Source organism: Myotis yumanensis, unplaced genomic scaffold, assembly GCF_028538775.1.
Source record: "Myotis yumanensis isolate MYYU_CA2020_CCGP unplaced genomic scaffold, mMyoYum1.0.hap1 SCAF_1, whole genome shotgun sequence".
NCBI lineage: Eukaryota > Metazoa > Chordata > Mammalia > Chiroptera > Vespertilionidae > Myotis > Myotis yumanensis.
Window position 1 is genome coordinate 103,067,075 of NW_027223752.1, and position 72,089 is coordinate 103,139,163.

General features: G+C 42.5%; 1 protein-coding gene across 5 annotated transcripts; it reads right to left on the minus strand.

Moving 5' to 3' along the window:
* Nucleotides 1–28,903: 28,903 nt before the first annotated feature.
* Nucleotides 28,904–55,082, minus strand: MAP3K8 (mitogen-activated protein kinase kinase kinase 8). 5 transcript variants are annotated; one of them, XM_070428630.1, is made up of 9 exons: nt 54,829–55,082; nt 52,219–52,455; nt 48,400–48,756; nt 42,149–42,316; nt 39,626–39,887; nt 37,706–37,812; nt 32,118–32,270; nt 30,948–31,194; nt 28,904–30,001 (listed from the first exon to the last, which is right to left on the minus strand). In XM_070428630.1, the coding sequence occupies exons 3-9, from the start codon at nt 48,733–48,735 to the stop codon at nt 29,871–29,873; spliced, it is 1,404 nt and encodes a 467-aa protein (XP_070284731.1). In that variant the 5' UTR covers nt 48,736–48,756; nt 52,219–52,455; nt 54,829–55,082; the 3' UTR covers nt 28,904–29,870. The 5 variants fall into 5 exon arrangements, with proteins under 5 accessions (XP_070284731.1, XP_070284721.1, XP_070284739.1 ...); XM_070428620.1 differs by lacking the exon at nt 54,829–55,082 and adding an exon at nt 54,453–54,530; XM_070428638.1 differs by lacking the exon at nt 52,219–52,455.
* Nucleotides 55,083–72,089: the final 17,007 nt, after the last annotated feature.

The following is a 72,089-nucleotide window of genomic DNA, read 5'->3' on the forward strand; positions in this document are numbered from 1 at the left end:
TTTTTCCATTTTCATGTATTTCTTTCTATGCATTTATATATTTTGATTACTTGAAAATTTAGACTGAGAGGATGAGTGAATCACATCCAAGTTCAACTCCCCATGAAAATTTGTTGTTGTTTTCAGAGTTTTCAGTGACAAACAAAAAATATTGATTCCAGCCAATTTATGCACATAAGCAATTTATTGAAGACATGTTGAATGGGTCACAACACCAGAAATCAGGTAGCACACAAAGTAGTCAGGCAGCTGAGCACATCACAGGTCATCACAGCCAAATACTGGTCACTTTCTACTTTTGGTCATCCTTCTGCCACTCACCCCATCCTGCCAGCAGGACTTATCTCTAGCTGCACTGATTTGCTGCTTCACTCCCTCAAGTTTCAGAGTTTTAGATGAGAACATCGCATTGGCCCAGCCTTGCTAATGAGCTCAGACTTCGGACTCCTGGGAGAGGAGAGACAGATGCTTTTCCCACTTTGGGTTCTGTAGGGGAAGACAGGACCCCACTTCTATCAAGATGCACACAATTTGGTGTTCCCCAATACCAGAAAGGGAGTTCCAATGTTGGGCAACCAAAAAATAACATATGACTACCATAACAGGTTCAAATTTCTTCAAATGTTACTCCTATAAGAAATACATTTTACAGCACACACCAACATGCAGCTACACTGATGCACATGCATCTGAAAGTTTCACATGATAATACTACTTATCATTACTAATCAGACCCACCGCCTACTGTCCTGTGGGTGGTGCATGAAAAGCACTAGGGTGCCATCCACATTTACCACAATGCAAATGACATTTCTTGAGTGTGCAGTGCACAACCAACCTGCACATACTTAGCAGCCTGTGTGCAGTGTACTTTGTTCTATTTTCTTCCATTTAATTTTTTGTAAATGTTCATTGCAAACCACTACATTGACTTCATGATCCATGCTATGGATTTTATTGTGCCACGCCCCCTCCAACCAAAATTCTGATGTTGTAGCCCTAACCCTCAATTAAGCTGTTTTTAGAGACAGGGTATTTAGAAGGTAGTTAAAGTTAAATGAGGTCACAATGATGGGGCTCTACTCCAATAGGATTGGTGGCCTTACAAAAATAGGAAGAAAGCACCTCCCCCAACCCCACCCTGCTCACCCTATGCACACATGCCTAAGAAAAGCCATGTCACCACACAGCTGGAAGGTGAGAAGACAGCCACCTGCAAGCCAGGAAGAAGCTCTCACCAGAACCCAATGGTGCTGGCCGTGATCTCAGACTCCCAGCCTCCCAAACTGTGAGAAAATAAAGTTCTGCTGTTTAAGCCACTCGTTCAATGTTACTTTGTTATGACTGCCCTGGCAGATTAAGACAACTCACTAATTGGTCTCAACTTCATAGTCCGAAAAACACTACATGATAATGTGTTGATCCCATTAGAAGTCCATTTCTAGCTTCAGAGGTTCCCTGGTGGCTCCATGCTGCAGCTGTTCCAGAGGAAAACCTACCTATTCAGAACTTCCACCTCCATTTCTCTCAGGGGCTTTGCCCCTATTTGTTTCCTATTTGACCATTTCCTTACCTATACAAGGTTGCCTTCCTTCCTTCTTTCCTTCCTTTCTTCCTTCTTTTTTTCCTTTGCTCCCTCTTCTTTCTTTACTTCTTTTAATAAGTGAATTATTTCAGATCTCAACACTTCCTTAAGCTACAATATCTGTTGACAGCATTTTCATTAACTCAAAATGAATTTCAAGTACATAATAATCAACATTGAATATTTGGCTTTGAAAGCTCTGTTAAGCCTTATTCTCTTATCATTAGAGCAAAATTATAGTTTTTACAAATGAACAAATAGAAAGGCTAATTTTATTAAGACAAGCCCCACCACTATATAAAATTTAGTCACTGCTGTGGATAAATTGGTCTGGTTTACGACATAGCCAAAACAGGTCTCCATCAAAGGGAATAATTTTTTAAATTGGCTTACAAATTGTATCTCCCCTGTACCCTATTCCTGCTTGTCTTATTTCATCTCCTCTTAGCACTTAGCATAGGCGTTCACTCCAAATAATAATATACTTTATTTGCCTCTTCTTTTTAGTCTCTCCTTTGCCTTCTTCTACACCTTAAAATGTTAAAAGGGTTGAGAATTATCATACATTGATTTTTACTGCATTCATTTATCTTGTATGTATTATCCCATCTCATTCTCATACCCAGGAGTAAATCTTCTTAACCCCACTTTACAGGTGATAACTTGGAGGTTCAGATCATTTAAGTTCACACTGCAGTAAGTTTTGTTCATTTTCAAAATTTGTGATTCTTTGTTCTCCACAACATTGCCTTCCAATTGCATCATTTTACTGAAGTCCAATCAGAGTATACTCTTTCAAAATTCTGTATCTAGACATCAGATGTCCTAGACAAGTATGTACTGTGACCTACTGCTCTTTAAGCACCTACAAGTCCAAGTTCCATTGTGGGCACCACCCACAAGTTCCCTGGATGGCAATATTTGCCCATAAGAATTTAGATTCTCTGTCCAAATGGAGCACACTCAAGGAAGTAAGCAGTGGTCAGTGCAGTTCCAGGGAAATTTCTCTCTGGCCCTGAAAACAGGACCATGTGCTAGAGTGATTCCCGGTATATCCCTTCTGAAAGTGCCCTGAGGTGGTTTCCACCCACCTTGTTGTGGGCCCTGACTGCCCAACTGGCTTGCAGAGGGTATCAGGGGAACTGTTCTCATTCTTTCTTGTCCTTTCTCCCTTTGAAATGGAATTCCAGTTTTTCAAGCAGTAAAACTTTGAACAAAATTTGGTACAAATGCCAAAGCTCATCTATATATATAAAAGCCTAAGTGATTGAACAACCAAACAACCGAACGACTGGTCGACAAGTTGCTATGATGAGCACTGACCACCAGGGGCCAGACACTCAATGCAGGAGCTGCCCCCTGGTGGCCAGTGTGCTCCCACAGCTAACCTCCCGCAGCCAGCCAGCCTCTCCAATCAGCCCCGGGGGGGGGCGGCCAGCCAACATTTCACGGTTCCTACCCCCAGCCAGCCCTCCCCGCATTGGCCCCAATTGCCGGCCAGGCTGAGGGACCCCACTTGTGCATGAATTCATGCACCAGGCCTCTAGTCTATCTATAAAAACTTTCAGCATTTTCTAAAAATGCAAACAAATCAGACTTCCAAAGCAATCGTGCATCGATGTGCTTGCATTTCTTGACACAGCAAGACTACTGGGAGACCAAGTGTTTGAGATCATGCACTTTGGCTGATCAAGCTAAACTATTCCCACAGTACACCCAAGTTCAATATTTTATACTTTGGAGACATTTGAGAATATAGACCATTGAAGAAAATGAAAAAAAAGGAAGTCCATGGAACTCGGCACAGTGAAACCTAGCCAGCTAAATACCAGATGCCAATGGGAACCTACTCTATTGTCCTATAGGCACCTGGAAGCTGCTTTTAACTGACATGTATTAGAGCTAGCAAAGGCCTGAGATGTAAAAAGACTAGAGCAACACCTCGTTCACCCTTATAGACAGGAGGGGATTCTGTGCCTGCACAGGGTACTTGAAGGATCTTGGGAAGGATAACTGTTCCTCCATTCTTCTGACAGAACAACCTTCCCTACCATGTGTGAAATTCACCATCCGTCACTTGCTCCTTTTAGTCAAACATTGCCCTCTCTCTAGTTTCCATTCAAATTATAAATACTCCTAGGAACTATATCACAACCCCTGACACTTTACTATGAATAAGACTACTAAGTGAACCAGCCGGTGGGGACAGAGAATAGCTAGAACAGGGAGATGTTGTCTCAGGGGAAAAGCTTTTCCTACATCACAAATCTGCCTGGGACACGCCCGCCCATCCCGTGGCACACGCTGTTCTCCCAGGGCAAGGGAAAATCTGAGATCACGGTATGTTTTCTTGAACCATTAAAACATCTTCCCAAGATGACCTAGATTTAAAAACACTATAGCAAAGGAAAGACACCAAATAAGAAAACAATGTAGAACATCCACAGGTCATCTATCCCTTCATAGGTATTCAGTACATAACGTTCCCTTTCCTAGTGCTGCAGTGTCTCTGCTGGATTAATTCTTCTGCACAGAGTTACAGTTCTAGACATGTAGTTTTCATGTTGGAAATGACTGGAAATTCCAAACAAAGTTCATCAGAAATTGATCTATGAGAAGGAACTGCTGCCGTTGATGTTAGCAGAGCTCATACCTGTTCAACACAGCCTTGGCTGATTCCAGCTGATGGTTTAATCAGAGGTGGAAGTTAAAGAAAGGTTAAAAGATATAGCTGATCATACAACAATGAGGCAGGAGTGGGGAGGGGGACACTGATCCCCTGCACAGTGAAAATATGCATAGTGCTTTGGAGTCCCCCCAAAACTTAACAACACCAGTTATCCCTCCATGTCCACAGGGGATTGGTGCCACCCTCTCATACCAAAATGTTCAAGTCTCCTATCTAAAAAAAATAAGTAGATCAATGCACACATTGGCCCTCTGAATATGCAGACCCTCAACCACAAGTAGAAAACAGTACAGGTATTTATTGAAGAAATGTGGCTTATAAGTGAGCCCGGGCAGTTTAAACCCATGTTGTTCAAGGGTCAACTGCACTTGCATTATAAAGAACCCACTAGAATAGGGCTCACTCCCCTATGTATTATTGACCACTGCAAAGATTTCTGGGCCATTTCATTTATTTATAAGTGCTCTAACTGCTTAAGGCTGATTACATAATACGAAGCAATATAATAATAGCTCCTTGACTTTATAAGTGAGTTTGTACTTTTAAGGCAGGGGTGGGGAACCTTTTTCTGCCACAGGCCATTTGGATATTTATAACATCATTCGGGGGCCATACAAAATTATCAACTTAAAAATTAGCTTGCTATATCTGGTCAAACATTTAATTAATTTATCCCTAATGCTTTGTCAGGGCCAGACCAAATGATTTCATGGGCCTTATACAGCCTGAGGACTGGACATTCCCCACCCCTATTTTAAAGGAAATAGACTTTTCCTGTTTCCTTTTTATACATGTAGAATGAGGATATTATGTTCAGTAATCCAACTACACAAAAAAGTCCTCAAGAACTGATTCATTCAAATTCCCACTATTCATTGAACTGCAACTTCTATTCTCTTTCTATACTCGTCTCTCAATTTCTCTATCCCTGCAGCCTGTGCCTCTAGCTTTCATATCCTGCTTTCAGTTTCCTTCTTCTTCTTTCACCACTTCTTTGGGGTTTCTTTTTTTCTTTTCCTTTTTGTTTTTTTGTTTTTAGGTTTTTTCTTGATTTTTCTGCTTCAGTGCTACTCCCCATATTTCTACTTCTCATCATTGCTTTTCTTCCTTTTTCTTCATCAATTCATTGAACACACCTAATGTACTTGACACAGAAATAAGTGCATGGGAGCCAGAAATGACAGGCACAACCTTTCCTTAAGGGATTCACAGCTGAGGGTGACCAATGAGTAAACCAATCTTTGTCACACAGCAAAATACATGCCACAGAGGAGAGCCTGAGGTCTCAAGGACACTTTCTAAAAAAGCTGAAACTTGAGCTGATTCCTAAAGTACCGAAATCCACGGTGGGTAAGCAGGCAGAAAATGGGGCTGGAAAGTGGGAAGAACATTTCAGGCAGAGAAAATAGTCTTTGTCAAGGTGGGAGGCAAGAGAAAGCACACACTAGACTAGATGCCTTAAGTACTGCTCAAATGAATAGGGTCCAAGGGGAGGCTGTTAGGAAATGGGCCTAGAGAAGTCCAAGGCAAGGCCCCTATGCACTCACTGTGCAAAGGGGTAAGAAATTGGAATTTCATGTTTGAAAGAATGTAGCGCCAGCATGCTTAAGTAGTGGAGTGACACGCTGAGAAAGCCCAGGCTGGCAAAGCATGCCGGGAACCCCCAGGTGGGGTTAGGGAGGCAGGAGAGCAGGGGGACAGTGGCTCTTGCAGGTTATAAAGGCTGCACCATGGGAGAGGGGTGACGTGTATCAGACAGAATAGACAGGATTTGGTGAGTGAGAAGAAATGCAGAAGGGATAGTTGAAAATGGCTCACAGAATATCAGCAGCAAGGTGCATAGTAATGAGGTTCCCTAAGATGTGGGAGGAGCAGCAGGCTTGAGAGAAAAGAAAAAGTTTCCTTTTGGCCCACTCATGACTCACACGGTGCATCCAGGTAAGGCGAATGGAACTCAGGAAGGACCAATTTAGGGGTCTCCGGGATGAGTAATGGCAGGTGGGTGCAGATGAGGGCTCTTCTCCTAGAGCCAGCAGCCCTGTGTGACCTTGCCCCTACCCACCCCGAGCTGCTCCCAACACAACCATAGTGGCTGCTGTCGTTTCTCACCAGCCAGGGCAGCCAGCAGCACTGGGCCCTGATGGTACCCAGGCTCACCCAGAAGATGTTCAATGACAAGAGCAGGATGGCCACTTGTAACTTCCACCATGGCCACTTCCTGACCATGGCCTCTATGTTCAGGGGCTGCATTTCCACGAAGGAGGTGGATGAACAGATGCTTAACATCCACAACAAGAACAGCAGCTATTTTGTTGCTGTCTGTGACATCTTGCCCCAGGAGCTAAAATTGCTTGCCTCCTTGATCAGCAACACCACTGGCACGAAGGGGCTGTTCCAGTGCACCTGGAGGTCTTCCTGCACTGGTGCCAGGCAAGGGCATGGGTGAGATAAAGTTCACCGAGTACCAGGACACCACAGCCAAGGGGGAGGCTGTGGCCTAGAGCTGTCTGGAACCAGGGAAAGGATGGCTGCATTTGGACCTTTTCCTCACTCACAACCTGCTCTCCGACAGCCACGTGTTGCTGTGTGTGCATTTGCACTTCTTCCTGTCTTGACACCACATGTTGTACAGACACCACCATGAAAGCATTTCCACAGTGAAAGAAAACAAGAAAGCAAAACAACATGCCAAACTCTATGCCACCCAATGACCCGGGGCTTGATATTTCCTCTGCCTGGGAAATTCTCCTTTGGTCTCCGACCTCCTCATTCTGTAGGGAGAGCCCTTCCCTAACCTCCCTTCCTAGAAAGGCACATCTGTCATTCTCAGTAATAGCATTGTACTTATTTTATTTCTAATACTTAGGACAATCTGTGGTTTAGCTGCTTACTTAGTTCTTCATTTTCTGTATCCCTCACTAAACCTCGTGGTGGCAGGGATCAGGTCTGTTCTGTTCACCATTGTATCACTGAGCCTAGTGCAATGCCTGGCACACATCGGGCTCTCAGTAAGAATTTGCCAAATACATAAATGGATCATGCATCCAAACCTCCACAAAAGAGGACCACATTGGCAAGGCCCCAGCAGGAAACCACAGCAAACTTCAATTGAGGAGATTTAATAAGAGTGCAGTTTATCAAGGTATTAAAGAATGTAGAGAACCCATAAGGGATAGTGCAATACCTCAGGCTGGGAGCTGTGGGCGCTCCATTACAACTCCAAGGTCCAAGGGACCTGGGGGGAGTGATTGCCAGAGTCTTCAGAGAGAGCAAACTAGGAGAAAAGGGCCAGGTGGCAGCACCTGGGATCTTGGCTTGAGGGAGGCAACCAAGGAATAAACACCTGACCTCATGCTTCACCCTCATCTCCTACTGGTCCCCTTTGCCCAAATACAGCTAGAAGCCAGGGGGGATGGTGACGAGGGAGCCAGAGCCTGTTCATTTGGTAGAGGGGAGGTAGAGTGGCAAATGGACAACACATATTACAGGGACCATAGGAACCAATAAAACCCACAACAACATGGAATTTTCCAGTTGAGACTTATCAACCAAAAGGGCATGGCTGTATGTTTGGACCACATTGCAAAGGTTCCTGGTAGACAAGGAAACACCCTCAACCCCAGAAAAGTCAGGTCTGATCTTAGCAGCCAAGGAGTGTGTGGACGCATTTCCAAAGTATGATCTTAGAAGTGTCTCTCAAAAAGATGTGTTTCAAAATGAGTACCAGCGTCAAATAAGTTTAAAAAATCCTGGGTTAAATTGATTTTTCACTTTAAGATTTCTCAAGCCCTCTGTTGTTCTAGTGTACATGGTTCGTTTCCAAAAGAAAGGGCGTCTGGGAGCATGTCAGGGTGTGCTTTAGCTTACCCTGAGAGCTCCCGGGGGTCAGGCTACTGCTGCCCCAGCTCGAGAATTCAGCTCTGCTGCTGCTTGGTCGTGTGCACAACTGCAAGTCACTTCACTCCATTGCAGCTCATGTCCTCCTTTGCCCAAGTTAAGGAGTTGGTTTTAGATATTTTTAGAATTTAATGTCTATCCCAGAGTCAGGATTGACCAGTAACCTTGAATTTCTCAGAGCAAAGAGCCTGAATTGTCAGAGAACCTGAGAGTGACAGCTTCCTCAGAGTGCCCAATGGTGTCCTCTTCCCCTCCTGACTCCAACCTTAGTCCTGGACTTGTTTGTCATCAGCTCTGCACAGCTCTGATCCCTGGCAGTAACACACTCTGACCCGACTGCCTGCAGCAAATTCTCAGCCCGGTTTCTGCCCAGTCTGGTTCTACTTCCGTGACTCAGTGGTTTCCCTCTGAGACACTTTAGTATTCTACAGGGTCATCCCACAGTGCCAGGTCACATGTCCTTGTGGTTCTGAGCTCACAGATCTCACAGCAGCTCCTCCCACCCTATTCTCAACAGTTTTTTCTGGCTGCTGAGTTTTTCATACCATTTTGTTTATTTCTTATATCTTCCACATTTTTTCCTACCAACACCAGACAGCAGCTTCATCTTTTCTCTTTCTCCCCAAAGCTGACACTTCCCTCCTTCCCCTCCTCTCACTGCTCCCTGTGGGTTCCCTGTATTCCTCTGGGCAGAAGCTACAATTCCCCTTCTGGGTTTGTGCCCTGAAAGCTAACCTTTCCTTCAATGGAGACATACTAGCAAGTTAGCTGTTCACTAGGGCCACCGTAGAGTTTATTCAAACTGGGATGCTTCTGAGTGTGAAAGAGGGCGCAATTAGCCATTCTGCCAAAACAACAGGTGTAAGTCAGGACTGTCTTCTCAGGGTTTTGTGGTCACTGCATTGTATGTAGACATACGACATATTATGCCACTAAAATTTCATATCATTTTCTTTTATGAGAGGCGTTTATGTCCTAATACTGCAGATTTAAAGCAATATTATTGCCTGTATGGTTTCTTGAGTCACATGTATTGCACGTCTCTGACTGTTCCCTAATTCGGCCAAATTCCTCCTCTGAGTGACAAGCTCCCTAAATGGGTGGTTAAACCTGCCACCATGTTCATAGTCTTGGTCACTGAAGTTGCAGTACAGGTAACAGCAGCAGCTGCGTCCTTGCCTTTTCTCCCTCCTCTCCCCAGATTTCTTTCCTGCCTCCCTTATCCACCTGGCCTCAACTTTCCAGCTTAATCTGTCTGTCTTTCAGTGTGCCCACCGGCACCCGAAACAACGTTCGTCAGGACTTTCCCAAAGTCAAAAGCAAGAAGTCTGGGTGGTAAATACCCAGATCTTTGCTAGCCTGCTTCTGCTGTGAGGTGTGCTCTTCCTCCTCAGCACCAGATCCCTTCTGGCAAGTGCCCACACTGGTTGCACAAGCTAGTTTAGCCAAAAAGGAGAATTCTTTGACTCAAGGATCTAACACTTTTGACAATGGAAGGAAAGACTGAGTGCCACCTAGACTTTGTCTGTATCTCTTGTCCTATGTGGGGTCATCAGCTTGAGTCTCTCTCCTTGATGACTAGCATTATCATTACCATGTGCCAGGATATGTGGTCTCTGAGCTCCCAAGTTTTGCACCATACTGGTGTATGGGTGGTGGTGGTGGTGGTGTTGGTGGTGGTAGTGTGTGTGTGTGTGTGTGTGTGTGTGTGTGTGTAGTCACAGGAATATTTCCATCAATTCCTAAGTGTGAACTTGGGATGACAACAAGGGGTCCCTGAGGTCACACTGGGCTGAGAGGGCACAGGAGGTCCAGGCATGCTATTCTCTGTCTGAAGTATTGTTGAATTCAAGGGAGAGATCGCCTGTTTCCTTTGCACGAAATAGGTATCTTGGTTGTCTGTGTACACTGGTGGTTTCTGTTGCATCTCAGCTCAGATTCTTCTGCCAGTTTTTGTTGATGACGGGGTAAAGTATAACGTTTTATTTAACTATTGTGCTTGGTGAATGTCAGGCACACCTTAGTGCTTTTGACACAGAGATAAGTAACTTCATGGCATTGGGTCTGTAGTCCAAAAATTCTGAAACCAGCTTGGATCCGATTCTCCATATGTAAACGAATCAGTCAGAGCCAGAGCAAGAAGGGAAGAGTAGTTTCCAAAAAAAATTGGCTTACTGGGCTGAGAGTTCCAGAGGTTCTTTGACACTGATCTCCTGGACTCCCGGAACTGCCCACCTAAGTTAGGGAAGCCCATCCAGCAGCACCCACCGCTCATCCTCCTGACCCCTGGGCGATGCACCATGGTCTCCTGCCTCGCACACAACACTATCAGCACAACTCCCTCTAGCTTTCTTGTTTTATTTTATTTGTTATTATCAACTGCTGGTGAGGTTGTTATTTTGGGAAGGTCCTTAGAAGCTGTCATTATAATTGCCCCAGTCCGCTGCCAAACAAGCCAGAAAACTCCACCCAGTTTCTTCTAGCACAACAAACAACTTCTCACTTCCGCCCCCTTGCTTGTTTCTCTTGTTCCTCCCTCAGCCAGGCTGTGTCCCTGGCTTGCTGTGTGAGTCATGTGCATGCGGACTTTCAGTGGAGTTTCACCACGTGGGCTGATTTATCCTTCTTAGTTGAACTCCCAAGTTTCCCTCACCTTTGACACATTTCTTTCTGGCACCTTGAACTTTTTCTCAGATACTATCTGATGTTCCCTTTTGTCAAGCTGCTCATCCCCTTCTTTGAATTTCTCTTGAGGTCTTTTTGGAGGACCTTGTTGCCCATGTGCCCTTCACCCCCAGCCACTTACACCATCATCACCACCAGCTGAAGTCCTCAGAACCCCCTCTGTCCCTCTCGCTCTTTCACTTGATGGATCTAAACCAAGCAAGGCCATCCTTGTTCTAGTGGGAACTATCTGCTCCTGGCTGTCCTTCCCTGCTCCTCGGCTTGTCCCCAGGTACTTCAGCATTCCTTCCCATTTCCTCAGCAACCTGACCCACCTTCTCTCTCCCCACCCCATCCTTGCCTAAATGCTCTCTGGCAGGCTTTGCCCTCTTAAATTCACACAGTGGCCCCCTGCCTGCTCTCTGGGCACGTGCCACAGGCTGTGTTTCATTTCTTTCTCATTCTGTGCCGACCACTCCTGTGGCCTATATATGAGTAGTTTATATAATTGTAACTTCCCTCCACCCAAAGAGTGCCCCAACCTTTTGTTGTTTACAACTCAGATCACAGGCATAGGCATTATGCTTGAATAATATTCTTAATCTTAGAGTTGAATTCAGATAGTTTCCTCTTTTTAGTTGCTATTTTAAAGTAACAAAGTGGTTCCTTATTATTGTATAAATAATACATGGTTGCAATATAAATTTGGCAATTAAAATATTAACATTTTTGTGTGATATTTCCTTTTTGCTGTTTTAAAGGTAATATATATGTATATATGTGTATATACATATATATGTAAAATCATATCACACAAATAGTTATCAATCCTTCTACTTTCACTTACTATTAACATTTGTTCATCAGATATTCATTGTGTGTTTTCATGTGTAAAGGATTGTATCAGGCCCTGAAGATACAATGCTTCCCACCCTTATTGAACTTATGGTCTAGAGTCAGAAGTGATGGGACAGTTATGATACTGTATAGAAAGCAAAGCTCTATGGCCCTCAGTCTGGTCGGGGAAGGCCTCTCCTGGTGCGCAATGGGGAAGAGCTGTGCTAGGCAAAGGGAACAGCATGTGTGCAGCATAGAGAGAATGAGGACAGGAGAAGATTTGATGGCTGATTCTAGAGATAACAGATTAAGTATGTGATTATTGAGTTTGTATTTCATTGGGAGACCAATAGAGACTTTCTTTTGAGTATATCAGATATGCTGATCAGACATCACTAGCCACAGTAATGGAGCATAGGTCCACTCCTTTGTATAATTATTAATTCTTCAAAATATGTTTGATTAATTACATAAAATTCATAAGTGAATGTACCAGAGAGCTCTATGGATTGGATGGCATGTGTTTCTGAAGTTAAAAGTCCTAGTAGGGAGAAAGCACAGCAATAAGTTGACAGGGTGCACAGTTAGCAACAATTGTGCTGGAAACTCATACCAACCAATTTCACACACTTCCTCTTTTTTCAGGTCTTTTTTTAGTTATCCCAGCTTAGCTCTTAATTACCATCAGTGAGTGTAGAAGAGAAAGGAAACAAATAACACCCTTCTTGAGAAGTTGGGCTATTTTAGGTCACAATTAATAGCCCTACCACTGAAGCTTTGAATTAGAAGTTCTATCAAGCTTCACACTAGTGTCATAAATTATTAAGCCTCATTTCTTTGGTTTGGGCATCAAAGAGCCCAAACATACGTTGGCTATCACTAATTATGCAAAGTTGTATCCTTCCTTTGCCATGTTATTTTCCATTCATTGATATTCCTCTTGCTATTTTGTCATCTTTACCATTTAACTTCCTCTCAAACTAAATTTTATGCATTAAGGAAACACCCTGTTTTCATGGTTCATAATCTCTTCCTAACGAAGCTGTGTACAACTAAGATATTAAAAGCCACATGAAAGTTAATAAATCTTCCAGAAACCTTAAACTAATAAGCTATCTCATCCTTGGTATCTTTTTAGTGTATTTTAAAATCCCTCCTAAGTCCTATTAAGATTCCACAGGCTCCTTTGTGCAGAAGGGAGATTGCCAGATAGAAGAGTCCTTCATTCACCTCCTCATTCACTCATTTGTTCAAGAAATATTTACTGAAGCATCTGCTCTGCTTTGTGATACACACTAATCTACCAGGATGTCCCTAAAGTCAAGTAGGACCCAGGTTCCAGTCCTTTTCTCAATCTTCAATCAAGAGTTTTAAAAGGGGTGAAAAAAAGGAAGGGATTAAAATGTACCAATCGTCAGATATAAAAACAGTCACAAGGCAGCACAGGGAAAATAGTCAGTAATATTGTAATAACTATGTACCATATCAGATGGGTGCTAGACTTGCCAGGGTGATCACTTCATCAGGTATATACATGTCTATGTTGTACACCTGAAACTATATAATATTGTATGTCAACTAAAATTGAAAAATTGAAGAAATATATTTTAAGGTAAAAAAAATTATTCAATGTTTTGAATACCTCAACAAAAAAAGATTTCTTTGTGCAACTTAGAATGGTGCCTCTATCACAGTGGCACACCTAACGTACCCCCAGAGCATCCCATTTTTAACACTCCCTTCCTCTCTATGACAAAATTACTTTTAGTCATAACCATGAAATAAAATAAATTATAGTTATGACTAGAAAAGAAGCACAGAAAATAAAAATGTTCTTTCTTCAAAATCCACTATATGCCAGTAAAAAATAAAAATAAAAATAAATATTACAGCTGTCAGAGGGGAAGACAGAGGAGGGAACTGGAGGAAAGAATGTGAAGAGATTAGCCAAAGAACATATATGCATAAACCATAAACACAGATAACACTGTGGTGATAGACAGAAGAAAGGGGGGGGGGACCTAGGGCTGGGTGGAGATGGGCAGGGGGTGGTGCAGAGAACTGGGGAACATTCACCTGGAATTACCAACTGAAGTCCAGCTGAGGAGGAGACATATCAAGGAAGGACAGAAAACACCTGGAGAACAGGGAGGGAGGGCAAGGTCATGAGACGGGTTGACCTAGCTTCCACGGGCATCAGGCCAAGAGTGAGGAGGGATATCTGGGCTACAAGAGGGTTATTTCTTGGAAAAGATGAAGGCCCGGAACCCAGGCTGGGCTCCACAGCCCAGAGCACCAGAGCCCAGACCAGCAGTCCACATAACATCTGGCCGTGAAAGTCAGCAGGGCCTCTGGTTATCCATGAGATCAGAACTGGTAGAACTGAGCTGGTTGGAAAGAAAGCCTCAGAGTTTGTTGTTGTTTTTTTGTTTTTGTTTTTGTTTTGTTTTGTTTTTTTGGGGGGGTGCCATCTTTGTTTTTCTTTTACTTTTACTTTTATTTCTTTTCTCTTTTCTCTTTTCTCTTTTCTCTTTTCTCTTTTCTCTTCTCTTCTCTTCTCTTCTCTTCTCTTCTCTTCTCTTCTCTTCTCTTCTTTTCTTTAACCCAGAGCCCAGGAGTTTTGTTAGCAGCTACTCACCTGAGGCTTTGGTGGAATGAGTGTGGTGAGGACTGAAGTGCCTAAGGAGAGGCTTGGGTGAGAAGCATTGTGGGGAGATGGGTAAAAGCAGCAGTGGGGAGTCCTGCATTCTGTTGCAACCCCCCTCCATTCACACACACACACACACACACACACACACACACAACTGAAACAGCCATTTTTCCTGAGAGGTGCTAGCTCAGTGGTTCTCAATGTAAAGTGGTTGCAGTAAAAAATAATAAATTATAGTTTATTGCCACAGGAGGGCATTTTGATTCTTAAGGGGGGCAATTCGAGAATGAATTGACAGTGATTCTTTTGCATTTCTTATGATTCTAGGGGCCTCATCTACAATATATCTATATATATAAAAGCCTAAGCAACTGGCCAACTGGCCAACTGGCCAACTGGCCAACTGGCCGGTAGCTATAACTCGCACTGACCACCAAGGAGCAGACGCTCAACACAGGACCTGCCGAGTGACAGCAACTTTGCACAGTGCCCCCTCACAGTCAGCGACTCTTCGGGAGATGTTGGGCTGCTGGTTTCAGCCCAATCCCTGCAGGCCAGGCCAAGGGATTCCAGTGGTGCATGAATCTGTGCACTGGGCCTCTAGTAAATATATATTGTGACATATTATGCATTTCAGTTCTCTCTTATATGTTTTGAAACTTTATTTGCTATTTTTTCATATAACTTCATATCATTATTTTTTAACAATTTCTTAGTGATTTCTTCCTCAGTATTTCAACTGTCCTTTCATTCTTTTATTTTTCTCTTTCACTGATGCCATGTTCTTTGGAAGCTTGTTTAGACCAAGTTAATGGCCTTTTAGGCTTCCTCCACATGAATAGCAGTTCACTTTTTGAATAATAAGAATTATATGTCACTAGGTGGAGAGTATCAGGATTTTAAAGATGCTTAGGGGGCATGGCCAAAAAAAGGTTGGGAACCACTGCACTAGCCCCTCCCAGAAGCTACAACACAGGAAAAGGAAAAAAAAACTGCTGCCATGGGTGATACAACCCACCACACCTCAGGAACCCTGGCTGCCACACCCTGCATCGCCAACTTTGCAGAGGAGACAGCAGGTGAGACCAAGCCTACAGGCTCGAACAGTCTCAGGAAGCATCAGGGACTGGAATGGGGTTGGGGCTGTCCACCCAGCTATCCCAAGAACCTGACTGTGCTTCCCCTACATGGGTCAGCTGATAAAAACTCCAGGTTTCCAGCAGGTCCCACTGGATGCATCGAACATCTCCACCCATGAGAAAACAGATATACAAATATTTAGCAAAAGAATATAGTGTAGCAGAGTTTCACATAAATCAAGTTTCACAAAAAATGTTTTTGTTTCTTGGAAATGAATCCAAGCAGTTTCCAAAAATCTTCACATTCCAAAAATTAGCATTATCTTTTATCTTTTCCAGAAAGTTTACTATAGATTTCTTCTATATATGCTAAAAACTTCCAAAATTTTTCTTCTGCAAAAATCAGAGCATTAACATTTTTATCACTTGATCTATTCCTTTAGCACTAGTGTATAGTTCTTGGGGAAAATGATTGAGGCATTCACACATTGCCCTTGGGGTTTCTTCTGGCAAAGTATGGCCAGCATCTTTTTTCATTTCTCTGCTTCTTTCTTCAACATTTATTGTACTTTCTATGTCAATATCACTTGTTTAAATTTTGTTGTTGCCAAGTTAAAGGCCTTCTTCATAAAATCTAAGGTGAACCTCCCAACTTCAAATTTGGTATTAATTTTTCAAAACTAGTCTTTGTGGTATGCATAGCTTCATACTGAGCTCTCCATCATCTCTGGGAAAGACTTTTGATTTGTCACCTACAGTCTGCAATGTATTTCATTGATGAAGTGAAATTACTGAGAATGAATAAAATTTGCCCATAACTTTAAAAATGTCACACATAGCCCAGACAGTGTGGCTCAGTGGCCTTGGGCGTCATCCCACAGACCAAGATGTCCAGGGTTTGATTCCCCATCAGAGCACATGCCCAGGTTGCAGGTTCAATCCACAGTAGGAGGTATGCAAGAGGCAGTTAATGGATGTCTCTCATCTATGTTTCCCTCTATCCTCTTTCTTCCTCTCTCTAAAATTAATTTTTAAAAAACAACATTTTTTTAAATGTCACACATAAAGAAACATTTCTAAATGAGTAAACTCTGCAAAGATGCAAAGAATGATTTGCAGAAGGCACTAAGAAGGACCTGATGCATTTCTTACAACTTTGCAGGGCCCCACCGTGAACACTGGTCAGAGTTGCAGTGCTGTCGTTCCTTGACCATGACAGAGGTTGATGTTCAGTCCATCCATAAATTGTTTCAAGATTTGCTTGATGCACTCATCAGCGATCTTCCCAGAAATAGAAAAGATGCCCAAATAACTATTTCAACCTGACCACCTTCATTATGGATATATCTGATCACTTCAAATATTTATCAGTGAGAAATATCAGGAGTGCTATAAAAATAATGCTAATGTAGTAATTAGCTTTTAAAAATATCTACCATTATTTTCAATTTGATGTAATTTCCCAGAAGATGAATTAATTTTGAATTTTGAATTTTAAAACTCTCTTCTAAAAGAATAGGATATTTAATTTTTACACAATGTTCCTTCAAAATTAGATTGCAACCTGAGGCTCTATCTACCAGTGTCAACAGATCTCCTTTGATTCCTGATTATGTATCTGCTCTTTAATCACAACGATTTTGTTTGGCTAAAAACATAATTAGGTCCAAATAATATTAAAATATTCACAATTTTTTCTTTCTCAGTTTATTTTCACTTTATGCAGTTTAGGAGTTTCCATTCTATAAGCAAGAGAAATATGATTTAGTTAGCTCACATTTGAGAACTTTAAAATTAAATTTCTTCAGGTTTCAAAGCCAGTCATGAATTGGATTTTGCATTTTTAAAATTTTATCTGTAAGAAGTCTCAAGAAAAAAAGGCAAATTTAAAAGAATTTTAGAAACCATTTATGTTCTCTGCACTTTGGGCACTTGGTAGACATTTATGAAACAATGATGTGTTGTGTCAACTTCCTATTTCATTCTTTTCTCCTTTTTGCTGAATAGTAGAGAAGGAACCATCTTTATAGTGATAGGCCTAGTTTTACTCTTACCCAGATTACTCAAGTCATATGCAGCTTGTATTGTCCCACCCCAGAAAAGTTTTATTTTCTTGATCCATTTTTAAGTTTTAAAAGCAACAATTAGTAATTAAAATTGAATAATTAACTTTAATATTAAAGATGTTATTTCAATTTTTAAAAATTCATGTATGAGTTCACGTTTACACTTACCAAACAAAAATATTGCACTTCACAGTTTACACTCTATTTTACTATTTTAAATTTTAACCACAAATAGGAACTCCAAGTGGTTACATAAAATGACAGAATTAAAGTGACTCAAATTCTTTCTTCTTCTCTGAAACCACCAAGCTATCAGTCATGGTTTGTTTTTAATCCCTGTTTGACCACAGGAATATGTAAGACCTTAGGGGCTATAGACACCAGCCACACTTGAGTGAACTTCAATAATTATGTACAATTAAAAACTTACTCAAGATCCATCCATGTTGTCACAAATGACAATATTTCATCTTTTTATGGCCAAGTGTTGTATTTTATAGTATATGTATACCACATTATCTTTATCCAATCATCTGTTGATGAACACATAGCTTGTTTCCATGTCTTGGCTATTGTACATTATGCTAAGTGAATAAGTCAGAGAGAAAAGGACAAAAAAATATTATTTTACTCATATGTGAAATATAAAAAAAGGAACAAACAATTTAACAAAACAAACAAAAATAAATTCATAGGTACAGACAACAGAATAGTGGTTACCAGAGGGAAAGGGGGGAAGGGGGAGGATGCAGTGGGGGGAGTGGATTAAATATATGGTGACAGAAGGAGATTAGACTTTGGATGGTGAATACAAAATAAAGTATATAGATGTTGAATTATAATATTATACATTTGAACAATGATACTTCAATAAATATAATTTTAAAAAACTTACTCTTGAAACAAATACATGTGTCTGAATTCTCTATGTGGATATCTTTATAATTACTTCTCCAAATCAGCTAGCAGACAATATTTATTAAAGGATAAGTAATGATTACACTTTTATGAGGTACTTAGACTAAACAAATTCATAGAAAATAAAATGATAGTCATCAGGGTCTGGGGGAGGAGGAATGGAAAGTTAATGTTTAATAGGTACAGAGTTTCATTTTTGCAAGATGAAAATAGTTCTGTAGATGGATTATGGTGATAGTTGCAAAACAATGTGAATGGGCTTAATGCCACTGAACTGTACACTTAAAATGGTTAAAATTGTAAACTTCACATTTTATCTGATATAATTTATCACAATTTAAGAAATAACTAACTTCTTTAAAAAACAAAAAGTACTTGGAAATAGAAAATGGCGGCCGAATAGACAGTGTCATGCACCTCCTCCTAGAGCCAGGCCAGAAAAGCAACTAAATTGGAGAACATTCACCCTGAATTAACAAATTAGACACAGCTGAGGAGACAATTTCCAATAAGGAAGGGCAGAGGACGCCTAGAGAATGCCGCTTTCCAGCCATAAGCCATGTGGAATCACAACTGAGCCCGGGCAGTGAGTGGTGCAGTAACTCCCGGCAGGCTCCCAGGCTTCTGCAGGGAGTGCGTGCTGCCAGGATGAGCTCCTGTACCAGGCCTCCTCACCAGCCCACTTGGATCTGGCTCCAAGATCCCATAGTGAGTGAAAGCCAGGGGGAACTATGTGCCTCATACCCATCCCAGACCCCAGAAGCATGCTTCTAGCCTAACTTGGAGCCACTAGGCACCCACTCCACCCCAATCCCTGGAAACTGCTGCCAGGACAGCTGGGAGCAAGCCAGAGCACACCCTGCTCCAGGCCACAGGAGAGCGTGGATTGTGCGACCAAGAGCAACCTGTACAACCCAAAGCAACTGGTGCCCGCTCCACCCCAGCCCCCTGGACAGCCCTACTGGGGTGACCCAGAGCAACCCATGCCCACTTCACCCTGGCCCAGGAGGGGCAACCCAGAGCAACCCAGCACACATCTCACTCAGGGCCACAGAGGAGCTCTGACTGTGCAACCAAGAGAAACCCACACCCACTTCACCCCAACCCCCAGGAGAGTCCTGCAAGGGCCATCTGGAGCAACCCAATGCACACTTCACTCCAGGCAACAGGAGAGCTCGGACTGAGCGACCCAGGACAACCTGACCCACTCCACACTGAGGAGGGGCTAATTGTAGCAACCCAGCATGCATCTCACTCTCGGCTACAAGAAAGTGAAGACTGTGCAACCCAGAGCAACCAGCGCCCACTCGACGCTGGGCTCAGAGTCTTGCTACCAGGGCAACATGGAGTAACCCAGCATGCACCCCACTCAGGCCATAGGGGAGCTCTGACTGTGTGACCCAGAGCAACCTGCACCCACTTCTCCCTGGGCCTTTGAACAGTCCTGCAGGGACTACCGAGAGCAACCCAGCACATGCCTCACTCCAGGCCACAGGAGAGCACTGCCAGGGCGATGAAAAACAAGCCAGTGTGTCCAATCAGGGGCCACAGGACCACACTGCAAATGTGCTGCCAGAGGGACCCAGGGTACCACCCTGCCATGGGTGCTCAAAACAGCCATCAGCCCCTCAGCCAGCCTGGCCAGGCACCCCAGGGGGGACCCCTATCCTGAAGGGGCTGTGGCCAGCCTGCAAAAGCCATCAGCCCTTCACCCAGGCTGGCCACACCCTCATGGGATAAGGGTCCCGCTGGGGGGCTTGGCCAGCCTGAAAACTGTCATCCACCACTCACCCAGGCTGGCCAGGCACCCCAGAAGGAACCCCCACCACCCTGAAGGGGGTGTCGCCAGCCTGCAAACAGCCCTCAGCCCCTCACCCAGACTGGCCAGGCACCCTAGCAGGACCCCCCACCCTGAAGGGGCTCTGGCCAGCCTGCAAACAGCCATCAGCCCCTCACCCAGGCTGGCCAGGTACCCCAGGGGGGAACCCCACCCTGAAGGGGCTGTGGCCAATCTGCAAACAGCCATCAACCCCTCATCCAGGCTGGCCAGGCACTCCTATATAATAAAAGGGTAATATGCAAATTGACCTTAACAGCAGAATGACTGGGAATGACTGGTCACTATGACACACACTAACCACCAGAGGGCAGATGCTCAATGCAGGAGCTGCCCCCTGGTGGTCAGTGCGCTCCCACAGGGGGAGCTCTGCTCAGCCACAAGCCAGGCTGATGGCTGCCAGTACAGAGGTGGTGGTGGTAGCCTCTCCCACCTCCTCAGCAGCTTAAGGATGTCTGACTACAGCTTAGGCCTGCTCCCCACTGGCAAGTGGACATCCCGGGCTGCCAGAGCGATGTCTGACTGCCAGCTTAGGCCCAATCCTCCAGGGAGCGGGCCTAAGCCAGCAGGTGGTCATCCCCCAAGGGTTCCCAGACTGCGAGAGGTCACAGGCCGGGCTGAGGGACCGCCCCCCTTCCCGAGTGCACAAATTTTTGTGCACCGGGCCTCTAGTAAATAAATAAATAAACAAATACAAAATGTACTTATGTGCTCATTTTAAGCTTATATATAAGGATAGGCATAAGTAGGCTTACAGTTGTAATACAAATAAATAATACAACAATGATTAAATAATAATACAAGAATAAACACTGTTTCACATATCATAATTGTAAACCTATCTTTCCCCACCTTGTGTGTTATGAAAAGTCAGCAGTGGCAACAGCAATTCTTTAGAATTTAGACCAACAAAATATTTTTTTCAGAAAGAAGTGTTACCACTGACTTGGGTGTAGTAACAATTAAAAGCACATCAACTTTTCATTGCTTTGATTATTGTTCATGAGTTCTCTATAGACAAGTCACCCCTTATCCCCTATGCTCAGGAGGACAGCTCCCACGTCCCCATCCTTGGTATGCCACCACTCTACCCTTTCAAGGTTATAACCTTGATCACCCATGTTAAGATTTGAAGAAATGATTAAGTAGTGGGTTTTCCCCAATCTGAACATATTCCAACTGAAGCCCATCACCTCAGTTCCCACCTTTGCCCTATATGATTACCCATCATCTCTCCTTGCTTTCTCTGTCAAACTCATTGCCATCTCTCTGTCACTCTGACTTGAAAACTGGTGTTTACCATCAGCTTGTTCCTCCCTCTTACGCCCAATATGCAACTTCTACCAATTTTTCCTTTGATGCACATCCTACCACTGACTATACCCACTACCCTATTCAAATCTAGCCTTTTACTACTCTTTTTCCATATTTATTCAACAGTTTCCCTGAACCCAATTTCCTTTTTTTATAAAGTGGATTTATTGTTCTGCCTAGGTTGATCTTACTGCTTTCATCTCAAAACCTTAATAGCAATCTCTTTCCTGCCACACCAAGAGGAAATTGACCTGCCTGTTATTATGGCCCTTCAAAGTATGACCCCACCCATTTACCAGAATTTCATACAACCCTTTAACTTCTGTTGGGTCAAGATGACCCCCTCAGTGCTCCACAAACTTGCCTTGCTCTTCCTGTCCCTGTTCACCCGTCTTTCCTCTGCCCAACCACATCCTACTCACTTCGCAAAGTCTCTCCTGATGCTATTACCTTGTGCAAGCTATATCATCTCTCACATAATTTTAAAATGCGGCAGGAGAAAGACCTAAGCCAGGTGTTCTCTGAAACCCTGTGCCAGACATCTTCCAAAAGCCCCTCAATATATGCTTTCCTTATGGAGCTCTTACCTTCTAACTCCTTCTTTAAAATCATTGTTCTTTTCAAGGTGACCTCTTCTACCTGAAGAGGTCCTTCTGAGTTCAATAAGCACTCTCTCCCTTAAGTCTCTCCAACCTGGAGTTGCTAAGAGTTCTGCTGTACTAGCCCAGAGCTATCAAATTATCCCCAGTGGTTCTTCTACATAGCTATCTCTGGAAAGGGTGCCACTATGAATAAATTTTTCTCAGATTACCTTATCTCTTGAGTAGGATACTCTAGAATACCTTCTCTTGAATGCCACATCTCTTTTCTCTTGGAACTCTGTCAGATCCCACTTACACACCTCCTCATAGTCACTTGAGCCCACTTGTCTGCTGTGTCCTTGGTTGCTTACTCATGGAGACCCCCACCAACCACTGCCCTGTGCAACAGCTGCCACCACCACATCTGCCAGCACTGACTATCTCCAAGCTTCCACCAGGGAAGTACGAGCTCCAACATAGCCTCCATTGCCCTCGTTCTAGTGCGACCTACAGCAACGCTGATGACAGGACCCAAGCAGTTCTGTTCCCTCCCCTCCCTCAATAATGGATTTGTCTGAGGTGCTAAACTGAAGCACATAGAAACTGGATTCCCCAAAAACTTCCCAAAGGTGTCTGGAGACATAACCCAGACGTGCAGGGAAGCTAACACTCATGGGAAAACCTTGACCAAAGAGGCAGGATATTGGTGGGAAGAAAAGATGAATCCCTCTCCCTTCCTCCCTTCAATGGGCTGGAAGTTGTTGAACATGGTGTTCTATATGGCCTCACTGAAGATATTTTATGTGACTCACCAAACAGCTGTCTTTTCCTAAAGTAGTGGTCACGTCAGTAAGACATCACCTTTTATTTGCTTCACTTCCTTCTTTCCTCTCATCCCTCTTCTCTCACTCTCACTGCCCTAGGACGTACCTCCGATAAAACATTAGCTCTCACCTTTGCCTCATGCTCCATTTTCTAGGAAGTCCAGTCTAAGAAAGACCCCAGTTAGTGTGGATTCCTTCCAGCTCTTATTCTTTCAACTTTGTATTCTGTGTGTTCTCATATGCCACACAACTATGTCTTTAGTTACACTGAATGACCTGGTTGCTATATTTATGGGTTCTGATCTTATTGCACAACCAGTCTGTAAACCCTTTAAGCTCTAAAACCATATTCTATACAGTTATGTTTGTGTTAAAAAAAAAAAGTTATGCCCCAGTAACAAACATTTTAATTCAAGTAATTTCATGTCTTGAGATAGAAATAATATAAGAATGATAGGATTTTCACCATAACAATTTTGGTAGAAAATTTCTTTCTTCTCTTCCCTTCAGTGACAAGAGGAAACAGTACAGTTTAGTGAAAAGGGCATGAGCTTTTGCGTCAGAGGGACCTGGGTTCCTACCTCAGGTTTGTACAAGTGGTGTGTCCTCACATTACTTACCCAACCTCTCAGAGTCTCAGTTCCATAGTTTATACTTACATATGCATAAGTGTTTACCACACTGTCAGTCACAATATTAGCACTCAGTAAATATGAGATTCCATTTCCTCTGTGGTTGTTCCCTTGCTTGACAATATGGCATTTCATATGACAATGGCTCAGTGACACTTTGGCCACTTTTAAGTGAATAGACTTTGTAAATCCTGCCCAGGCCCGGGCTCTGGCTTACAGAAGACAGGTCTGATCCACTCTGGCCATTATTTTCTGAGCTTCAGCACCAAGTAAATGACAAAAGAAACTAGCATTCCCCAACACACCTGCCAACTCTAAAGTTAAGGTTCTATTTAGGACATCTGGCATCACTTTGATGAATTCACAATTTACTGTGATTCTATTCATTCCAAACAGAAATAATAATGCAGTTTACATGAAAAAAACATGTAATTCCCACAGTTAGCTTATTGGAATATGACTATCTACCCACAGCTGCACCCCACAGTTCTTCCGCACATGGCTTTCCATTCAGTTTTTGAGCAACATTATTTATCCACTCACTTCAACAAGGAGCTCATGACTTTATTTTCTTCTACCAAACACTATCAATTATTTTCCTTTAATATCACATAGATTTTGCCTCCACATGTAGAATCCCTTCTCGCTCCATCCTTTCCCCCATAGACACATCCACAAAGATCACAGCTCATGACATCAAATGGAGACAGGATCCAGGCTCTCGGTATCAACAGAAGAGAAACTTGATCAGTTAGTCAGATAGTTCCTATCAGTTCCCCACACCCCAATGCTAACACAAGTGTGAGAGGTTGTCTTGCTTCTGCTCTGGGATTTCCCAGTCCCTTGATAGCTGAAAATGAAACAGTAAGCAGCAAACAGCAGTGTGGTCTGGTGGCAAGATCCTGACATTAGAAGTCAAGGGCTTTGGTTTCCATCCCTGCTCTGCACACGATTAAATTTGGATCTTAAGCAATTCCATAAACTTGTTGCCCTTTCATTTATTTCCTATAAAATGAATCTTAAATATTTCAGTGGCTGCAAACAAATTGAGAAGCCATCCCCTTTTATTTGCTTCACTTGCTTCAATTTCCAGAGGAAGAAAAGCAAAGAGGAGAACCCTTCCACTCCCTTTACTGCAGAAATTGAGGGAGGGGGAGGCTTTGTTTAAGACCAATGCAAAATTCAGGTTAAATAAAATTGCTCTTATTGAAGAATTTCCTTCTGTAATCACTAGGACATATTATGTCAAAAAATAAGATGTAAAACTATGTATCAGTTATGCCACCATGTATGCATTGTGTTGTTTGACAAAGAAGGGTATTATAGAATCACATATGCTTGCATGTGCTCAGATCTTTGCTTGTAGCAACTGCTTCTGGAGACAACTGGGAATGGGGCGGGGGGGGAGGGGGAGGGCGGGTGCAGGCGTGGTCAGGAGTGAGAGTCAGAGGCTAAAGAGGGGAATGAGGAAGGCACTTGACAAATCTCTTGTCTGATGGCCAAATGAGAAAAGGAACTTTGGGTTTAGCGAGAAAGTCTGAATTAAATACCTTGTTCTTTCTCTTTCTTTCCTATGTAGCTTCATTAAGATAGAAACAATTGGGGCTTTCTTGCTCCCTGGCCCTGACAAGGACTCAGAAATAAGATCACATGGGAAAGTTGTAAGAGGTACGGGGTGTCTCCTAGGCCTGAGTCACCACCCAGCCCTCTGTCCTATTTGGGAGCAAAACTTTAGCAAGACCCGAATTTCCAAGCAGAAGAAATACCTAGGCATAAAAGGGGAGGGGAACTTAAATGTAGGGTTATGCCATTTCCTTTTGCCATAGCAAGACCTTGTTGGCCTCAGGCAGTGCTGCCCTGTAACCTCCATTATCATCAGGGCTTGGGGCTCACAGTCCCCACAGTTCACACAGACGTAACCGGGAGTCAACTCACCTTCTAGCCCAAGCTTTCTGTAGTGCCCATTAACTGTCTTTTTCCTTAAAATATTGTTCGTCCTTCATCTCCTTAATGCTTGGAAAAATGTTAATTAGTCTCAGAAGAGTAGTTTTAATAGAGTTTATAAATGGATCACTATAATGGGGCAATCAATGAAGCACAAGACAATCTCTACTTTCTGAAATTCTGCATTCATGTGGGAAAGAGAGAACTGCAGTACATTAAGCTTCATAGAGAGGAAACGTAGCATGAATTAATTAAAGGAAATAATAATAGCCAACATTTTTAGAGCAATCTATATCTCTTCTAATTTTTAGTGTTATCCATACAATTACTAGTCCAACTCAGGGCTTTTCCACGGACTTGGAGCTGAAATGAGAGAATGCCATGCTTTCCAATGGACTTCTCAGTTTGTAGTTCCAGTTGTCTTCCCTTGTACAATCACCAGAATTAACAGGATCTCATTAAATCAGCTATTGTGCTCTGGGCAGCCAGATAGCCAATTTTTATCACCTCTATCTGTAATTTCTGATGAAACAGATGTCTCAGGATTGGTTAAGTACTCAGAACTTATCCCAGCACTGAAAATAAATGGAGCAGATGTTTTTTTTTTCCTTATGTGTGGTGTTTCTGAGTGCTCACCTCTTATTTTGAAGTGAGACAAGAAATTTCCCATATCTCAATTAAATATAGATAACATAGGAAGAAATTGTTGTCAGTCCTTCTAGAGGGGCGAGACAAGTCCAGCTTTTAGGGGCAGCTGCTGCACCCAGGGCTGAGGGCCTTTATGCAGCGGAGTAAAAAGTGTGATTGCATGATGCCCTGTGCACACTCATACCCTCCTCAGAGAGAGCCCAGCAGAAATCCCACTGAGGGTGCCTGCAGATTAGTACAAATGTACTTTGTATAAGTCTTCTTTGCATGTCTCCTCAATTTGGCCCAAAGTGAACTTATGAAACCTAATATGAATGCCCAAACCATGTTATTGTAATCGTCATTTTTTGTGCATTTCAGATTAAATTGACATTCAACAATTTAGCTCACAGGCAAAAGGTAAAACTGCAAGTAAATGCTTGGCCAATAACATCTTTTTGGAAACACACAGGCCATATATTAAAACAAAGAACCTTTTAACAATTCCATAATAGAATGTGCTTACTTTTTGCAGGGAATGGAGAAAGAAGGGCTAGAACCCATTAGTTGTGTCCACTGCAGGGGCCAGCATGGTTCTTTGCCCAGATTAGGTTCCCAAAAGGTTTTAACCTTCCACTAAATAGCCTGCTCTCCCACTGGGTGCTGTCCCTGCTCACTGTCTACAGGGCTTGGCCCTGGACCTATGGCATCAAGCAATCTCCACTCCAAATCACATTGCAGACCATAACAAAAATTCCTCAGGTTCTCTAGAAAACAATGGCTTTCAGACTGAGTTGCCACATAGAAATTTGCTCTCAATAGAAGATTGGCTTCAGCCCTGACCTGTTTGGCTCAGTGGATAGAGCATCGGTCTGTGGACTGAAGGGTCCCAGGTTCAATTCCGGTCAAGGGCATGTATCTTGATTGCAGGCACATACCCAGTAAGCAGTGTGCAGGAGGCAGCTGATCAATGTTTCTCTCTCATTGATGTTTCTAACTCTCTATTCCTCTCCCTTCCTCTCTGTAAAAATATAAATAATTAAAAAAAAGATTGGCTTTCAGCCTGTCACCTGATGGACATGCACCAGGGAGGAACACAGGGGGGTGAGAGAAATCAGTCCCACTGATTTCAGGTCCCACTGTGGTGCTTAGTGATGTGTCAGATAGCAATGTAAACTTAGCTCTAAGGGTATAGATGCACTGGCTGATCCCCATCTCTCCAAGGCTGGGAAAATCCCCTTGGGCCCAGCACATTGCTGGCAGACGGTCTTCATCATCTGTTTCAGGCTCTTTTGCTGATCTCCAGGCAAATACAAGTGGGTGATGATAACCAGAAGACACTCTAGCATTGGCCTGGTGACCTCCAGCAAGCATGTCTCCATCTATCTCATAAGGGGCTGAGACCAGATGATCTCTGAGGCCCAATTTGGAAAGGTCCCATCTATTTTCCATAATGCATCCCAATGCCACCACACAATCAGAAACCTTGTTGCCTGCAGCAGGTGGGCAGATTTCAGGATGCGATTATTCTGTCCTAGATACACTCAAGCCTGGCAGTCTCACTGCTCATCGTATCAGAAGGTGAGTGATGGCTTTCCTCAGAACCCACTCAGGGCTTCATTACTTCTCTTAAGCTGATTCTCCAGCTTGTGACCTAACCCAGCTTTAACTCTTGGCTTCCAAGGTCAACAGCTCTGCAAATTCTCAGTGCACAGGTCCAGCCCTGAACCTCCCCTCACAGCTCTCATGACTACTTTCTCAGCCACCACCACCACCGGTCACATCTTGGGGAAAAAAACGCCAATTCTCCACAACTGCCCCAATTTCTTTAAAAGGAATAGTATTTTCCAAGTGGAATTTGTTAACTAGAACTCAATTCATATTGGCTATTTAGATTTTTGTAAAAATCATCAAAAGTTGTATACCTTGACCCAGATCTAGGTTTTGTTGGGCCTGATCAGGGATAATATGAAAGTGGGCAGAGGGTCTCGGAGGGGGCCCTGCAAGTGAGAACCCGAAGCGGAAGCTCCATTAACTTTGTGGTTAAACCACCTCACCCTTATTTAGAGACTTGAATCCCAGTGGGGGCATTATGCTTGCTTTGCAGTGAAATGATCTATCATTTATAAGCAGCATAGCATAAGAAATATGAACGATGAAGTCAGAAAGATCTGGGTTCAAATACCAGCTATTGCTTTACTTGCTCTGCTCTCCCCTCTGAATAAAACCAGAGGTAACAACACATCTTTCACATGTGTGTTGTGAAGATTACAGGTCTGGCGTGTGTTACATAACACATGTGAAAGTATAATACTATTCACTCAGTGAATGATGGACCCATTCAACAGTTTCCATTAGAATTTGGTGTGCATGACTGAAATCTACCTTGTACAAAGACAACTTAGTTATTAACTTGGCAAACACTAATAGGCATGGAGCATGCAAGTATATATTCACGGCAATACAAATGTAGAAAAATAAGATCCAAAATAGAACCAGACTTAGCCTGAACTAGTGGCTTATAATTTTTTTACCTCAATATACCGAAGGGACACACCCCAATCCAGATGACAACAGCTTGATACAATGGCAATAGAAGAGGAGCGTACATACAATTTGCAAAGCTTTCAAGTATTTTTTGCCTCCGAATGATACATGTTCTCCTCCAACCTATATCCCCACCCCTGGATCCCACCTTCAGTCCAGGGTTAGAATAACACCTTTCACAACAATTAAGGCAAAATATTGAATTTATTCAGTTGATTTGACCAATCATATTGGATAAAAGTGTCGGTTTCATTTGCATGATGTAAAAACATACTTTAAGTAGATATAGTCACATATTTTACAATGTTAAAAATATATATATGAAAGACTCATGAAGGCATTTGATATAAAACATACATAGTATGCTATTTTAATATACAAATGCTTAAAAGAAAATAGAGTCATAAGAGTTACAAAAGTAGCATCAGTAAGAATTGACAAGTTTCCAGTTTTCATAAGGTCACATTCTCATCCGTTGGGATGTACAGAAATTATGTGGTTTACACAGTTTTATCCACATTCAAAACATCATGTTTTAAATGTTTTAAGCATAGCATGTACAGTACAAAATGTTTCCATAGGAACATAACAGAACCCATCACTAGTGGCCTGCTGTCAGATGGCTTCTCACTAGTCAGTTAGCCATTTGCAAGACACTAGTTCAGCTTATTACTACAATATTCAAGTTGCTCTATTCACCCAAAATATAATGACTTTAATTTAAACTAGAATCTACTGACAAAGGCCCAAACAGTTGGCGTATAATATACACTAATATATACAAAACAACTATTCTGAGTTAAATGAAGTTCCCAGACTTAATTTAGAACCAAGAATAGTAATTTTAGGCTAATATATTATTCTTATAATTGGTATTTTTACAATTTTGAGCAAAGTGCACAGTGAATGAAATCAGTCACCAGAAATGATCCTTCTAGGAACACTTAATTCCTCCCCTTGAGTCACCCCATCAGAAAAATGAGAACTTTTAGACCTGGTAGATAGGGCAGCTCCACAAATAAAACACACAGGAGCCATTGGAGTCACATTCATCAGTCATGGGAGCCCACAATGCCAGCTAATAAATGGCACAATTCACTGGACAGAGCCCCTGTGTAGAATCAGCAGAACTAGCTTCCAGGAGACAAAAGCTGAGTATTAATTTAGAGCAAACAACAATCAGCCATACTCTAACGTTGGTGGACCCCGGACAAGGTTGAAATAGCCGGCCAGGGCTCCAAGGTCTATGTAGAGAGAACGTTGTCTCTTTAGCATCTCAGATTCTTCAGTACTTCCTGTGCATGAAGAATCTGAAAAGGGAAACATTGAAAAAATAAAATAAATGACCAGGAAACGTGTTCAATAATAAATACTTGTTCCTTCTACAAAAAAAAAAAAAAGTAACAGGTTGGATCTAATGAAGTAGCATTCAAGCACTGGTTTTAGTAAAGAGCTACAGAGGTGAACACCATGGGCTAATCTGTGTCAGATTTCATACACAAAAAAGTTTTTTAAAAAAAGAGTCAATGTAACAAGAAATTAACTAGAATTTCTGGCATGTTTTCCAACATCCTAGATGATACACTTTAAATATGGAAAAAGTCAGACAAGATGCAGAAAGGCAAACAAGCATTCCAGGCCTGACATCTGGGTTTGGATCTAAACAGATTAAGAATGACACAGATTTTAATAACAAAAATATTGTTTTTGTTATTAAAATAACAAAACCCCTCTCCACCCTTATTCAATGCTCCTGCAATATGTACTGATCTTCCTAAATGGGAAAGATGCATAGCTGACAAAGAGATTTTAAGCACAGGAAGAGAGAAATGCAAATTGACTTCACACTCAGTATTTTATGTGGGCAGAGTAGTGCCATGATGTTTCCAATCAAGGACTGGCATGGCTTACCATAACTCAATTTAACAGAACCCCAGTCTTTACCAGCAGCAAAACTATCATGCCTGATTTGCTTTTAAAGGCATATGATATTCTCTGTAGCAAAAAAAGCAAGTTAGAGGCACTTCTCAATGAGTGTGTTGCCAACATTTGCACTAAAAACCTGTTATAACTTGCTGGTAAATTAGCCATTTTTTAAATGCTTTTGCTCACATTCTTCCTGAAATTTCTTAAACAATTTATGGCACTCACGAAATCCTTTCTTTTTTTCAAGTGCTTTCATCAGTTCCATCAGTGGTGTGATGTAGACAAAAAGGAGGGAAGCCAGAGGCAGTGCACACAGCAGGGTGTCTGTACCTGCAATGTTCTCAGGAAGTTCCAACTCCTTCCTACTCAGCAGCCTCTTCCGCTCAAAGAGGGCAGAATCCAGGCTCTGACAGCGCGGCTGGTCCTCTCTGGGAGGGTTCAGGGCCTCATGTTTTAGTAGGTCTGCTGCCCTGGGGCGGTGATTGGGGTTCCTCTCCAGGGCAGCTTCTATCAGCTCTCTCATGCCGGGACTGCAGTCATCCGCAATATCCTCTAGTGGAGGGGCCTGTTTGTGGATCTATCAACAAACCAGCCATCTTAGCATCAATATATGAAAACATCCCCTCAATAGGAAAAGTATTTTAGTAACATGACCTGGGAAGTCACTGGTTTCCTACCTCCTGGCCTGTAGCAAATACAGCTTATACCCTGAAACAAGTTGCCCTTTAATTTCCTAAGGACACCGAATTAAACCCATCTTTTGATTCAGTGCAAAGATACATGCTAGGTTTGAATAAACAGTGACATCTTTATATCTCAACAGTGGTTCAAGGGTCACCACGGTATCTGCTCCATGGGGAGGTATCTGCTCCCGAATCTCTCCACAATAAAACAGGAGCTGCATGTTTCACTACATGCCAAGCTGGCATGGGGATCTATAATCTAATACCTTCTTTTTCTTTTTTTTTTTAAGAGTTCAAACAACATTTACAACTGCTTTGGCTCAAAGATTTATGCTACTTTGAGGCTACTAAGTGGCATTTTATTATTACACTAGAGGCCCGATGCACGAAATTAGTGCATGGGTAGGGTCCCTAGGCCTGGCTGGTGATCAAGGCCAATCGAGGCCTTCCAGCTGCTGGCCGGGGCCTTCCCTCCCTGGCTGCCAGCTGCTGGCCAGGGCTTTCCTTCATTCTGTGCCACCCCGTGGTGGTCAGCGCACGTCATAGCAAGCAATCAAACTCCAGGTCTCCCAGTTGAATTCCCAAGGGGACACTATGAATATTAGCCTTTTATATATATAGATGTCTAACAGAATAGCATATAATTGATGCCCAATGTACATTTTAGTAAGTTCCCATTAAAATAGCAATGCCTTCTTTGTGAGAATGGGGCTTCCTCATTGGGTCACTAGCTCACTCCCATCCACTCAGAAAAGAGTGCAGCACTCCTGAACAGGTGGAAACCGGCCCAGCTCAGCCCTCATTGACCCCCACTTACTATGTACAGGTAGGAGGGATAAGCTGAGCGAGGGTAGCGCTTCACCCAGGGTGGGGTGCCCGTCTGCATGTGGATAAGCGTGGTCCCCAGGCTATAGATGTCGGCTTTGGTTGAATGGCCCCTGCACAGGATCACCTCTGGGCTCATGTAAATCTGAAAAAGAAGCAGGAAACATCAGTCTGACTCCCCTTGCTTGTCTGGGTTTCCATTTCCCTAATCCAGTTCTGGAAGCTGGCTCATCCACTGGTACTATATCTATTGCACGCTTCATCCCTTCATGAGAGTGCCATTGCTGTGTCCCATGAGCTAAGGAGAGTAACAGTCACCTGGGACCCGGTACATCAAAGTTCTGCAAAGCACTGATGCATGTTTCTGCTAAAACACCAGTTCCTTTCATATTTAAATGGACACTACAAATATTCTTCTACACCTCATGTTTGTCACTAAATTGCAGTAATAAAATTTAAATAATAAAAGTCAGCAAAGTCCACATGGTATTAACACTGATCACTTGGAAGAGAAGAACTTTTAAAATGCAGTATTTTAAATATGATCCTAATTAGTCATTTCTATGAGCTACTTATTATTTCTACCTTCCACGTAGCTCAGTGACCAAATATTCAAGGCCTTGTTAACACTGTGAAAATTCAATTTAGTTTCCCGAGTTGCTGCTGGGAAAGTAGGGCTAGGTTTAAAAATAGTTTCTCTAAGAAGTGTTTGTTTCTAAACCTAAAAAAGAGAAAACAAGAACAAACACTGGTGCCCAATGATCTGGATTTGTGGCTGGTCCAGGCATATCCTAATTAATAATATTTAACTTCAAGGAATTTTCATGCTGCCTGTTATTTGAATATTGAGAAGGGGGTAAGTGTTCCCAGAATACATCCTATATAATAAAGAGCTAACATGCAAATGGTTGTCACACCCTCGTGCCCTCGCGCCAGGGCCAGGGAACCTGAGGCCGTGCCCCCTGCCCGGCGGAGTTTGATGGGGTACCTGAGGCTGCACACCCCCCCCACCCCCGGTGTCGGGCCAGGGGACCTGAGGCTGCGCCCCTGCCCTGAGGGGCTTGACAGGGGTGGGGCCAGCCAGGTCTGGGTCTTGCACAATTTCAAGGCGAGCATGGGTGGGCAAAGACTTCACTCTGGGTCCTGCAGTGCTCCCCAGACTCTAACAGGAGGGAGATTTTCATATACATTTTACTAATTTTCTTTCCTCTCTGACACTTCTATTATAGAGAAAGGGCAAATAGCAATATTAAAATATTTCCTGTAATTAATTCCCTTTTAATGTGCACAAATTTCATGCACTGGGCCACTAGTTTCAGAATAAAGAAGTAAAGAACTGGCTTACAAAAACAGGAGAAATTGACCAGTTTCCTCATCCAAACCCTGCTCAACTTCTTTCTACAACACATTTCTGGGCTGGCTTGCTTTTCATCTATCATCTATCTATCTATCTATCTATCTATCTATCATCTATCTGTCTCTCCATCCCTCCCTCTCAGCAAACTGGCCAGCCAAGCTCCTTGTTCTCAAACTTCCCCTGAAGCAAAAACAGATCCTAAAAGACTTTTTTACTAAGTATAATCACAAAGTTATACAATAAATGCAGTGGGGAGAATTAACTGTCAGTAGGGGATGCCCACTTCCTCCCTGCAATAGAAGGATTAGGCAAAATATGTACAATTGGTGAAACCAACAGCAGCTGTGCAATAGGGCTCTGCAGACTCCATGTGACTACACATTTGGGGACAGCAGTGTCCTGTCCACCTGGTGACCTGGCTGTGATCCCTCAGACAGATCACTCAGAGCTACATGGCTCAATGGCTCAGAGCTCCTGCTTCCTCAAGTTCAGTAAGAGCCAGGGCAGCAGGGTAAGGTGATCAAAGACTCTGCAGGCTGGCTGACTCAAGACATGAAACAGGCCTGGTGGGACCTGGGTGAGGCTCTCTGAGTAGCACGCCCTCAGACATGGGCACTGACACAAAGGAACCTAGATGTCATGTCAGGGGTCAAGGCACTCACCTCTCAGCACATTTATTACAAAGGGAAAGAGACGTGTGTGTGTGTGTGTGTGTGTGTGTGTCCACACATATGATGATTACATATTAACTTACATGAAGACCAAATACCAAATCAGAAGAAAATAAACTTTTTTTAAAGGACCATGTTATGTGATTCTAATTAGCTATTTACATTTATTATTTATTCTTTCTCTGCACTGTGTAATTAAAAACAATAAATTGAATATATACCAGATTAACCCTGTATACAAAGGTGGGCAAAAATAAGTTTATAGTTGTAACACAAATAAATCCTATATAATAAAGAGGCAATATGCAAATTGACCGTCACTCCAACACACAAGATGGCCATCCCCATGTGTTCAAAGATGGCCACCACAAGATGGCCTGCAGGGGAGGGCAGCTGAGAGGGACCAGACCTGCAGGGGAGGGCAGTTAGGGGTGACCGGGCCAGCAGAGGAGGGCAGCTGGGAGGGACCAGGCCTGCAGAGGAGGGCAGTTAAGGGTGACCGGGATGGCAGAGAAGGGCAGTTGGGGGTGACCAGGCCAGCAGGGAAGCAGTTAGGCATCGATCAGGCTGGCAGGGGAATGGTTAGGGGGTGATCAGACTGACAGGCAGAAGAGGGATCTGGCCTAAATGGGCAGTCAAACATCCCTCGAGGGGTCCCAGATTGGAGAGGGTGCAGGCTGGGCTGAGGGACAACCCACCCTCCCCCCATGCACAAATTTTGTGCACCAGGCCTCTGGTATTATAATAATGAATAAATAATAATATAAGAATAAACTCTGTTTCACATACTCACAACTATAAACCTGCTTTTGAGAGAGAGAGAGAGAGAGAGAGAGAGAGAGAGAGAGAGATATCAAACACAGGTGACCAGTGTCTGCATTGAGGAACTATGTACAGGTAGAAGGGACAGGCTGATCGAGGGAGAGCTTCACCCAAGGTGGGGTGCCTGATTCCATATATTGCAGGAATCAAAAATCATGTGCAGCTATGAAGTAGCCAAGTGAACAAGTTCTAAGAAAAGCAAATGTGCATGCTTGACTTTGACTCACTACCCCTTATTGGCTCTTTAGAATGAGGTTAAAAACAAGCTTACTGAAAGGTTTCACTGGTGACATCGCAAACTTGCTCACTGTCAAATTTCTGTTCCTGAGTACCATATAGATATTAAAGTGCAGGTTGATTAGAAGAGAGTTTATAACTATAAACACTAAACACCAAAGCCAGTTTAGTAATTCATAAAAAAACAATTTACATTTGGTGAAAATAACTTAACCCAGGAGTGAACACTATGTTATTATCTCATACTCCAAGACACATTCTTTTTCTGCTAGAGAATCCCAGAAGGGGCATGTCTTCCTCCAGACGTTGCAAAATGTTGAATTTGATCGCACTGCCAGGAAGAAAAAGGTATTTTCCATCTTTAATACCATAAATAGTTTGTCTCTCAACTTGGTTCCAGGAAAAATGGTACACTGTCACATATCTAAACTTCTGACTAATGCAAAATATGCTGGAAATTCTACCCCCAAAAAACATGTCTAAGTAGTAAGTCTTAGATTTTGTGTTTTGGTGAAGTAGTCTTAAGATCTGGGACTAAAACATTTTTAAAAAGTGAACAGTTTTCTCTTCTGAATATTATTCTGCTCAAAGATGACTATCAAAAATTTTCTCTCAAATATTTTCCAAACTAACTTCAGTAATATCAGCAAAAACAAGGATTTCTTCTGCTGCTCAGGAAAGTTTTTGCTCTGAGAGTTAAGAAAAGCTTACAAAATCTCATTTTGAAATAAATAAATATTTATTTATTTATTTATTTATTGCACTGCAACTGAGTTCAGTGCAATCAATATATCTACCAGCTAGACTAAGGGCTGTTATTTGGTTGAACACTAAGACTGACCTGGTAATCTTGAGGTAAAGATGCAGCCAAGTGCCCTCTCTCCATTTTCTGGGGGCACCTCCAATAGAGAGAAGGGCATGGGGCTGGGTGGCTGATAGTTAAGCACCCACCATAGTGGACATGGGTGAGAAAGGCAACTACTATACCCATTTACCTTCCCAGTTTTATCCCTCATTGTCCATCATAAGCAACAGTGAACTAACTCTTTGACCTGTTAATAATTCAGGTCAATTTAACATAGCTTCTTTCACCAAAAAGTACACCAAGGCATGATCCTTATTGACCTTGTCCCATGTTTCATCCCTGGTACCTGCAACAGTCTGCCATACAGCAGATGCTCAGGAGACACTCACTACATGAACCAACTATTCAGTTTAACAATGTGAATGTTAAATTAATATATTATTTGAAACCCATGAATACATTTCTCTGAATCTCATTTAGATTCAAGAAAGGTTTTTTTGGTTTTGCTTTATTTTTCTTCACAAATATAAGTATTATTACTAGTTCATATATTCAATAAGATTTAATTATGGTATAATAAATGATGTTTATTATAGGATCCCTAGGATTAAAGTTAGGCCTAAAATGTTGTCAGTTCTTAATAAATGTTATCAATGACCCTAAAAATGATGGCTGTAAATGAACCAAATCATCAGTTAAACTAAGAATATATATTTGTTATATTAAAAAGGTATACAGTGGTTAGATCTTAGATTTTAGACTCAGAAAAAAACTGGATTCAAGTTCCAGATAGTTATGTAGCTGAGAAGCTTTGAACACTTGGTTTTAAGCTCTTCAATCTTGTTTCCTTATTATAAAACTAGAGGCCCAGTGCACAAATTTTGGGCACTGGAGGGCGGGGGGCGGTGTCCCTTAGCCTGACCTGCACCCTCTCCATTCTGGGATCCCACTCGCAATCCAGAACCACTGACTCCTAAGCGCTCACCTGCCTGCGTGCCTAATGCCCCTAACTGCTCTCCTGCCTGCCTGATGCCCCTAACTGCTCTCCTGCCTGCCTGATGGCCCTAACTGCTGTCTCCTGCCAGCCTGATCCCCCTAACTGCTCTCCCCTCCTTGTCTGAATCCTCTAACTGCCTATTTGCTCTCCTCTCCTGGCCTGATCCCCCTAACTGCCTATCTGCTCTTCCCTCCGGGCCCCCATCCTGACACCCCCCCCCCCCTCCGGGCCAGGCGGCATGGCAGGCCTGCATGCGCCGCCCTCCCCCCCCCCCGCCTTCCCCACAGCGGCAGCCTCATGTCCCAGTGGCACAAGTCCCTGTCCCTGTTCCTGCCCATCAGCTCCTGTGTGCGTGCAGCCTGTTGAACAGTCATGACTGGGACACCATTAGGACCAATTAGCTTATTACCTCTTTATATATATATAGATGGAAATCATAATAATATTTGCCTGTAATAATAGTGTTTACCAATAATAGAATTGTTGTGAGGGTTAAAAAATAAAATTCATTTAAAGTGCTAAAATGAGTACTTGGCACAGATAAAGTACTCATTAAATATGATCCAATGATGATAAAAATTTAATGCAGTGGCTTTTCTCCCCTTCTTTGTCCTTTCTACAGTAATGATAGGCATTTTTTATTTTTACTCTTAATAAGATATCAATCATTCTTGGAGGAATATAATTTTACCTCTGTTCCACGGAGGTCCTTAGGAAAGTAGATGTCTTCAGTCATTTGAACACTTAGGCCAAAATCTACCAAAACGGCTTTTGTTGACATGAAAACAATGTTGCTAGCTATAAAGAGAGGAAAATTTTTAGTCAATAAAATGAAAGCATTATCTAAAACAAGTCCCAAATTAGAATAGATTGAAATGCTTTCCCTACTGAAATGGGTGTAATATATTCAAAAGAGGAGGCTGAGTCTAGGTAAAAATCACTTCAGGTCTGTCAAGAATTCAGCCAATATGGACGTAAATTATTGCAGCCACTAATAATGTTAAAGATACAACAACCAAGACATAGAAACCAAATAAGACTGAAAGCATGGATGCATGGAATAGACTGGCATACCTAGATGTGGGGGGTCGAGGGACAAGGAGTGAGAAACCAAAGAACTTATATACTTATATGCATAGCCCATGGACATGGACAATAGGGTACTGAAGACCTGAGGGGGGGTGGGGGGAAGAGGTGGTGGGCATCTGTAATACTGTCAGCAATAAAAATATATATTAAAAAAAAGAAAATGTGATATACAGTGTGTGTGTGTGTGTGTGTAATGGAATATTATTCAGCCATAAAAAAGAAGGAAATCTTGCCATTTGTGACAATCTGGATGGACTTTGAGAGCATTATGCTAAGTAAAACAGTCAGACGGAAAAAGACAAATATTATGTGATCTCACTTATATGTGGATTCTAAAAAACCAAACTCATAGAAACAGAACAGACTGGTGATTACCAGAGCCAGTGGGTGGGGGAAATGAGTGAACGTGGCCAAAGGATAAAACTTCAGTTATAAGATGAATAAGTCCTGGGGATGTAACATACAACATCATAACTATAGTTAATACCATATTGTATGTTGGAAAGTTGTTAAAAGGGTAGATTTTAAAAGTTCTCATCCACCAAAAATTAATTATAACTATGTGAGGTGATGAATGTGATAACTAGCCTAATTGTGGTAATCATTTTATAATATATACATATATCAAATCATTACATGAAACTTACACAATGCTATTTGTCAATTATATCTCAATAAAGCTAGAAAAAAATACATTAATGCTCAAGAGCTTGCGTTCCAAATTCTATGATATAAACATACTATTATTAAGCCACTTTCTAAAAAATAAAATAAGTAAAATACCCATTTTTTTCAGTAAAAGTCCTGCTACTCCTATTTATCATTAGGTATTAAGGATCCACAGTGGGTCTCTCTTTCAATTTCCTCCTCACCTTACTCCTAGAAAGCAGTCAATGAAGGCTTATTGAATGAACTATTGACAAATGGATGTTTAAAATTTAAAAGCTATTTGTTTCTCAATAAGATGTGGCTGCAGGTGTATGTTTTTAAGTAAATTAGTATTTTAAAAGCCAGAGGAAGTACTTAATAGAAGGGTGGTGTGGCTCTAGTCCACGTGTGGGCAAACTTTTTGACTCGAGGGCCACAATGGGTTCTTAAACTGGACCGGAGGGCCGGAACAAAAGCATGGATGGAGTGTTTGTGTGAACTAATATAAATTCAAAGTAAACATCATTACATAAAAGGGTACGATCTTTTTTTTTTTTTTAGTTTTATTCATTTCAAACGGGCCGGATCCGGTCCGCGGGCCGTAGTTTGCCCACGGCTGCTCTAGTCTATTCTACAATTGGATAATCACCCTTCCTTATGACATTGAAAGTTCCCCCTCTTGATTCTCAAAGTGACCCCTCTTGATTCTCAAAGGTGTTCAGAAGCACAGTGGGGGAAAAGGCAAGGTGCTTCAAGGGAGCTGTGCGCCCTGCCCTGCCCTGCCACTAAGACTCCTTAGATTGAAGAAAGGAGCCCATTTGCCTCCTAACCAGTCTCATTAAGCCGAAAAGGTACATATACAAGGATAACTCACGTTTAATATCATGATGAATCACTTTCTTTGAGTGTAGAAAATCAAGTCCCTTGAGAACATGCTTTGTCACCCAAATAATTTCAAATTCTCTCATTGGTCCACAGCTCTCCAGTTTCTCCAGAACAGACCCTCCCTCGCCTGCTTCCATGAAGAGATGGACAGTTTCACCCCATAGGACTGCGCCATATAACTCAGCAATGTTCTCATGTCGGAAGCAAGCCTGGATTTCCACATCAGATGGCTTAAATTGATCTACTGGGATCTAAAACACAAAAATACCAGTAAGATTCTAAACAACTCCAGGACAATGAAAAATATATATAAAGTCAGCTCTCTGTACCAGCAGGTTCTTCACCCACTGATACCAAGGTCCAACTAAGGGATGTGAGCATCTGAGGATTTTGGTATCTTTGGGGTTTGCTGGAACCAATCCCCCTCAGATGCCAAGAGATGACTGTCAACCCACAGATCAGAAGACAAATCAATGCCCTCAAGGATACCCTGATCTGCATAAAATTGTACTGCTTAGTTAAAATAAGGTTGACTTGAGATCTGCCTTTACATTATATCAGCTTTAGGTAAGCAATTCAAAATAAGAAAATAAAAAACACAAGAATGTATAAATTATTATTTTCATTTAGAGTATAGAAAGCCAATCAAAGAAACATTTATGACTGCATCAAAAGAGATAATTTCTTATCTATTATATATGTAATTTCCATAGCACTTAGATTTTAGGTCATATTTTCAATAGTTCATGTCATAAAATAATATGTCTTTGGTTCCACAGCTCATCCTCTAACAATGCATTTAAAATAAGCATTGAGCATCCATTCTATAGAAAATCAAGTCATTAATAAAGGAAGAAATAAATCTTTCAGTTCAGATATGAAATGTCTCCAATGTACAGTGTTAGATGAAAAATGCAAGACACAGAAGTATGTATATTATGTCTCCATTTGCAAAAAATAAAATTAAAAATAATTTAACTATACAAGCATATGTCCATAGAGACTTTCTGGAAGGGTACATAAGAACCCATTAACAGTAGTTCCCTCAAGAAAAGGGATCTCATTTATTAAGCCCACCCTCTTCTGAATCTGTTTGGAGTTGTTAATTATCTTATATGTTTTTATTTTTTAAGAAAATATATATAGCTTAAAAATTAAATGTAAGTATTAACAAGGAAAGCAAACCCACAAAGCTGTTTTCCCATGCCTTTTATGATGAAACTGAAACACAGGACATTTTGGTTCTAAGATCTTTATGGCACCAGATGTTTTTAAAAGAACATGAATATATCCTCTCTAATTGAAAGCTTCAAGTGGCTTATTATGACACCTGGGTTTTTTCCTTCTAATACCAGATATTCTACCAAATCTTTATGAAGGAACAAATAAAGCCAACATATTGTCAATCTTTTAATTATGATAACAGAGATTGAGATGATATTCAGCAATTATTTTATTTTTGTTAAATCAAGGGAGTTTATTTTATTGCACTTAGAAATGTTTTAAAATAAAACAGACATATATAAAAGTGTAAAAGTAGTTAAGTATCAAACTCAATGCATTATTAGCTGAACATACCCATATAACCAACATCTAGATGAAGAAACAGAATTCTACCAGCACCCAGAGACCCCTTTGGACCCCTCCAGTTACTGCTCCTTAAGGGAGCCCACTAACCTCATTTCCAACAGCATGGATTTGGTGAGCCTATTTTTGGCCTTTATTCTAGTATAAGTAGAAACTCATACTGTAGATCATATTTTGTGTCTGGCTGGTTTAGTTCAACATAGTGATTATGAGATTCATCTACATTATTACCTTTGTAAATCATTTATTTTCTTGGCTATTCAGCATTCCACTGTGTCAATATACCACATTTTAGCAACTGGAAACTTTTCAGTTTGGGACTATTACAAATAGTGCTGCCATGAACATTCTAGTACATAGTTTTCGGTGACCACGTGCACATGCCTATGCGATGGAATTGCTGGGCCATCGGGCTTGTGCATGTTCAGCTGAGGTAGATACTGCCAAACACTCTTCCAAAGTGGGGGCACCTCACCAACAACTGGTTAATAAGAAGAGATGGGGTCTTTTCAAGAATTAGTCTATTTAAGTTCAGCCCTTTAATCTGCAGTCCTGGGAACTTTGCAGCTTTCCCAACTTCTGCTTCCCTGCCTGGTCCACTCCCCTGGGGTGGATTAAAGGAGCAGCACAAGGATCTGCTCCTGCAGGAGAGCATCCCTCTACCCCAGCCCACCACAAGAGAGATGACGTCTGTTATCCAAACTGGTGCTAAATTAGCCAGCACTTTCTTTTTTTATCATGGCAAACTAGATTAAAATCAACTATGTACGTGGGCAGATTTAGGGTCTGAACGGCCCCAGGAGCAAGCAAATGCATAAAACACAGATACTTTTGGACAGGGCAACCTTAGACAAGATCCATTCAAAGGCTAACAAGTTTTGAGTAATGCAATGCAGTTCACTCTGTCTGGTTATAAAGAACATACCAGTTTACATGCCATTCTTTTTTTAGTTTTTATATCTTGTGCTAAGTACACTTTTCCAAAGGCCCCCCGAGGAATGAAATCGGAGCCAATATTCCTGTAAGTCAGCTTCCAGGGGATGAGGAGAACATCAGAGTCTATTTGATAGCGTCCATTTTGGGGAGTGATTACCTACAATAAATAAAAATGTGGTAAGGTGAGAATTCCAGCAAAATCCTTTTCTAAGACCAGCCCTTTAAAAACTGGTTACTTTAGATTGCATTCCTACACATATTGTCACTGTGTGTAATCATAACAGTGTACAGACTATATTTAGAGTTTCAGCCAAGACAGAGAAAGCATGTAACAGAAACACATTCATCCCTGGTCAGACCTGATCAGATTTCCATCTACTCAGGAGTCATTAATTGCCAAATAGAACTCTAAAAATGATTTATCTAAGGGAGCATGACTATTGTGTCCAAGAGGCTGAAAATAAAGATTGCATAAATATAAACTCTGCCAGCAAGTTGACTTGCTCCCAATTAAAATGTACTAACCTGTTAGTCCACATAGCTATTACTCAGACATGATGCATATAGAGAGAGTGTGGAAATAAACTGATGATCATGGAGGATTCTGGAAAACAATGTGTTATGCCAGAGCTATGAGTTGGCAGTGCTACCTAAATAAAGTAAGGGCGGAATTATTTCTCATCTACTTACTCATTTAGTATTTACTGAGTGCACAGTATGTGCCAGGCACAGTATTTGGGGCTGAGGAGGCTGCTGTGCAAGAGATAGATGATCCCTAACCTCCAAGAGTTCATGACAAGAGATTTTGAAACCAGTCCACTCAAAAATTAAGGGATATAGTCTGACAGCGGTGTGGGTTACAAGTGTGTGCATTTATCAAAACTCATCAAACTGCAAATTTAAGATCTGTGTGTTTTACTGCATATCAAAGTCTACCTTGATTTTGAAAGAGTAAACAATTAAAAAGAGAAATAATTAAAATTAAAACAAATTAATAAGGCAGTCCACAGGAACTATGACCTGGAGTACAGGCTTAAAACATGGTTAAAGTGTTCTTTCAAGAGATAAAGTGTCTCAAAAATACAAGTTTTTTTTGCAAGTATAATTAGTAAAAATAGGACTTCAGATTATGAATCTGGGAATTATGAAACCATCAAAGCAACATCAAGCTCTTTCACATGCAGACGAAGAAAGGGGGAACTGCAGTCCACAGGAGCAAAGAATGGACACTTGATTCATGTGCAGGCACAGGGGGCTCCTCACAGGCCTCTGCTCCGGGAATGGTTCTAGTAACCGTCACAGTTATTCACTCAGTCTCCACTCCACAAGCAGATGTGGTCACTATTAGTCAGGGAATGAAACAGAACTCTATACTTAGACATGTGAAGTCAGTAAATTGAAAAATTAAATATTTACTGAGCATGTCCTCTGTGCAGAATCCTGTGCAGAGCTCTAGAGGGAAAATGACTAAGGACAGACCACAGGCTCGGTTTGTTTGAAATATGACCTCCTTTCAAGAAGTGTGTCACCTCAAGTTACTGGGGGCCTCGTTTTACAGCAAAGAACGTGACGAATCTAGTCCCCTTCCACATTTAGACAGAACTATGCTCACTGCATTCAATCCTGCTTGAATACTGCCTTTCTTGCCATTAAATATTTACAGATCCAATTTCACTGTAGCCTCTCTGTCATTCACTTCAGTGTTTAATTCACGTTCATGAAAGCTTTACTTTTGTTTAACCAAAATTTGTTTTAATAGGTTTTGACTCAGTGTCTCTTATTCTAAGAGGACAAAAAATAATGATAGCAGCCATATATTGAGTGCTAATTATCCGCCAGGCACTGTGCTCAGTACTTGAACATTATCTCATCAAAGTCTCACAACAGTCCTACGCAGTAAGTACTATTTTTATCTCCATTTTACAGATGAGAAAACTGGCTTCAAAGGTTAAGTAACTCACTAGTTAGTGACAGAGTCAGGATTCAAACTTGGGGCTGTCTGTCCCCAAAGCCACCACTCCTAGTCTTTGGATAAGAGCCTTTTATCTTCCAGGAAGCTATAATTAAAGCTGAGCCATGATCAAAACCCAGTTATTAAAAGCCTATGTTTACATGTCACTGAGCACACCTTACCCTCTTTGGATCAAATGCTGCAAGTACCTTCACCTCCATGTCACAACCTCCCACATTCAGGGATCCCCTCTGAATGTCCCCCAAGTCCTCCATGGCCACCTTTGATGGACAGGGTGATAGGCAAGTGCTAACCCCTTTGCAGTTCTGCACAGTCCCTGGTTTTTCCCCTGGCTCAGACCTTCCCTATTTGGGTTTGAGATGTTTTTCCCCCCTTCTTCCCAGGGGGCTCTACCAAATAATCTTGTGGATCTTTGTGCCGCTTATCTCTGCCAATTCTTCAAATGATCAAAGCCTTCTTCAAGTGCAGACATTATAAGCTCCATATCACTGTCACAGATACCAGATAACATTGGGCCAGGAAAAACACTTCAGAAAAATCCTTAGGTACTTCAGTGAAAAGAAATTCCCTGAGGGACCTGTGTGATGTGGCTGCAATGAAATGGATGCGACCTTGGGCTATATTAACGGAGCATAGTCTCTAGAAGAGAGGCTGGCCACACCACAAAAGGCCCGCCATGTTCGTGTTCTGGGCTACATGACAGGCACAGCACAGGCTTGACTTCAGAGGGCGATACCCAGATGATGATGGAAGCTGACACTAAAATACATGAGAAGTAGAAGACACAATGAGACGTGTTTGTGAAAGAGGAGAGATGTGGGGAACATGCAATTTTTAAAATATTGACAGGATAGTCACAAGGAAGGAAAGTAACAATTATATACAACAAATACAGAAATGGCTTGTGTTCTTTCAACACTCACTATGTGTAAACAGGTCCCGTGCTTTCATCATTTGTTCTACCAACAATCCTAGAGTAAGTGCTGTCATGTTACCCATTTTACAAATGAGTAAACTGAGGCATAGAGGGGTGTGATAACTAGTCCAAGGTCATATAACTAATCCATTTCAGAGCTGAGATACATATGCAAGAACTTTAATTAATGGGCCTGCAGTCTTCACCACTCCTCATCACATATATCTTTTGATGGCCAAAGAATAGAAATAGGATTAAGAAGAGTCAGAGATGGATTTTAGTTTTATTGAAGAAAGGACTGTCTTACAATAAGAATTGGCCAAATATGAAATTAAATGCCCCGCTACATGATGAACTCTTCATCAGAGGAGATTATCAAGTATAGACCAAAATCCTCCAGCAATTATTGGAGATGATGAATGGGGGGTGATCCAAGCTTCAGACAGAGGAGGATTTAACTCAGTAATGTTAAGGTTTTCCATCCCTGAGAAGCTGGGACCCCATGACTAACCCTGAGGAACAGCATGCAGAATCTCACACCCACAGCTGGGCCCTTCAGCACCCCATCACCAGAGTTAAGTATTTGAAAACCATTTTAGGTTCTTCATCCCAGATCAGGTTATTATGAGTTGGTCTAGATTATAAAGTTTATAAATAACTTGTGGCACTCTTACACAAAGCAACCCCTATGATAGTCTCCCAAAGTTTCTTCCCTGGTCCTGCTGGAAGTTGGTGTAATCTTTATGAAATAATTTTAGGAAAAGAACACACACCTGCAAAGCACCATTTAACATGCCTGTGCTTCAGGATATTTTTGTAATTCCTGTTCCTCCACCCTCATTAACTGATTAACTCTACAGGCATTGTGGTGGTTGGGTGCCTGGAAGACACCATGTCTCTATGTCTCCGGGCCTTTGTACATGCTATTCTCTTCATCTGGAACACTCTCAGCTCCCCATCCCCTTCATCTGGCTGACTCTAACTCAATAACTTGAGCATCAAGTCTCCTTGGAAGCCTCTCTGGCAATCTCCTGGCCGACCTACCCCATCTCATGGCTGTGTGAGGTGCTCTGCCTGACCATCCCCACAGCAGTCACGATGTAGTTGTATGGGGAAGTACTGCACTGCATTATAATGGCCTGTTTACTTGCCTCTTACAATCACCAGGCAGTAAGCTACCAAAAAGCACAGTTCACTACTATCTCTCTAGCATCTAGAAAAGCACCTAATACACTGTGGATATTCCAGCTATGTCTAGCATTCACTTGAATGAAAGCATTTGGTCCATAGGGAGATATACTTATAAATAGATCTTACCATGGAACCAATCTGTTTGGTAGATAATTAGCTGGCGTTTTGTAAAATAGAGAGACAGACCAGCAAATGAAGCCCAAAAGAAAAAAGTTTTGACAGAGTATTAGGGTGAAGACCGTGGAAAGAGAAAGGTCTTGACCACAGGATGGTTCCAAGGAGACCATGATGTGAGGATGAAGAGGTGCTAGAAGCAAACCTTGCCTCCTATAGCATCTCACTCAAACTAGCTATGATCAGGAATGGAAAGTCATGATTTCTATGCCATTATTCATGAAACATAGAGCTTTGATAGGCTATATAGCAGGCACAGGGATTTATCTGATCCTTAAGGTCAGTGACAGGAATGTCAACCACAGCCCCAAAGCCATGAATCACTGAAGCACAGTCAATTCCTGTAGATTTTAAGTTTTTCCTGTTATCCTGTTTTATTTTTAAGTCTTCTTGCTTTATATTTTATAGTCTTGATCATTTTTAAAACAAAAAATCTTTTTAAAGTTTTCAAGATCCCTGTCTTCTGATATGTCCTATTCTTAAGTTTTCTCTAAATATAGATTTGTTCATTTATAGAGTATAGGCTCGATGGCAGGAAGTGACATTTACTCTTACCCTTAGTTGATCTAAAATTTTCACTTCCTTTAAATGTCTTAATTTCTCCTTTTCTGCATTAGCTTTTGTTTAAACTCCAAAACCTTTAGGAAGCTATTTCTACTTCTCATAATTTTCCTGAATTCCCTTCTGTACATTCCCAATGAAGGTCTATGTCCTGTCTCTCACCAGTCTGATGCATCAGGGGAAATGTACCTAAGACTCTACAGATTTACAAGCAAGAGTAATTTGTTTATTCTGCATGTTTTCCTTTAAAATGTCTATTTTGACACACAAATATGTAATAAAAAAGAGAAATGCATAAACAATTACATTTGTCATTATAGACTTATACATAATTTTGAACCAGAGTTCACCAGCTATATTTAAGCTAAGAAAATCAAGTATTGCTTCTAGTTCAATGATTAACAAAAGTAATATTCTCAAGGTAAAGTACTTTGTCAACTATTAAATACAATTTGGTAGACCAAACCAAAGTAAGTCACACAACTATGCAAAATGTAATCTTCCTCCAAATTGAGCTACAGATGAACACAACTGGCTTCTAACAAAACAATTCACTATATAGCTGACCAAAGTCACTGTGTTGTTTTAAATTGAATGAATGTGGTATGCAATAAAAACAAAATAATTAAGTAATTTGTCCAGACTCTACCATTCAGCACTGACCTTCTCCCCACATTAGCCATTTTGCCATTTAGATGCACCAAAGGCAAGGGAGTCACTTTCATCAATAAGCATGTTTTCCAAGTTACCCTCTACTCCTTTGTAAATTATTCTTTTTAAAAAATTAGAACACCTTTAGCCAGCACGTACATTCACCTTTGACACATTAAGAGACTGAGAGAATCCCAGGCACACCTAAACACATCACCTGATCTATTCTTGTAGCAACAAAGTGTTGTCACAATATTCTGGATTATTTGCATACTTGAAATGACAAGCAAATACATCATTTGTCATCCATACTTTACCAATTAAAGAGAGTGAATCTGTAGATAGCTATTTACTGCCTACAGAATACATTTCTGCAAAAACTAAATCTAGCCAGTACTGATATTGTGAAAATTCTATATGTGACAAGACCAAAAAATTCAGCTTTCAAAAATATTAACTAAAGACAAAGTTTTTATTCCCCTCAGAAGAAGAATTCTCATTAAACCTTTCTCTTCTGCCTAAATGATGAATGAGCTTTTTAATGAATTGTTAAATTAAAAGACACTCTTCTTCATTCCCTTTTTGTAGAACTACTACTAAAAATTGTTTAAGTGGAACTTTTAAAAAAAGACTCTTTTTGCACCTTCAACATGAAGAATCTTACAGATATTACATTTTTAAAAAATCATACCTGACAGCCAGTCTAACCCAAATTCAAATGCCACTCTCCATTAAATGAAGCTGCAGCACTCGATTGATCAGGAAAAAAACATACCATATTTAATAAAATTCCAGATTCTTGTCGTCGATGTCCATAAAAACGCTTTGCAGTATTGGATATATGGTTTGCAAAAGCAAGCAAATCCTCCACAGTTCCATATCTGACTGATGACAACCAAGGCACATCTTGGCCACTGAGCAGCAGGGACTCTGAACGCTCCTCGTTTTGATTGCTGTCTTGACACATGGTCATTAGACTGGGTTTGTAAACCGCTGGCTCTTCACTTGCGTAAAGATTTTCCATAATGTCTATTACATCAGAGACATTCAAATGTTTAATTAATAAATCAATTTCTTCTTTATTGTCACTTCCAGTGCTCATGTACTCCATTACTGTTGTGCTTTCCAGAGTCTGCAAAAGAAAACAAATATTGTGTTTACCATATTTGTATTGGCATTTGAAATCAATGGGAAACTGACATAAAAGGATTGAGCTCCTATACACCGTTGTTTAAAAAAGGAGGGCTCTGTGTCTTTAGGTGTGTGAATTTAAGTGGACAGTTGAAGAAAGGGACCTTAGATAACCTTTAGTCCAACTTGTTCACTTGCAGGGGGGAAACCCGAGATCCAAACAGCTTATTCCTTACTCACTTACTGAGTTGGTGGCATCAGCCATAGCCACTGAAAACAAACTTTCACTAAACATAAACAGGAATAAGAGCAGCTCAGGAATCCCAGGAATTAAGGCTCCTGGCCTTTTACAGCTTCCAACTCCACTACTCCCCCAAGGGGGCAGTCTTCCTGGCAAGGTTTCTGTGGCTTTTATGCATCAGGTGTCCTTAAAGAAAAAGAACTACTTTACCAAATAAAAGTCAGGCCTTGAAGCCGGAAGCATGTAAAATGGATTTAAATTTAAGCAAATTGAGGACAGTAGGTCAAGTTTCAGGGATAATTCTAATGCAAATGACTTAAACAGTTCATTCAGACGTGGGACAAGCCTCAAATCTTCCTTCTGTCAGCAATGAGTATGAGAAAGGGGAAGAAGATTCTTTAATCTGTGAGTCAGCTGTCCTCTCTTTTCTTTTTTTCAGCTGTCCTTTCTAGAGACCAGAATTTTTTAAAATTTTACTTTATTGTTTAAAGTATTACAAATAGTAGTACATATGTCTCCTTTTTTTCCCCATTGACCTCCCCCTCCCCCACCTCCCCTACCACTCCTTCTCCCCCCCCCCCCACCCCCCTCAGTGTCTTGTGTCCACTGGTTTGATCTCTTTTTTTTTTTTTAATATATTTTATTGATATTTTACAGAGAGGAAGGGAAAGAGATAGAGAGTTAGAAACATCGATGAGAGAGAAACATCGATCAGCCGCCTCCTGCACATCTCCTACTGGGGATGTGCCCGCAACCGAGGTACATGCCCTCAACCGGAATCGAACCTGGGACCTTTCAGTCCGCAGGCCAACGCTCTAACCACTGAGCCAAATGGTTTGCTCTCTTAACCCCCCAACCTTCCCCTGCCTTCCCGCTGTAGTTTGACAGTCTGTTGGATGCTTCTTTGCCTCCATCTATTTTTGTCCATCATTTTATAATGTTCTTTATATTCCACAAATGAGTAAGATCATGTGGTATTTATCTTTCACTGATTGGCTTAGAGACCAGAATTTTTGAATGGTACAAAGCATACATCACAAGGTTCTAACAAGGTTAATTTGATATCTAGATTAATGGCCCTCTAGAAGTTGTGATCTTACAAAGAGGCCAGGAAAGCCAAATTTATTATAAGCAAGACCTGAGTAAGGCCAACTAACTATATTAGCCACTACTGTATTTCATTTCTGATATACAAATCAGGTGCTACACTTGGGGATCTGCAAATGAGAAAAAGGAAAACCAATAATGCTCAGGATTTTAATTCTATTCCAAAGAATTAAAGGTAAAAAATGTTTAAGAGGCCTAAGAGAATTTGGAGGTCAGTATGTCTACTTAAACTACTGTGTTCCTGAAAGCACAGCCTCTCTCTGAAGAGCACAAGCCTTTACATATTCTACACTCAGTGCAAAAAGGCCACAGACTTCCATTAACCTGGAGCTCCAGTAGGAGACACCAGGAAATGTTCCACAGGCAACTCACCACCCAGCTACTTGGCCTCTCAGTGAATTTCATTTCAGAAAAGAACCACGAAATATACAGATGATGTATTATAGAATTGCACACTTGAAACCCATATAATTTTATTAACTAATGTCACCCCAATGAATTTAATAAAAATTTTAAAAAAGAAAAGAATCACACAATTTTGCATTGTCATTAACTCATTCATTTTCTAATACATGAATTGTGGTAGGCAGTTAGACAGACAAGTTCAGAGTAAGGACGATACAGAGAGTCACCAGAGTGAACAGCCTCATTTGCCTAGCAATGGGCAAAACTGGGAAAACAAGGACTTGGTCCCCAGAGTAACCTTGCTTCCCCTAGCATATCACTGGTCATGAGGTTTATCACTGGTCATGAGGTTTAGACTCCCTGATCTTCCACTTCGATGGTCATGTGGTTTGGACACTCCCCGGACCTTTCCTCCCCTGGCATGTTGCTAGTCCTGCAGGTTAGACGCCCTTAGAGGGAAAAGAAACAAGGGAGCTGGAGAACAGCCCTTATGCATTAAGACCCTAGGACAGTGATGGCGAAACTTTTGAGCTCAGCGTGTCAGCATTTTGAAAAACCCTAACTTAACTCTGGTGCCTGTCACATATAGAAACTTTTTGATATTTGCAACCATAGTAAAACAAAGACTTATATTTTTGATATTTATTTTATATATTTAAATGCCATTTAACAAAGAAAAATCAACCAAAAAAATGAGTTCGAATGTCATAGGTTCGCCATCACTGCCCTAGGACAATGAGGTTCTGACCAGCATCAAATGCAATCTAGACCTCAGTTGTGTTTTAGCTCCAGGCCCCAAAAAGCAGCAAAAGCAGACAAGTGACACCATGGCTGACATCAGGACCCGCTGCATTGACTAATGATCCCTTGCCCTGATGCTGACCAATCAGTGGAGACCAATACCCTGAAAGGACCACACCTGGGAAGCTGATGACTATTGTATTGAATCTTCCCCTGGGACCTCCCCTAAAATTTCCACCCTTAAAAGCCCTTAAGATGGAGGATGCAGTGAGCTTTCCTTGGGCCTTTTCCCTCTCCTCCCCAGCTTCCCCCCACCCAGGCGTATTTTTTCTTTGCCTCTCTTTCTAAGGTCCAAGGGCCCTTCTTTTGTCTCTGTAACTTATTTCTAGAGCCCATTTATTCTACCACTCACTTCTTCTACCTCTGACTTCCTAAGTAAAAATTCTCTTAGTTTGAGACTTGGTTCTGAATTCTTTCCTAGCCAGAACTCAAGTACTGAGGTTGCTGAACCAAGTCGCCATCAGTCTAACACCTGGTGCCATTCTCACTACTACCAACAAATTATGCCTCAAGAAAGAAAGCAGCACCCTGCAGTCTGACATTCTATCTCAGTGGTTCTCAACCTTCCTAATGCCGCGACCCCCGTTAATACAGTTCTTCATGTTGTGGTGACCCCCAATTTCATTGTTACAAATTGAACATAATTAAAGCATAGTGATTAATCACAAAAACAATATGTAATTATATATGTGTTTTTCCGATGGTCTTAGGCAACCCCTGTGAAAGGGTTGTTCGACCCCCAAAGGGGTCACGACCCACGGGTTGAGAACCACTGTTCTATCTAGACTTACACTGCTTGGTGTCAAATATTGGCCCTTCTTTTATTGACTGCATGATCTTGGGCTAATACTTTAGCCTCTCTGTACCTCAACTCCCCCATCTGTTAAATGGAATCATAACAGCACCTACCTCATAAGATGGCTCTGAGGATTAAAGGAGCTCATGTGCACAAGGTGCCTGGTGCAAAGTCGGGTGCACAGTAAACAAGCTGTATTATTTCAAAGTGCTATTGTGTGCATAAAAGACACAGGGACTGAGTCAGCCACCTGGCTCTGCAGATATTGCATTAGGCCTCCTTTCTTATCAGCAAATGGGATGTGGCTACCTAGTCCCCAGCTTCTTCACAGTAAGGTTTAAAGATTGTATCTAAAACAAAACACAAAGAAAAAAAGGCAGAACCTATGAAATACTTTGATGGTTGTTATCACCACAGTTACATCCAGAAAGCAAAGGAAGCTTCCTCTCAGAGAGATCTTGTACACTCTTGGAGTCTGTTGAGTTCTGAAAGGAATTGCTACGGTTAAGGGAGGAACAATGGCCTTGGGTTTCATTGAGCCATTTAGTTGCAGTTTCTACTTGTAGAATTTACTGAAAAACAGAAGTTAAGACAAAAATAGCCTGACTTAGGACCCCACTGGCTGGAAAGTTCCAAGGCTGCTGGACTCACTTATCAAATGGCTGACTTGAGAGAAAATAAAGTTCTCAATAGTAATGTGACTCAAGAAAGAGAGGAAAAGGTCTGTACAGTTTACTAGCCAGTCAGCAGATCCAAAGGGGAAAGACAATTATGGTTTTTAACGCCTGCAGAAAGTCTCAAGTATTTATATGTAAAACCTAAGGCAGAGGTTAAATACATATACCCTTAAACTTTATGGTGGAGGCAGAGCAGAACAGGAGGGAGGGAGGAGGGAAGCAGGGCAGGAGGGCAGAGGGGGTGGAGGAGTGTATGACTGAGACTGTTTTTGGAGCCAGGCATAATTCCTTAGCAATGCAGGACTCCTCTCACGCAAACCAGTGCTCCCCAAGCAACCCCATGACCAGTCCGCCCATGAAATACCCCTGTAAAGAGCCTCAGCACTTTCCAGCCTAAATTAAGCAGACAATATGCTAATGATTTCCAAGTTACTAATGATCAGTATCCATGTAGAAAAAGTGTAGATTGTGGGTATTCTACTTTAGCAATCAAGACCCTTCCCCACACAGTTTACAATAAAAATCTTCATAAAATTCCTACTTCTTAACAAAGTAAATGACTATGCCACGTTTAGAAATGGAAAGATGAACAAACACAGTCAAAATTATTTGCTTCAAATTATTTCAGAAATCATCCATAAAGCCAAAGGAAATCCTATTTCTAAACATTAATGTCATGGCTACTTGCATAGTTGAGGGTTTCCTTGCAAGTGTGAATGAAAACGGCTAAGTTTATGGGCATCACTTCTGCCTAACAAAACATGATCATACCTGCGTTGCTTCCCATTTAAAAGATTTCTCTGCCAAACTAGCACATTGGCACTCAGGGCATATATATATATATATATATATATATATATATATATATATGATATGTTATATATATATTATATATTATATATTATATATTTTTATATATATTATATATATTATATATATTATATATAAATAAATTTTTTTTGAAAAGCCACAGAATGACGCGGTTTACCTATATAGAAGCACAGCCACTCTGCTTCAAAATCTCTAGATGCCTCAACCATCCAATTTTCCTTAGAATCCTGAAGGGCATCTGCCAGAACTGTTGCAATCCATTAGAGTTGGGGGCACCTGGTGGAATCAGATTATATTCTACTTGGCAAACACCTGAGATTTAGGCCACAGACATGTAAAGCAGCTGCATTTGTGTTTCTTTCCCTGTTCTTATCTGGAGTCGCCTTTTATTCCGGATCAATGTATGTCTTTCCAAAAGTGAAACAGACATTGTAATGCTTCATTTAAAGACAGCTGTGGCCTTCCCTATCAACTTTTGGGATAAGCTCTGTGCAAGCCGTGCTGCCTTCTAAGCAGTGTTCTCCGCCCAAAACTAGAAGAATTTCGGGGTCCTGGGATCGCATTACCACGGGAAACATTTGTAAGTTAACTTTTTCCTTCCTAATATTCTTAGACCAAAAGCCTGGCATTCGTGTTCTGCTAATACCCCTTCTTTACCGAGTTATAAGCATGAAATTAAGTTTCTCTTCAAACTGCTCTCTGCTCCGCCAACCCCCACCCCCACTCCCTTTCTCCCGTTCCTCGCGACTAAAGGAGCTTTTAAAGGGTTTGTAAATTACAAAAGCGCCCGTCACTTTGGCGACGGCAGCGGGGCCCCTGAGCCTCTGAGGTGCACTCACCGGGTCTCGGCTGGAAGAGTGCAGGGTCGGGAGGCACAAGCCGCGGTGGGAGCCGGCGACACGGCGCCCGCGTCCCCGCGCACTGCCCAGCCCGGCGGGGCTCGCGCGCTAGGGATCCGGGAAGGAGGAGGAAGGGGGCGGGGCCGCGGGCGCCGCGTGAGCCCCTTGCGCAAGGTGCTTTCCAGCTGTGCCGGCTGCAGCGCGACCCGCAGGACGGAAGCGCAGCCGTGGGGGCGGCCCGCACGCCCTCGCCTCCCCGAGCCCGGGAGTCTGCAACCCCGCCGGGGACACCCTTTCTTTCAAGATGTGAACCGCTGGGGTATCCCGCAGGGCTGAGACCAGAAAGACGCTCCTGAGCCCCCCAACACTGACTTACCTGCGGCCTCCGTTCGCCCCCGCAGGCCGGGCGCTCCAGTTACGGCCCCCCGACGGCTCGGTGCGCAGCGGGTGACCGGCGCTCCCGAGCCGGATGCGCTGGGGCCCCGCGGTCCGGCGGTGGCAGAGGCTGGAGCCTGGGCGACCGGCTCCGGAGCGAGGTGCGTCGTCAAGACCGGAGCGGACAAACCAGCCCAGGCCGTCCTCGATGGCCCGGACTCACGGCGTCTGACCCGGTCGGGTGGCGGCGCAGCGTGTGCTAGCCACCGCCTCCCCGCCCTTTCCATTTCCCCTTTCTCTCCGTAAACAGAAAGAATTGTGGGGAAGCCAGAGCCCCCGCGCTGGGAAATTCCGCCCTCCCCCCCCCCCTTTTTTGCCCTCGGGGACCCGGGCGGAGCTGAAGTCGCGACGTGGGAGGAGCGAGCGTTGCTTGGAGTGGGTCGCTCCCGGAGCGCTGGAGTCGGGATCGACAGGCCACCTAGGGACCCCGGACCGCAGTGGGGGACCTGAGACACCTGAGTTCTCCCTGGGACCTGATGTAGAGGGCGCCCCAATTGCGGGGTGAAAGGGTGTGAAAGGCTGGGCGGGAACCTGGGGGACACGCACCTGGAGGGGCTGGTGTACTCCGCCAGAAAGACCCGGTGTTGTTCCTTATTGGACCTGGTTATTTTATTCTACCTCCCCATTACGAAGTGTGTCAACCGGTCTCCTCCTCTCCCCAGCTGTGAGTCCGGCATTCTCTGTCCTATTGGAAAGAAGATCAAAGATCGTTCACAGTGCTCGCCCTTCTCGAGTGGAAAGCTTTTACTCCAGGTGGAGCCGGAAGAAAGTTCTAGGGAATTAGCGCCTCTCTCCATGAAATCCACTTGGCGGGACATTCCCAATACTCACTGAGTCGCAGCCCCCCGCCCCATACTGCCTTAGTATCAAGCACCTACTATGACAGACATCTGGCGAGACAGCCCGGAGGAGAGAAAATATTAGGCAGGCATCCCCTCCACCTGAACCACCTGGACTGGGCTTGCCTGTAGGGCCCAGATTCAAACCCCCACCACTCTGAGGCCATGCCCTGCCCTTTCCTGAACCCCAGCTCCTTCAAAACTGCCTCAAACTGGCTCTAGAGCGCTAGGGTTTATCCGAAAGTGAATTGTTATTCTGACCCCAGGAAGTCATATGAGACTTGCTGGCTGACCTGGGCTATCGGAAGTGAGAAGCAAGGCCTCCTTGTAGGATCTTTTTTTAAAAAATTTATTGATTAAGGTATTACATATGTGTCCTTATCCCCACATTACCCCCTATCCCCCCGCTCATGCCCTCACCCCCCTGTTGTCTGTGTCCATTGGTTAGGCCTATATGCATGCATACAAGTCCTTTGGTTGATCTCCCCCCTTACCCCCACCCTTCCTTACCTTCCCTCTGAGGTTTGACGGTCTGATTGATGCCTCTCTGTCTCTGGATCTGTTTTTGTTCATCAGTTTATGTTGTTCATTATAATCCACAAATGAGTGAGATCATGTGATATTTATCTTTCTCTGACTGGCTTATTTCACTTAGCATAATGCTCTCCAGTTACATCCATGCTGTTGCAAATGGTAAGAACTTCTTTTTTACCACAGTGTAGTATTCCATTGTGTAGATATACCACAGTTTTCTAATCCACTACTGATAGGCCCTTAGGCTGTTTCCAAATCTTAGCTATGGTGAATTGTGCTGCTATGAACATAGGGGTGCATATATCCTTTCTAACTGGTGTTTCCGGTTTCTTGGGATATATTCCTAGAAGTGGGATCACTGGGTCAAATGGGAGTTCCATTTTTAGTTTTTTGAGGAAACTCCATTCAGTGGCTGTACCAGTCTGCATTCCCACCAGCAGTGCATGAGGGTTCCTCGCCAAAACTTGTTTGTTGATTTGTTGATGATTGCCATTCTGACAGGTGTGAGATGGTACCAATTGTCATTTTGATTTGCATCAGATAATTAGTGACTTTGAGCATGTTTTCATATGTCTCTTGGCCTTTCTTCTGGCTTCTTTCGAAGAGTATCTATTTAGGTCCATTGCCCATTTTTTATTGGGTTGTTTATCTTAACACTCATCATTTCCTAGTGCTTATGGCCAGGCACGGAGGAGGATGATAGCACAGTGGTTAAAAGAGAGCCCAAAATGGGGAGAACTGAATGGATTACTACGCGCTAAATCACCCCCTCCTCCAATTATTTTAAATACTAGAGTGCTGTAACACGAATGACCGGGGATGTGTTCTACCCCTGGAACTCTGCGGGGGATCCTGCCCCTGCCCAGGGCAGTGGTGGGATCCCAGGACCTGGAGGAGAAGCCCTTCTTAGGGAATTGCCTTTCTGGTTCTGGAGAGAGGGAACACTACTTGGACCAGTCCTAGGGCTCTCACTGGGCAGGGGCAGCATGCCCAGGAAGGGAGGCGAAGCCCCGCTGGTCTGGCCCAGGACTCCGTGGAATATGGCCCTGTCTCAAGAGCAGACGATCCCGGTCATGACTGAAAGTGAAGTTTGAACGCCTTTTTCTCTGTAAACCAGGTTGGCCAGGTCGATGCCTCTAATGGTAAGGTGAGACAAGTCTCTCCACCATCGCTTGGTTGTATTTGAGTAACAAAGGATGATCTTATTAGAAGCATTTTAAAAATAGAACCATGGGACCATTCCTGCCCCCACCCTCTGAATGAGATCACTAAACCACACCTAATCTTCTGGGAACTAAGTATTAGCCTGACTTCCTACATAGAGGTCTTCCTAAGAGAGCTGCATTTTAGGGGGCTGGTGAGACGGTTGCTCCAGCAGGGTTCTCGCTGGCTGTTGAGGACTTATGCAATAGCAGATTTCATCTAGCAGGATGAATTAAGAGGTGTTACTCAAAAACATTTTAAAACTCTTAAGATTCGATCTCATGGCTCAGAGAGGCTGAAAAAGAGAAAACTAAAAAGAAAGAAAAAATTTGCAGACTGCTTGCATTTTTCTTGATCAGTACTGTTGACATGGGCTTACAAAAGCGATCCTGTTCTTTTAAGAGAGCTAGCAAAGTGAGGTTTAAACTGGCCAACTAGAAGACACCTGAGCCAGAGTGCACAGCAGAATGAGTTACTCAAGAAGTCACGGTAAAGTACATTACAAAACAGCTCTCTTGAAGCTATTCCCAGGAAATAAAATGCACTTTAAAATAAGTTGTGACTAGTGCCAGTTTACTTGAAGAGGCTTTCTCCACCTACCGGTAGGGACAGTAATGGGTTTGTAATCTGTAGCTTGGAAATCAGGACTTATTTACTCGTGGAATGAATGGCAGGTTGCCTGGACAGTGCATTGGCCTATGGAACCTCAAATGGGACACTACGTTAATAAATATAACATAGGATATTGCTTTCCAATCTTTTTCATATTTGTAAAATACAATGTTTTAGAGAATCCTGAGATAAATTGGAATAAATTAGGGTATACATATTGTGGGTTGTTGAAAAAAATGTGCTCAATTTTCTTAAATTATAACAATAAAATGCAAAGTTTAGAGGAAAATAATTAAATGCTAAGTTTGAATAAAATTTTAAATAAGATATTTATTTGTGTGCTTTTTTTTTTTTATCCTCACCCAAGGATATTTTTCCATTGATTTTTAGGGTGAATGGAGGAGGGAGGGAAAGATAGAGAGAAACACAGATTGGTTGCCTCCTGCATGAGCCTCGACCAGGGCCCAGTCCGGGGAGGAGCCTGCAACCAAGGTGCACGCCCTTGACTGGAATAGAACCTGGCCGATACTCTATTCACTGAGCCAAAGCGGCTAGGGCAATAAGGTATTTTTTTAAAGTTAAGAGGAACTTGAGCCTGATTTCATGAGCATAAGTTCTTTTCTATATGGTTTGTTATAACAACTATACATATTTACCAATTAAGATGTTTGAATAAGATCTCTTCAAACTTCTGAAAATAACCTTCAGGTGAGAAACTGTAAAGACAGAGGTAATAAATTAAAAACCATTATTATAATTTTAAAAAATTTTAAACAATTGAAATTGTAGTTTAAAAACCCAGTAGCTCTTCTTTTTCTTTGATTGACATAAGTTAACTTTCTTAAAATAATGTCAGTGGATTATGATTATAATTGAACTTTTTCATATTAAATCTTTCAAAATTACAAACCTTTAATTTGCTTTGATCAATTAGCTTGGACACTATTAAAAAGGCAGTAAGTCAGCCCAGAGATGAGATGCCCAGTGGAGGAGCAGATTCAGGGCTCCCTCCCCAGCTGGGGAACCACCAGCCCCACCTCATGCCCCAGCCCCCTGCTGGCTTTAGCCAGGCTACTCTGTTACCTAAAACACAAAGCCCTTCCTCAGGAAGGACCTGGGCCCCTGCAGCTGCTGACCTTGCTCCCCTCACTCAGCATCTCCAGGTGGACGTCCCTCAGACCTGTGGAGACAGACCTCATGGTGCATCATTAAATTCTCCTCTGCCCCAGCAGCACCCGAAGGCACACCAGATGAGACTGCAGAGGCAAAAGGCTTTGGAGCCTTGGGCCCCACCTGGCTGCCTTAAGGAATAAAGGAGTATCTATAATGCATTCAGGGCACAGTCAGTGTGCCCTCAGCTCCTGCAGTCCTCTCCCCTTTGAACCCTCCCTAGGACTCTGGGGAGGAGTACAGACCAGGATGAAAGGGACGGTTTCCTCTGACCTCCTCCTTCCTTTTGCCTTCTCGCCTTTCAGGACACCACTGTATTCACCAGCCGTGGCCATCACTGTACAAAGTGGAAACAGCAACCGAAGGTGGGGTGTGTGGCTGTGGTGGTGATGGAGGCCTCGTGTGGGGGATGGAAGAGAAATCCCCAAGTAGCTGTGGGAGGGGAAGGGAAGTTCCTAAATATTCTCAGCTGTGGCTGTTGTTTATCTGAAGACTTCTCGTAAATGGAGCCTGTCTGTGAATCAGAGGCCTTCTGTTCTCATGTGCAAAAAGTTACAACTTAGGTCTCTCAAAGTGCCTCAATTGCACTATTTTGTATGATATGTAGTTTATATTTTTATAAATAGCTTTGTGCTATGACTTCCTCATATTTTAGGTCCTTGACCCACACTTTGAAAACAGAAATCACTGCTCTGTGCTTCTCTTCACCTCCCCAGTGGAAAGTCCTGCTACAGCATTTCTTAACCCTGGGCTTCCAAATGACCACAGGGCTCAGAACTGTGCAAGGTTCTGTGCTTGGGCCTATTCAAGAGCTTTCGCTTTTTCACATTTGAAAATGTGAGGGGTGTTAGGGTTGACAAAGGAGGAATGCACAAGGCCAAAGTGGTAAGGGATTATAAATTTACTAGTGGCCCCATGCATGAATTCATGCACATTGAAAGGAAAATAATTAGAAGAAATATTTTAATATTGCTATTTGCCCTTTCTCCCTCAGTGCCTGGGAGCAGGGTGATGCCCTCTGCTGGGTGATCTGCTCACACCCGCCCTGCTCCACCATCCCACCACGGTCCCGCTCTCATTGGGGCCCATCGGGGCCAGCAGCGCCTCCACTGCTGCCCGCCACGTTCTGCGCCACCCCCTGGTGGTCAGTGGCACGTCATAGCGAGCGGTCAAACTCCGGGTCTCCCAGTTGAACTCCCAGTCGACTGCCCACCCGAGGGGACAATTTGCATATTAGGCTTTTATTACATAGGGTTAGATCATCTGGATACCAGATGGGCTGAGCCCCCAAATGGCGCCAGCACCCAGGGACGGGGAGTCAGAGATTTTAAAGGACTCTAGGCAGGCTTTTTCTGGGCAGAGAATTCTCTGGGTGGAGAATTCTCTGGGCGGGTCCTAAGGGGAAAGATAATGGTCTTAGCAAGTGGAATGTGGTCTAAGCAAAAGGGAATGCCCCTTGTGAAGTGGCCTAAAGGGGTGACCATTCAATTATTTGATCAGACCTAACAATGGGGAGAAAGGTTCAGCAGTGACACTCCCCTGAACTGCCTGGTGGCCAACGTCATAGACCAGTTCCAGGTGGATCAGTGGACCCGTGTGCAACCTTCTTGTGAACCTTGGTCTCCCATCCCAACACTCTGCATCATCTGCAGATGCTGCATGGAAAGGGCTCTGCCTTGATGTAAGGAAACGATCACCAACATATTGTTTGGGTGAGGGGAGATATTGGTTTAAAAAAGTAAGTACGGTCTGATCCCCACTCTGTAACAGCAAATGTAAATGCATACATGGAGGAGGAAAAACCCACTAGAATAGCCCACTCTCCAAATGCAATAATTTCCTAACCTCCTTTGAAATGGTACTTTTCACATGTACATGTGAGGAAACTGGTCAGATATTTTTCAACAGCCTAAAGAAGGTGTGTGGTGTGCTTATCTTCATGTGATTTGTTTTAAGCCAAGTGAGTTAAACAGGTTTTGCTTTTGCCCTTGTAGTTACATTACAGAACTAAAAACAATTGCCAATAGATTCACATCTCTGTGGATGGGGAAATTTTCTTTCCTTTCTGTATTAAAGCCATGGATTCATGTTCACCGGAACTTTTTTCTTAGGATCAAGATGCTTTGGTTGATGAATTTCATAATACTGAAGCATCATTATACACTCCATCCATATTAAAAATAGCAACAATAGCTATTGTATTTTGAGCACTTACTACATCCCAGGCACGTTCCTAAACCCTTTGGCTGGATCATCTGGCAACAACCCTGAAGTGGGCACTAGTCTCTCATTTGCCTGTGGGAATAACTTGAATTTAAAGAGGGTAAGTACTGTAGTCCCCCTCATCCCCAGTTTTGCTCTCTGAGGGTTGTTACCTGCAGTCAATCATGGTCCAAAAATATTAAATGAAAATTCCAGAAATAAACACTTCATAAGTTTTAAATCGCGCACAGGTCTGAGTAGAAAGGAAAAATCTCTCTCTTTCCTGCTCTGTTCTGCTTAGGACATGAATCATCAGTCCCACGCTGTGTTCGCTCCCGATCTTAGTCTCTTAGTAGCCTCTTGGTTATCGAATGGACTGTCCCAGTATTTGTATCACAGTGTTCAAGTCACCCTTCAGTAGCCTAATGCTATATCACAATTCCTGTCATTCACCTCACTCCATCTCATCACATAGGCATTGTATCATCTCACATCACCATAAGAAAGAAGGGTAAGTATAGTAGAAGAAGATATTTGGAGAAAGAGGCCACGTTCACATAATTTTTAATATAGAACATTGTTATAATTCTTTGATTTTATTATGTTATTGTTGTTAATCTCTTTCTATGCATAATTTATAAATTAAACTTCATCATAGGTATGTTGTGTACAGGAAAAAAACACCTGTAGTATATGTAGGTTTCAGATAAGAGGATTACTGCAATGTGTCCAAGAAACTAGATTCTAATCCACGTCAGTCTGACCCCAAACCCAAATTAACAACTTCCCAAATCTACCTCCCACAGCAAAGGCACAGTTGAACTGACCATAGGCCTGTTTGCAACATCTTGGATAACTTTCCCATCCTGGCCTCTCTTTTAGAGGAGGCTGACTTTCCTTCTCAGGCTCTAGCCTCTGGCATCTTCCTCAAAACATAAATGGATTTTGAACATACCTTGACCTGGTCTTTATATTTGTAATCTTTTATCTCTAACCGGGAGAGGAGAAGCTCAAAAGGAATTTCATCTACCAGAGACACAGAGATGTTGGTAGAGGTGGGGGTGCCAGGCCCAGAAGGCCTCAGAAACAGAATACTAGTTTTGCCTATCCTTTAGGTAAACCAGCTTTAAATCCTCTTGGGATCTGCAGACACCCAGAGAGATCTCCTGCCTCCTCTCTCCCTGATTCTGGGTGGGCTGATGGGTGTGTGGAGGCCTGCTGACAATTTAACTTAACTTGGATTTCCCAGGCACATTCCCTTAATTGCTTCAGGCCTGCTCCTGAGGCACTCAGTCACTTCTTATGAACCTTGGTCCCCATCCGAAGATGTTTTCTGGTTGTTAATCCTCACCCAAGGATATTTTCCCATTGATTTTTTTTTTAATAGAGTGGAAGGGGGGGGAAGAGACAGAGATAGAGAAGAACATCAATGTGAGAGAGACACATTGATTGGTTGCCTTCTGCACACACCCCAACATGGGATCAAGCCTGCAACAGAGGTTCGTGCCCTTGACCAGAATCAAACCCGAGACCCTTCAGCCCAAGGGCCGATGCTCTATCCACTGAGCCAAACTGGCTGGGGCCCTAAGATGTTCTTAAGAATGCAGCACAGATTCGAGGTCCATGCCAACGCTCTCCCCACAACAGGAGTCCTCTGCCCAGAGCCGCAGGCTGTAGCATGCTGGATGGAGCCCATTATTTCCTGCTCACAGAGCCAGTGTTCAACTTTCAGGATCTGTGAGAGCTGGTTTTTAAACATGGTCATTATTAAAAATGAAATTATATAAAATTTCAAGTAAATAAAATGTAAATTTAAAATAAAGGTAATAAATTTTAACCACTTACTACTTCCTGATTGTGTAATAAATTTTATTGTTTTCTAGGCTCTTGAAGTCACTCATGTCTCTTCTATCTGTGTGGTGGAAATCTATAATAATAAAAACATAATATGCTAATTAGACCAGGCATCCTTCTGTCCTTCTGGGATGAAGCCGGGGCTGCATCCGTGGGATCTAGGCAGCCGCCTCAGGGAGGAAAGGAGGGATCCAGGCAGCCGAGGCTGCGAAGGCCTAATCTTGCATGAATTTGTGCTTCGGGCCTTTAGTACTATATGACATGCTCCTGTACCTCACTTTCCAATATGAGGCCATAATATGAAGCTCCTGCATCAGGGAGCCTCACCCTGGTAACTTAACATAGGCCATGGTGGGAGTATTTACACCACAGAAATCAGCAAATGCTACAAGTCAGGGAAGAGTTTTCAGAGAGCTGGTTGTCAAATGTTTATCAGCCCACTACTGACTGTCTATAGGTAAAGGTTATATTTTCAGGTATTTTTGACACGTTTTAGGTTATTAATTTTGTCTTTGTACTCTACTTAATCTTTTCTGATATTCATTAATAATCCATATTTCTCTTGTTTCTACCCAGGTAGAAAAATCTCTGACAATGAAGGGTGAGAGATCTGAACTGACATGCAGATACTGGCTGAGTTTAGGATCAGTGTTTCCCATTAGCCTCATAGGAATCACCTGTGGAGCTCACGTCTTATACTAGTACAGTGGTTCTCAACCTTGGCTGCACATTAGAATCACCTGGGAATCTTTTTAAAATCCTGATTTCTGGGCCTCACCCTCAGGAAATTCTGTTTCTTTGTTATGGGGTGGGACCACAACATTAGTAACAAAGAAACAGAATTTCTGGAGGATGAGGCCCAGAAATCAGGATTTTAAAAAGATTCCCAGGTGATTCTAATGTGCAGCCAAAGTTGAGAACCACTGTACTAGGAGATGGAGGCCTGAGTCCCTGATAGCTGGAGTTCAGAAAGGGAATGTGTGTGGGAAACCCAGTTAAGAGCACTTTTTGAATTCAAACCTTTGCTTTGACACTTTCTGTCCACGTGGCCTTGGGCAAATTACTTAAATTCATAGAGCCTTCCAGTTTTTTATTTATAGAAGGGGGAATTAAAGGTACTTCGTTTCCATTTTACTTTTTATACTATCAAAGTGGTTAACAACCTTTGACATTAGGGGAAAAGGCAAATCAATTATTCCATGTGTTTATACTGTACTAAAATACTTTTGAAAAACATTTACTTGTTAGTTATTATCACTAACACAATAACCCTGAAAGTTGCTGAAATTAGCCTTGTTTTACATTAGAGGAATCTGAAGTTTAGAGATAAGTAACTGTGCTAGGTACTCTGATAATATACAGAGCCAAAGTTTTAACCCAAATTTGTTGCTTTCAAAATGATGTAGCCATTGGATTATTAAATTCTTGAACGTATCAGGTGCTAAGACTCGCATTTAAAAGATGCTTATGAGCCCGAGCCAGGCTGGCTTGGTGGACAGATTGTCACCTGTGAACTGAAGGTCCCAGGTTTGATTCAGGTCAAGGGCATGTACCTCAGTTGCAGGCTCCTCCCTGGCCTGGGCCCTGATCAGGGCACATGCAGGAGGCAGCCAATCAATGTGTTTCTCTCACATTGATATTTCTCTCTGTCTTTCCCTCTCTTTTTCACTCACTCTGAAAGTCAGTGGGAAAATATCCTCGGGTGAGGATTTAAAAAATAATAACAAAAGATGCTTATGGGGATCAATAGGCTCCAGGGATACAACCAACATTGTCCATCTGCTGCTCTTTACTGTCTGTGAAGCCACTGGCCAACGCTCCTCACTTCTGCCTGTAGCCCAGCTCTCACTTTCTTGCTTACTCAAAACCTGCCCTGAGGGTGATTCTATCTAAGTAAACTACGGCCTGGCCAGCTGCCCTGCTGTACTCATGAGATCCAAGATTCATGGAGGCACAGGCCTCCAGAGGGTCTGAAATAGAGATGCATCTTCTTACCTTCAGTTCATTAAAAATGGGGAAGCTCCCGATGACCACACGGGTTCCATAAGCCCCCCATCTCAGATGCACAGGTTATAGTTTTAACTGCCCCTGGAGAAACACCGGAGTTTGGACTTTTTAAAAAATTTAAATCTGATTGCAAAACAATTCATGTTCAATAAAGACATTCTGGAGAAACCAAGATGGCAGCATAGGTAAACACCGGAGTTTGCTGCCTCGCACAAACACTTCAAAAATACAACTAGAGGACGGAACAGACATCACCCAGAACCAGAGGAAGGCTGGCTGAGTGGAAATTCTACAACTAGAAGGAAAGAGAAAAGCATATTGAGACTCAGGGGAGGTGCGGTGCAGAAGTAAAATACTAAGGTACAGAGGCGCACGTGGAATGGGCTGGCGGCTGACAGCGCGGTTGTCGTTTTCAATCGGGAGGGAGTCTCAGGCTCTGAGCTCCAGTTCTGGGCGAGTCTCTGGGGACCCAGACTCGAGGTTAGCTTTCTCTCGGAGGTACTTGCAGCGTTTGCCGGGACACTGAGGAGCGGGGCCTCTGAAGGCAGCCATAACTGTTAGCCCTGCCCTGTTGATCCCATGGGATCCGCCCCGCCCAAGCCTTGCACAGAGGCTTTTGCTGGATAGCCTTAGGCAGAGGCTAGATTAGCACCTCCCTAGAGATCCAGGAGCCAGGAAATCCAGAGGTCAGAGTGGGACCATCCAGTTTGCAACTCCTCGGATCCATAAAGGACACACTCAGGGGGAAGATTCAGTGAGCACCAAAGCCCCATTGAAGCAAGTCTTTCCCCGGAGGGGTGTCTCCAGCACAGAAGTTCTCCCACTGCAGACACAGCTGATTCTCACAGCCAATTGGCCTGGAGGTCAATCCCTCCCAGTGTTACCTACAACAATCAAGGCTTAACTACAACAAGACTGTGCACAAAGCCCACAGGGGGTGCACCAAGAGTGTCCTCCTCAGGTAATTGAAGAGGCTGAACCACTGGGCCCTAGAGGACACTTAGCACAGAAAACCACTTTATCAACACAGGGAAGCATAAAAAATGCGGAGACAAAGAAACAGGACACAAATGACAGAAATGGAGGAAAGCAAACTACTGGATATAGAGTTCAAAACCACACTTTTAAGGTTTTTCAAGAACTTTCTAGAAGTCGCCGATAAATTTAGTGAGACCCTCAAAAAGACTGGTGAGACCGCCGATAAATGTAGTGAGATCCTCAAGAAATCTAGTCAGACCCTCGAGGTTATGATAAAGGACCAACTGGAAATTAAGCATACACTGACTGAAATGGAGGATATTATACAGACTCCCAACAGCAGACTAGAGGATTGCAAGAATCAAGTCAACAATTTGAAATACGAAGAAGCAAAAAACATCCAACTGGAAAAGCAAAATGAAAAAAGAATCCAAAAATACGAAGATAGTGTAAGGAGCCTCTGGGATAGCTTCAAGCATACCAACATCCGAATTATAGGGGTGCCAGAAGATGAGAGAGAGCAAGATATTGAAAACCTATTTGAAGAAATAATGACAGAAAACTTCCCCCACCTGGTGAAAGAAATAGACTTCCAAGTCCAGGAAGCGCAGAGAACCCCAAACAAAAGGAATCCAAAGAGGACCACACCAAGACACATCATCATTAAAATGCCAAGAGCAAAAGACAAAGAGAGACTCTTAAAAGCAGCAAGAGAAAGAAAGTCAGTTACCTACAAGGGAGTACCCATATGACTGTCAGCTGATTTCTCAACAGAAACTTTGCAGGCCAGAAGGGAGTGGCAAGAAATATTCAAAATGATGAATACCAAGAACCTACAACCAAGATTACTTTATCCAGCAAAGCTATCATTCAGAAGTGAAGGTCAGATAAAGAGCTTCACAGATAAGGAAAAGCTAAAGGAGTTCATCACCACCAAACCAGTATTATATGAAATGCTGAAAGGTATCCTTTAAGAAGAGGAAGAAGAAGAAAAAAGTAAAGATACAAATTATGAACAACAAATACACATCTATCAACAAGTGAATCTAAAAATCAAGTGAATAAATAACCTGATGAACAGAATGAACTGGTTATTATAATAGAATCAGGGGCATAGAAAGGGAATGGACTGACTATTCTTCGGGGGGAAAGGGGTGTGGGAGATGCGGGAAGAGACTGGACAAAAATCCTGCACCTATGGATAAGGACAGTGGGTGGGGAGTGAGGGCGGAGGGTGGGGTGAGAACTGGGTGGAGGGGAGTTACGGGGGCGGGGAAAGAGGAACAAATGTAATAATATGAATAATAAAGATTTAATAAAACAAACAAACAAACAAAAAAGACATTCTGGAAAAATAGAGACAATGAAATTTATCCCCAGTCTTAATACTCAGATCAGAGATAACATACTATCAACAGTTTAGTGAACATCATTATGCTTTTCTTTGTAATGTACGGAAATTAAGATTTTACTGCCTTTCTCTCTGGTAACTGCTTCTAAAATTAACTTTGCAAGTGAGAGGCGAAGAATAACCACCACATCATTTTAAAGGCAATTTCCTCACTCATTCACTCAACAAATATTTGAGTGTTTTATTACATGTCAGTCATAATTCCAGGTGCTAGAAAACAGCAGACAACAAGCTCAATGGCCTTCAGGGAGCCTATAGCTTAGGGAGAAACAGACACGGGACAAGTAAATACATAGAAGACTACAACTTATATCTGTAATGCTATCAACAATAAAAAAAAGATTACAACTCGTGACAACTTCCTTCTATGAAGGACATGAACAGGTGGAGAAAATAAAGGGGTGTAAGAGATGCTATGGGCTGGACCTTCCTCAGGCCAGAGAGGACCTCCCTGAGAATGTGCCCCTCACCTAAAGATAATGATGTAGATCACAGCAACCTGCTATAGGTAAAAAGTCATTGATTATCACTTAAATCTATGCTTCAATTTTGTTGTGAATTGATGTGGATAGATTCTCAAAGTAAGCAAAGATCTTAGAAGTGTTTGAATCCAACCCTTCACTTTGAAAGTGACGAAAGTGGTCAAGAGGGTGACTTAGCCAGAGTCACTAGAAAATAATAGAACCATGTTCAGAGGCAACTTTTCCATCCAAAAATCTCACCTATCATTCCTGTAACATTCAGCTCCTTTTAGAGATGAATAATATAAAGAAACTAGAGGCCCGGTGCATGAAATTCATGCACGGGGCGGGGGGGGGGGGGGGACGACCTCAGCCCAGCTTGCACCCTCTCTAATCCAGGACCCCTCAGGGGATGTCCAACTGCCGGTTTAGGCCCGATTCCCAGGATCAGACCTAAACTGGCAGTCGTACATCCTTCTCACAATCCTGGACTGCTGGCTCCTAACCACTCACCTGCCTGCCTGCCTGATCACCCCTAACTGCCTCTGCCTGCCAGCCTGATTGCCCCCAACTGCCACGCCCAACCCCCCCGCCAGCCTGGTCGCCCCACATAGCCTTCTGCTCAGTCATTTGGTCACCCCTCACTAACCCCCCTGCCGGCCTGGTCGCCCCACACAGCCTGTTCGGTCGTCCGTTCAGTTGTGATGGTCACTTAGGCTTTTATATAGATAGATGTTGCTCTGGCACATGCCAGGTTGTGGGCTCGATCCCCAGAAGGGGGCATGAAGGATCCAGCCAAGCAATGATTCTCTCATCATTGATGTTTCTACATCTCTCTCTCTCCCTTCCTCTCTAAAATCACTCACTTAATCAATCAATAAAAAGAAATGTTGCTCTGTATAGTTCCTATAAATACACTGCAATAAAATATAATCAATTACATAGTATTTGTATCTTTTTCTCTGATGCAAAGTCTGGGGTGAAAGAAAGAACATGGCTTTAGTGTTACATACCATCTGGATGCAATTTCCTTTCCTTTCCTTCCCTTCCCTTCCCTTCCCTTCCCTTCCCTTCCCTTCCCTTCCCCTCCCTTCCCTTCCCTTTCCTTTCCTTTCCTTTCCTTATGGGGATCAATAGGCTCCAGGAATACAACCTTTTTTCTTTCTTTCTCGTTTCTTTCTTTCTCTTTCTTTCTTCCTCTTTCTTCCTTCCTTCCTTCCTTCCTTCCTTCCTTCCTTCCTTCCTTCCTTCCCTTCCTTCCTTCCTTCCTTCCTTCCTTCCTTCCTTCCTTCCTTCCTTTCTTTCTTCTTTCTTTCTTTCTCTTTCTCTCTTTTTTGCCTTTTACTAGCTGTGTGATTTGGAAAAGATACTTAATCACTCTTAACTTTAATTTCCTTATTTATGAAACCAGGATGCTTAGTAAAGATGGTTCTTATTCCAGTGTTTAAATGGAGAAAGCATTAAGTGAGACTTATGGAAACAAATGGCATACATAGAGTGATAAAATGTAATGTCTTCAAGCGGTGGGACTTCCGGGCAGGCCTTGGTGGTAGCTGGGTTTTTCTTTCAACTGACTAGGGTTCTAGTTAGTAACAGAAACCCCTCATCTGTGCGTGGAGAAACCTGGGCAACCAGTTCAGCAGGTTGAAGCCATATCACTGTGGTTTTTCTTTTTAAGATACCAAACTTTCGGGTTTTCTCAGTGGCTCTTTACACTTTATTGCATCATAAGCTGTGTGGCAGTGGTTTCATTTTTACCATGTGAATTGGATTATTCCACTACAAATCTCCCTGGGGTTCTTGGAAAAATATCTGAAATTAATAAGAAACAGGACATTTTTCAGGAAATACCCAACTAAGGAATTGTTGAATATTTTGCATAGTTTGCAGAGGTCTTAACTGTCTCTCTAGAAAGGTCAATTTAAGTGCCTATTTTTATGTCTCAGGGACTTTCATGGAGTGCTTATTTTTAGAACACTAAAACAGACAGGAGTAAGCCTACTTTGTAATGTCTTTGGGCCTTACCTCACGGGCTTCTTGGGCAGGCTGCTCTTTTCCTAACCCAGCTGGGTTGCCACAGACCAAGCAGAAGTGGCCTGATCTCTGGAGAAAACATGGGCTCCATCCCAAAGAGCGAGAGCACACTGTTCCCAGAGCCACCGGTCCCCATCCAAGCTGGTTTCCTCTGCTTGCAACTCCTGGCAGGCACTTCTGCCCACAGGAGGATAGTCTCCCTGAAGCTTGGCTGCAGCAGCATTTCCAGAGAGGTGGACAAGAAGCTAGTGATAGATGGCTCTGAGAGTGGACAAGATCCTGCCCAGAAAGAAACACAGGAAAGCAATCTCACTTCCCTCTTGCCTCGTCAAAGGAGCTATTCTTCCTTTTTTTCTTCCTTACCTTTTTAAAGAAAAGAAGATATGAATTATTATTAAATGTGGCAAGAGTAGAAATGAGTATTTCTGTACTGGTGACCATGTGTCTGAGTTCATGAGCTTGTTGGGGTCTCAGTGCCTAAAACTCATGAAAAGATGGGGTCACAATTAAAAGTGACACATAAGTGAATCAGTAAACTCCTTTGTAATTCGGGCAAAAACTAGTATCAACAAATTTAGCAAACATAGCAAATATTTTTATTTTAACAAATATAGCAAAGGAGCATTAACACATTAGCATGTGCACATGCACACACGTGCACGCGCGCGCGCACACACACACACGCACACACAGTGATGGTCTCCAACTGTGGTTCTCAGGGTTAGCATACCTAACAGCTTGTAAAAAAATGCACACTCCTCATAATCTGATTAATAAATAAGTCTGGCAGTACAACCCAGAGCATGCTCTCTCTCTCTTACTTTTTCTTATTTTTTATATTATTTTTAAAAGATTTTAATGTTCAATGTTATTTTATACTAGAGGCCCGGTGCATGAAATTTGTGCATGGGTAGCATCCCTAGGCTTGGCCTGCGATCAGGGCCAATCTGCGGGGTGACTGGCAGGGAGAGCAGGGGCCCCTGCTGACACCCGCCTTGGCTGTCCTGGTGCCGCCCACTCGCCGGCCTCCTCCCCCGCCATGGCTGCAGCCAGTCTGGGCCTGCAGCTGGGGGCAGCTCCTATGTTGAGCATATGCCCCCCTGGTGGTCAGTGCACATCATAGCGACTGGTCGTTCCGCCATTTGGTCAATTTGCATATTAGGCTTTTATTATATAGGATTAGTTTCAGGTATACAGTATGGTGGTTAGGTAATCATATACTTTACCAAGTGTTTCCCCCATAAGTCTAGTATCCACCTAGCACTATATATGGTTATTACATTATTGACTATATTCCCTATGCTGTACTTTACATCCCCATGATTATTTTGTAAATGCCAATTTGCAATTTGTACTTCTTTTATTTTTTAATTGATTTTAAAGAAAGGAAAGGAGAGGAGAGGAGAGAGAGAGAGAGAGAGAGAGAGAGAGAGAAAAATATTGACTCACTGTTCCACCTGTCCATGCACTCCCTGGTTGACTCTTGCACTTGCCCAGACTGGGGATGGAATCTGCAACCCTGGGACACCAGGATGATACTCCAACCAACTGAGCTAACCAGCCAGGGCCCAACTTGTACTTCTTAACCCCTTCCCCTTTTTCATCCAGTCCCCTAACCCCCCTCTCCTATCTTTGGCAATCATCAATCTCAGAACTCTCTATATTTTAGTAAGTTCACCAAATGCTTCTGATGCCAGAATCAGGGCCCTGGATTAACTTTGGAAACCCTAGCTTCCCCCTAAAAAGAGAAGTAGAACTTAATGTGAAATATACAAAGTCAAAGCTGATGTTCACACTTCAAAATATTTGCTTACAAACAGATGTACAAGACTTTAGTGTACATGACTTTAATCTGCCACTTCCTGTTCCCAAAATAGCAACATTTGTTTAGAAAAAA

Coding starts and splice junctions, on each gene's coding strand:
- MAP3K8 (XM_070428638.1), bottom strand. CDS start 48,735: ATGGAGTACATGAGCACTGGAAGTGACAATAAAGAAGAAATTGATTTA. Junction 39,888..42,148: donor AAAGAATGGCATGTAAACTG/GTATGTTCTTTA, acceptor TTTGTGTTTTAG/ATCCCAGTAGATCAATTTAA. Junction 32,271..37,705: donor AGGACCTCCGTGGAACAGAG/GTAAAATTATAT, acceptor CTTCTTTTTCAG/ATTTACATGAGCCCAGAGGT.